We start from the raw sequence: 72,089 nt of genomic DNA on the forward strand, positions 1-72,089 counted from the left end.
TTTTTAACCCCAGCCAGCAACCAAGCCCCAGGCAGCCACTCACTCACTCCCTCACCAGTGGGACCAGGGAGAAAATTAGAAGGGTAAAAGCTGGAAAAATTCATAGCTTGAGATAAGTACGGTTTAATAGGGAAAGCAAAAGCTGCACATGCAAAACAAAAAAAACACAAAACAAAACAAGGAATTAAGTCACTACTTCCCATGGGCAGGCAGCTGTTCAGCCATCTCCAGGAGAGCAGGGCCCTCTCATGTGTAATGGTGACTTGTGAAGTTACACACCATCACTCCAAATGCCCCCTTCTTCCTCCTTCTTGCCCCCACTTTATATACTGAGCATGATGTCATATGGTCTGGAATATCCCTTTGGTCACTTGGGATCAGCTGTCCTGCTGTGTCTCCTCCCAGTCTCCCAAGCACCCTCAGGCCTCTCAGGAGTGTGGCAGTATGAAAAGCAGAAAAGGCCTGGACTCTGCATAAGAACTGCCCAGCAATAACAAAAACATCTCTGTATTATCAACTCTGTGTTCAGCACAAATCCAAACACAAGCCCATACCAGCCACTGGGAAAAAAAGTAGCTCTACCCCATCTGAAACCAACATTTTAGTCCTTAAAATCTAAGAAGCTGCTTTGGTTCCAGTTAAGCTCTCCTAAATCATTCCAAATTATGATTCTTAGAAATAATCTGAATAAGGTTAATTATTCTGCCTTGATTAATGAAGAATTTAGTTTGTTCTTGTGCATTTTATATGTTATATTCTTGTTAGCAGAAGAATTCAATAAGGAAAATGTCTATTCTTCAGTAGACCTTCTGTATTTGCTGGCTTTCAATTTATGAAGTCAATTCACAACATTTAATTTCTTTTCCCCAAAAATGTATTCTTCAATCAGCTGTGGAATGTCATGTTTTATCTGTCAGCTCTCAAAATGACACTTGTGTCTGAGTGGTTTGCAAATGAAAGAAAGCAGGAAACTGAGTCTCACTCATTTTGCTTACCAGTTGCATCATTGTCAGTTTTGTCCTTTTCCCTTCATATTCTGCTGGGCAATTGGTTTCTTGGGAAATTTTGTGGCTTTTTAAAGACATGATATCATGTCTTGTTATTTATAACTGCTCAGGCTTGTGTAAGCAGAGGATTTATGTGGGGACATGGAGAGTGATGAAACTATTTGCAGATCATAGGGTGGTTATAGGGACAGCAGAAATGCCCTTCTTTCCACTGCAATGTGTAGATTTCCAGAGCTGCAGAGGACACAGAGCATTGTGAAAGGAGGCTGTAAGAGTGCAGAATGAAAAGAGCTGCATATGCAATGCACAGTATGGATCACATAATCTCTTCAGGTTAAAGCAGCTATAAACAGATCAGATCTTGAAGCTGAGGTAAACAGACACCAGCAGCTATTTTGTGGACATGGGTCAGATAGTAACAGCTAGGCAGAGCTCAGATCTCTTTAGCTGAGGTTTAGCTCTTTGGCTCTGCCCTGCAGCAGGGAGAGGCAATGAGTGACCTCCTGAGGTCCTTCCCTGCCCTTGTTTCTGTGATTCCAAAAGCCACATGTAAATAGTTCATGCTGAACTCAAAAAGCCATCAGGAGAAAGATAATGGCTGTGACAAGACCATTCATTGCTCATATACTTGTTTTTGTTAGCATAACTACAGCAAAGATAAAATAGAGTCAATGATGCAGAGCTGTTTGAAAGAAAGTCTCACAATTATTTCCTGTATTAGTGAGATGATGGAATAAACACAGAAATGGATGCACTTACATGAAAGAGATGAAATAGAAAGATACTCAAGTGAAAAACTGCCGTCTTGTTAGTTTAGCTACTTTCCATACCAATACCAAAATGACCTATAAAAGCAGCACTACTAATCCCTTCACTGCTTGGGCTCTCAAGTTCCACAAAGTAAGCTTGTCATAAGGTAGTTATTACCTTTTACTGTATCATTGTGGAAAACAGCAGTCACATTGGACTAAAATGTGAGTAGAAGTGCTGCTTGCTGTAATGTCCATTCAAGTAATGGTGTATGACAGAACAAGCAATTCTTGTCATTTGCTGACCTTTTTGAGTCACTTAATAGATATTAAGATAACTGGCACCAAGTGCTATGCCCCACAGCATATCTTACTTAAAATGGACAACACAGAACATATATCTGCAGAATAAGGTGTCTTATGAATATAAGGCACACCTCTAATGCTGAACAGGGCTTGACTGGACTAGTATCTGCATGGAAAATCCATTAAAACTTCTGTATATAGGAATATTTGTCTACTCTGAACGATACTCCAAGTGTAGTGGTTGAATAGTATTTATCCTACTGCATGGATACTCTTTACTCAAAATGAAACTAAGTTGATACAAGTTCTTCGCTTGGGGCCAGATTCAAGCAGGGATTTAGGGGTAGTCTGAATTATCCCAAGGCCTGTGTCCAAAGTGTAAGGAGCATTACTTGCTAGGCAGAGACATCGTTCATCTCACATGTAGGAGCAAAAAGGTTTGGACTCCTTGTAATTTTAGCCTTTTGTTTTAAAAGTAGTTACCCAGGCTAAATTCCAACTAACAGTAAAGGTGGACTTAAGGAAGAAGGAAAGGGGACTTGGAAGACATGAAGGATATCCTGTTGTGAAGACTGTAGATGTCTTGAATTTAATTGTCAGCTTCCCTTTGTCACCTTGGCATGTCAGAGTTTCTGTTTTCTTTCCCTGGATTTTAAAGAAAAGAGAAGGATTGATGACTGGGGGTTGGGAATAAGTCTACTTTTCAGAGAGCAATCCTCTAAAGGCATCTTCAAGAATGCCAGGTTTTTGGAGGGTCTGTTGTGTGAAAGATGGTAGCACCGAGATGATAGTGGAAGTGGAAAGAAAACAAATGACTAATGGAGCAGTGTGGCTAGACAGGTATATGGACTGTATTAAGGATAGAGAGAAAAAGTCTGCAGGGGAGAGACTATAGAAGTTGACAGGTGACTGCTTGAGGTCTTAAATAATAGTCAAGTTCATATCATAGAGTTCAGTGAGCATGCTGGATCTGTCTCTGCCTTTCATAGCTCTGGAACTAATTTTACATATTAAATGAAGTACTTTGTTGAGCCAGTGTGTCTGGCACTGAATTTGTAAATCCATGCTTTCCATTTCAGTCAGGCGTGACTGGGTGAACAACCTCTATAACTAAGAGAAATGACATGAATAATTCTTCCTTGAAATAAGGTCAATGTTATCCTCATGTGACTTGAGCTGTGTGGAAGGAACAAAGACCTACATCAAGCGGATGCTATTAGCAACTCTGGGTGCAGATGTATTTTGTCATAAGTCTCAGCTAATAATTAAAGAGTCATTATGATTATCTCATTTTTTTCAAGAAAACAATATTTTTCATAGAAATATCTTCCAGCATCAAATTCATCTTGGGGTCAGAGAAATTTTGTCATTACAAAGCAACTTTCATGTTATGCCCTAGTGCACATTTACTAAAAAGTTGGTAGTATATATATTCTGCTTGGTCTTTGTCATCATAAGCCTAATCTTTTACTGTAATATTAAAATGCAGTTTATGTTTTTTTTTTTTTTGTTTGTTTGTTTCTGTTTCTTTATGTAATTCTGGCTTAGCATTTCAGTATATGTAACATAACTGATTTAATATTGTCTGCTACCTTTCCTATATATATAATATTTTCAATGTAAAAAAAAGTGGTAATATTGGATGCAGCCTGCTGCTGTTTTCAGATAGGGATCAGAAGGGAATGTTTTGGGTTTTTAAAATATACAATCTCAATCTAGTTTAATTTATGTGGAAAGCTTATTTTGTCCTTACCACAAAAATAAATGGACAATTCTGTAGGTGATTTTTTCTACAGAATGATGGAATAGCACCAGTGTCCATAAAATAGCAAAATACAGTACATCTTGCTAGTAGAAAATTACCGTATCTCTAACAAAATGAAGTTGCATAGATCTTTGATTGTTGAAAGTATCCTACCTTAAACAGTAGGCAATCTCTTTGGAAATGCTAAGTTACCAGTGTTACTGCCATTTTATACTTCTGCTTACTGTCAATAGGAGTTCACAATCTGCACTATGTCTACCTAAATCTGCTTAAAGAAAGGAATGGTTATTCAGATGTATGGCATTGGAAAACCGACATTATTTTCTTCTGCTTTTCCTTACTTAACTCTAAATGTTCTCAGCATAAATGAAATAGCATAGGTAGGAAAACTTGTTTTTCTCATATATACTCATTTATCAGTTCTATGTATAATATTAAATCCACACTGCACATGGATTATAAACATGCCATCAGCTTCATAAACACATGGCTTTGAAAACTGCTTGCAGAAAACTTAGGATCTACTACTGAATCATATTCAAAGGTTATGCTAGGTAAATATAAGGCATCATGAGTTCTTGCATGAAAGATCAGAAAACAGTATTCTGTACTATAGGTTTGTGAACCTTCTCAGGTTACCCAAGAGAAGCCATCTAAAACACTAGCTGGTCTGGAAAAGATGTAGAGTAATTGGTACTGCTGTGTTATAGGAACCACTTTCTATAACTCCCAGATTATCTTCGCATCATCATATTCGAGATAACGGAGATTGGTAAAAAAAGCAGAAGGAGATATGGGTTTATGTCTTTAACTCATGTCACTATATTTGTTGTTAAACTGTTCTCATTATTGGAATCTGGCACAGGTCATAGAAGAATGTATTTGATTAATCTTTTTAAAATTTATTATTGATTTACCTGTCTTTTGCCCTGGTTATGTAAGTACAGCTAAAATAAATTATTTTTAAATTCTGTTTCTCAGTTGTGGGCTGCTATTTCCAGTGATGGTAATAAATTTATTTTTATTTTAAGTCTAGCAGATTGCACAACTCTGGTTTTAGTTCACAGTCTTTATAGACATAGCTACAGCCATTAACATCAGATTTCTGCCCTTGTATTCTAAAGACACAGATTTCTGGCCAAACTCAGCAGTCATAGAACCAAAGAATCATACAATTAGTTTAGTTAGAAGAGACCTTTAAGATCACTTCAGTAGTGTTAGAATATAACTAAAAGTCAATTTCTTATCCATTGAAAATAGGTCAGGAGATAAAAAGGGTTGAACAAGAGAGATATTAACACAGGTTGAAAAGAAAATTCTAGATATAAAAATTTATAAAATTGAAGTGTGATACATTTGATTTTCAGGAACTACACTGAACCAGATCCTTTGAACATTTTAATTTATATAAGACAGTTTGTATAAGCTGACTCCTTTGAAGATGCAGAAATTAAATTCATGTATCAGCTCTGTTTTTCTGAAGAATTCAATCAATGTATTTTCTTTCAAGCCAGTGATCTTTTTTAACCCTTCTCCTTCTGGTGGCAGAAAATATTTTAATGATTGGAGAATTAGAAATAAAAAACTGACTGTCTTTTTCTTTCCTAGTCAAACTACTGCTCTCCTAAATTAATTGTTCTGCATTTTCTGGGGTCCTCCCTCCACAGCCCAATGCCAGGCAGTAAAAATGGAACTTGCATAGCCTAACTCGATTTAGACTGGTTTTCCAGAAAAGCAACTTACTCTGATCTCTGAATTTAACCTCACATCTAAACAATGCAGCCTAATGAAACGATTTGCTCTTTAGCCCTAAACTTAGTGATCAGAAATTTCCTGGATTATTTTTGCATTCCAGGGCTGCTACCACACAAGATTCATGGGGATGTGAGGAAGATTCAAGATGCTAAACAAACATATATATATATATATAAAAAAATTATATTATTCCTCAAACTATCTGGTGAACTAACATTTTCTTCTAACATCACTTATTAGGTCTTGAAAAAATTCTGTGGTGTCACAGATGTTATTGCAGAGGAAACCACACTGGCAAGCAAGGAGGAAATAGTAGCAGTGCTTTTGTTAATTTAACAGAATAGAAGGCTTAACCCTTTTAGTGTTAGTACAGGGACAGGATATGGTGTTTTATATTAAATATTTTCATTCATTTCAAGATGTTAGTGCTTTTACCCTGGAAAGAGTTTTGGCACAGACTAACTGGACAATTTACATAGGCTTCCTTTCATTATGTTCCCAGGTATAAATGGCACCGTATCAAAAATATGTATTTTTGATTAGCAGAAGGACAACATATTACAGGTTCATTGGACTAATACAGCTTCAGTCTTTACTGATAAAACTCAGAGGAAAGTCTAGCTCCACAGACCACACAGAAAAAAAACACCTTTGATACAAGTAAAAATAGAATGTAATTTTCAAAAATATCTGCAAGTAATTCTGATGGGTACCCACCCAGTCAGTCTTGTCTGGACTCCCCACAGACACGAAGGGACCCTGCACCCTGCAGCCAGTCCTCTTGGAGCAGGGACGGTCTTGAGGCCCTATCTGTATACCAGCTCTCCTCATAACAGTGGGAGCTGAGGTTCCAACACTGACTTTTGCTTTGTTTAACCTATTAATTTATTTGACTGCCTCATTCCTGAGTGCATCATCACCTGCATGGATGAGGACTGAAGAGTTAAGTACTTTCCTATTGTTAGGTCAGCATATATGCTGCTGTAATGGGAAGGACTCTAGAAGTGTTTTTGCCCAAGGGTGGAGAACATGAGAGCCTGAGAGGAATAAAGCATAGCTGCTTGTGAGTGCTGTGTTTTCAAGGCAGATCTTCAATTTGGTGAATCTGGTTATTATATTGGCCAGCGATGAAACAAAAAAACCCGGGCGCATCTTGTTCTTGGAGCTGTGGATTTTCAGCAAGAAAATGTACAGGGAGAATATAGCTCCCACAAGCACTTATTCCAAGTTCCTAATTGATTATAAGTGCTATTTTTAGACATCCTCACCCACCTGCCAGGGAGATAACCAGGAGCTACTAACCCCCATGTTAGCAGGTTACTGGGAGTGCCTCGGGACCATCAGCCTGGGGTGGAGAAGAGCATTAGGCAATTCAGGAAGCATTTGGCAAAGCTGTTAGTAAGGACTTCTCCCTCCCTAATTACCTAGTTGATATTCATGATACTAATCAAGATAATAGCTGTTCCTGCTTGTCTCTCTTCTTTTCCAGTCTGATGAAATGCAGTGCTCTCTTCCTGCTAAGGAAGACAAGTGGCAGGTGACCACAGAGGGTGTGGAGCTGTTCTGCAAGAAGTCAACAGGCAAGTGGATACGGCTTATAATATGGCGTAAGTTCAACAAGGAAAATACACGAGACTACTTCCCCTGCTTAGTTTTTGGTACATAAAATTTGTGAAGTTCACCTTTGGCATGTGGGTGGACTGCCATTTTGGGTGGTGATGGGGAATGCAGCACTAATTTGAGAGTAGGTGATCACGATATAAAAGTGATTGTAAGGCTTTGCCCTGGTGCTTATCTCTAGTCTCTCTATTGTTCATTTCCTATCTATTGTTATGGTTATCACTTACAATAAAAAGGCATTGATTTACAAAACACCTGAACTTTATTAACAAGGCATTGTTGTAAGATGATGAAGTCAATTGAGAGTCCCACAGAAGAAGGAGGAGATGGCTTGATGGAGTGTGATGCATGTATTTGCTGGTAGCAGTGATTTGCATGTCTGGCTCTTATAGGTCTGGGCTTATATTTCCTGCCATTGCCAGCATATTCCTGGCAATATTGTAATTTGCCGTAGTTCTGTCTTGTGTCTCCTTGTCCAGATTGCATACAGCTGCATGTCTTTTGGCATTTTTTTCCCATTCCAGCTGGATGGCCATACTAGATTGGAGAAGAAATCCAGTTACTTACCACTCCTTGTGAAGTTCTAGATATACCATTTAGATTTACCATTTCTGTGGGTGTTTTGCTGGCCTCTGGACATAAGATTACAAAATATATGCTCACCACTCTTTTTTTCCCCCTCTCTTATGGTTCCAACCTTGACCAGAAATTTTTCAGAGGGGTAGTAAGAGATTGCAGAAATTTGCTTCTTGAGGTCATGGGGGAACTGGAAAAACAAAGAACAGATAATTGTTCCTAGTTGTTTTATTTCCCCACTTAAAAACATAAATTTAAACCTTTATTAGAGCCTTGAAGCAAAGAGTCTATTTAAGGCCTTGGATTTGAGGTTTTTTTTCCTTTACTGTGCAAGATCAGCATATTGTAAAACTCCTGGGAATACAGATCTAAAGGGACAGGGAAGGGTAAGCAGAAGAAGTATTTAGTGATGGATATTAAACTATTCCAGACAGAATCCTTGAGGGAATATCTTTCAAGAGAAATCTCTAAGTGGCAAGAGACAAGCTGGGAAAATATTACGCCAATATATTTTACAGCCTTCTGAAGAACTGGTAGAATAATATGAGGAATGTTTTCCTTTCTTGCCACATTCAGTTTCCTCCTGTGTGCAGTGCTGGCAAAATGTTAAGCATCTTGTGAAATACTGCCTTTAAATACATGAGTGCTAACAGGTTTCCATAGCTATAAACTACAGGACTGAGTGTGGCTACCTCCAGTGTGCTGTCAGAAGCTTCTGTAGCTCCTTCCCCTCTCCCTCTCCAGTAGTGGCTCATCACTGTGCATCTGCACTGGGGGATCAGAGCCGAGCCCCAGTGGCCGAGAAGCTCCTTAGAGTGCTGTGACATTATCCTGTAGATGATGCCACTACTTCCCATGCCCTGAATAAATACTGCCTTTGCAGTACTTCTATCACGTGTTAAGACAGAGCATAACCTGAAACATGCATGGCACAACCCACTACTCAGGTTTGTGAACAAAAAACAGAGTAGGTGATGCACACACAAGTTTACTTACCTGTGACTGTAGCAGAAAAAAAAAAAAATCCTGTTCTACTTAAAAACCACGTATGTTATCTTGGAAATAATGTAATTGAACTTCTGTAAGCAATCTTAGATGTCTTCTCCCTTATTTGCTTATATGTGTGCATCACATTTCACACCACATGTAACATAATCAATAAATATGGTTTGCATGCATCTATCATATAAGTTATTCCTCTACTTTTCCATAAGATGGCATTACAGAAAATTAGTTTTGTCATGAAAGTGTATACTACATAATACACTTCATAGGATTTAAATATTTTTCATTATTGGTTTGAATCACGTGCTTTAAAACTATCAACAATTACTGTGTACTGTATCACTGAGGTGAAAATGCTGCCTCCCCAAGCACTACCTTTTGCTCTTGCATGCAGCTTTTGGCAATAATTAGCTGCCTTTGGGTGTTATGAGAGGTAGAGGAGACTGCTCATTGGAAATTACTGAATGGTTATAAAAGAGGATTTTAGTGAATTCAAGGAAACTTATGATCTATTTTTGGGAAAATCTTTGGGGTTTTGGAGGTTGTTTGTTTGTTTGTTTTGCATAGTAGAGAATCAGAAAAAAAAATTGCCAGAGAGGAAATAGAATATAATTTGAAAGCATGTGAATGAGCTGGAAGAAAGATAGGATTCCCACATTTTCACTCATACATGTTTTCATCATCTGGGAAGGTAGGGTCAGAGATACTTACTCAAAATTTTCTGTGCAGTAAACATTATTTTGAATTTAAGCTTATTCTTCAGGAATTTGACAGAGAGCATGAGTACCAAATATTTAGCTGAGTTTGTTTCTTGTGGACTAATAAAAGTTAAGGTGTCAGAGTGAGATTCTGGGCTCTGTCTCTGTGTTAGGGTTGGACATGGACCAATGTTGGGCTTTCAATTTATTGTACTTTGCCCTCTGTCCAAGACAATCCATGACTTCCTCTCTGCACCTTATTGACCAGGTAGTTCATGTTCATTGACAGGGAATAGAAGTGGAAATGTAGCATCTCATAATATAAAAAGTCTTGTAATATCACCTTGTCTTTGAATTATGGATAGCAGCATTCAAAACATTTACCAGACACTTGACTGTGGGATGTGACCTGCCCTGAGATGGCTTTATTGGTGTAAGTCACCATTTCCACTGCTCTGATGTGGCCCTCTGGGAGGGGTTTGCACTGCTAGAAAAGAATGTGCCAAAGTGTCAGGAGGATGTGTCAGTGCCAGATAGATATGGGTGGGATGCATATACATTTCTGCTAGAGGAAAGCAAATTCTCATGGCATAATTTCCATGCTCAGATGAACAATCCTGTCGTGATTGCATTACTTGCTCAGCCATGACCCTGCAAAGCAAACTTATTTTCCCTGACCTTTAAGACCTTTTGAAAATCACTGTGGATCCCAGAGCACAAAATAGGATACAGTTTAGCTATTATACATCTAAATATACATGCACGCCGAGACCCAAATCTTATCTATGTTCTTTCCTTCGTAGTGCATAGTTCATTTGCACTAAAATGTGTTGCTGATACTAGACAGATTAACAGGATGATCCAGTTTTCTCTATAAAATCAACCTATCCTTATTATTGATGCTGTGACTACTCCTGGTCACACATTTAATAATACACATACACTCAGACAGCTTGTTGATGAAACAGGAGCTTACTTGAAAGACTATCTTTAACATGTTGATTTATCTTTTCTGTATTTCATGGAAAAGACAGAAGTTTATAATAAAAATGTCAAGAAAAAAGATGAACATGAATCAATCCACTCTAGGATCAATACACTATAGCCTACTGATCTGGCCTCTATAAAAGCAATAAATCTACTACAAGAAATCTCTTTTTTCCCCCAGACTTGACTGAGGTCACATGCAAGATTTCAGTGGATTTTCATCAGGCAATTTTCTCTTACGTATAAAGGCAGAGCAGCTTCTGGAATATAACATGACCTTAAGAATACTCTCCTGGGACCGCAGGATAGACTCATGCCTAGATCAAGCCTAAGCAAAGAGTGTAATCAACCTCTAAAATTACAACACAACGTGGTACAGATCTCTTCAGGTGATTTCTCACCCCCAAGCCAGAGGGCATCATCAGTAATTCCTAGTTAAGTAAGGGTGCAGTCATTTGCCAAAAATCTTTCTCTGCAAAACATAAACACCTCTTTCTTCCTTCAGGAAGGGAGAAAAATGCGGCGTTGCGTTGTTTTCACCGATCCTGGGCAGCTCCTGAGAGCCTGGAATGGTGCTGCTTCTCGGCGGGACCAGGGTGCCGCTTGTCCCGGGCGCTGCTGCGTTCCGCGCACCGGGGTGGGGCTGACCGCGCTCTGCAGCCGGCGCGTGGGCGAGATGAAGACGGAAGGAATGTCCAGTCTGTCCGCGTGGCTGCCTGGAGAGCTTTTATTGTCGCAGGGAGCTGCGGTGGAGAACTGCAGCCGCTCCCTAGCGCCGCATGGACAAAATGGGGTTTTATAGGGGTGGGCTGACGGGGGCAGAAGCCCCCCTTGCCCAATGGGGGCAGGCTACGAGGGAGTGATGTGGGCTGCGGTAACCAACGCGGATGCGACAGGGGCGGACACAGGGCTCCGGGGCGAGTGGGATTGTGGGGATGGGGTAACAGACACAGAACTCTCCGGAGTGGACAGGGGAGTGGATACAGGACTGACATGGTGAGCTCCAATGGTAAGAGACCTGGAGCGGGCTACTGCAGGGTGGGGACAGGGGTGTACAAAGGGGTACACAGCACCGGCTAACTAACAAATATCAGAACCCCTAATCTGAACCCAAACCCGGGATGCAACAGAAAAAGAACAATTTTAAAGATGGGATTTTTTCTTCAGATCACACTATCTGATCATTCAGAGCACAGCAGTGCAGAGAAGAGCCCAGATGAAGTTTCTATTCACAACCACACAATGGGAAGACAGGTTTAGTCAAGGGTAGTCTCTATTTATATTTATTCTACACATCCAGAAAAAAAAATATATTTTTCTCAGATAATTGCTAAAGAATGAATTAGGTAGAGGCTCATTTAGCACAGACATAAAGCTTTGAAGATGTGCCTGGCTGCTGTAGTCTTTGGATAAGGCTCTGTATCTGCTCAAATTATCTTAATCTAGGTAAATCTCCACTGAAGATACTAGCTGCTCCTCACTGGTTTGAGCACCCACATTCCCAAAGGTGGTGTTGCTCTGTGATGTCCAGGCTTGACATCCTTGAGGCTGCTTTTGAACCCCCAGTAGGTTTTTGGCATTAAATAGCTACTTATCCTCTGGCTTGGAAATCCCCAAAAAGGCAATGAAGGAACTGCAAAGTGAGATTGAGCTGTTTATTAAATAAGAATGACATTTTTAACTGAGTCTAATTACTGCAGTGTCTGTTCAGGAAAGGCAGCTCAAAAGATCCCTCATGAAAAAAAAATGTTGGTGACAAAAATGTCCCTCTTCAAAGGAGAGATTATGGTTGCAATATCCAAGGGTTCTATTTGAACATACTAGCATGCTAACAGTCAAACAGACAGTGAAAAAAACATTAACATCAACTTCTTCTCTGTGGAAGAATGATGAAAAACATGAATTAAAGTCAATTAATCCATTCTGACAATAAAATAGGAATAACTGGATCCTTACTTTGAGTTGTAGGAACATTGGCTTGTCTACAAAATCAATGCTTTAAATATATATGAATGAAATAATTGGTCAACTCTTTTGGTTAGGGTATTTTTCTCTCCTTCTGCTTTAATTAGGCAAGAAAGTCATCACACAAGGCCTTTCTCCATTAAATCCCCTGATCTATCACTTAAGTCACCATCTTGTGCCTGTAACACAAATTCCATTTACATTTTCCCATAGGACACAAATATAATTTCAACACTTATGAAAAGAGATATGGACAGTATTTTTCCACAATACTTATAATTCCTTTAAGAGTCTTCCTTTTTTTTTTTTTTTAATGCACTACATGAAGGCTTGAATTTTCTTTTTTGAATTACCTTTAGAAAGTTTTGCTGGGTAAAGACACTACTGGCTAGTTGGAAACAGCAAAGTATGTTTGAAAAGGCAGGTTTTAATTACAAGTATTGGGTTTTTTTTGCTGTGTTGCAAGTAATTTGTGAAAAGTTATGTCATTTGGCCAGCAAAGAGAGTTGGAGTCTCATGTCAGAAATGGAAAAGCCTTGTGCACACTGTTCTATACACCAGGATAAGGACTTTCAGGTTTAAGAGGAATAGCATAGCATTTGGCTAACATGAGCTGAAAGCTGTGCAAGTGGGATCAATAACTACTGTGACTTCTGCTGTTAACGCTTGACTTATGAAAATCACCTAATAGCATTGATTTTTGTTGCTATTATGTGGCTGGGTAGCTTGCTATCAGTGTTTGCTATCGGAAAAAAAATTGCAGTAAGAAAAGAAATTGCTTATCAGAAAATTAAATGTGTGAAGAAGTGGTAGCCACCCACAAGATCTTCAGAAATGCATGACTGTCAAGATTTTGATTAATTTTTTTTACAAAAAAAGAAAGTCATATTTTAAATAGATCAAATCCTCTGCCCTGCCATGAGGGTGTTTAGAACTGTGTACAGGACAAACTAACTGCAGTTTTGTTATAAGGCTGGCACTACAACTATTTATATGCATAAATTATCAATTTTAAAACTTTACATGAACATGTATTTTACATTTTATGCAGCCAAAGTAAAACTTAGGCACTACTGTTCAGATTAACATCTGGCAAATGTCCTACAAAATAGATGAGTTTTATTAGAAAAATTAATTTAAGAGAGGAAAACAAATCTTTTGTGTAAGTTTTATTAGCAAGTTATTCAGAAGAGAATTTAGGGAACAGTATTTTCATGGTTCTGCATTAGGCGGAAAAATTGTTTTAATTAGGTATGGTAAGTGATCAGTTTTGCATGCTATGATTAGGACAATTCTAATAATTACATATAGGGTAAGATGTCCAAGTGCTTGAACATCTGTTCCTAATTATCAAACTTACAATATAGAAAAAGCTTACATCTGTATTAATTTTGTATGACAGAAACCCAAATCCAAAATATTTTATTGTGATCTTTATGTAAAAATACAAATTTTATTTTTAATAAAATGATTATGCCTTGTATTTTATGGGATTTATTATCTTTCTGATGCAAAAAAAAAAATCTATATTTTAGTATAAAGGACCTGTACTTGTAGGATAGGAATAAAAGGCAGAAACACACTGCTTTAATTATCTTAAGTGGTCTAGAAACATTTTAACTTCTCAGGAACTTTTAAAAAAAATCTGTTTCTGTTTATTTGTTTAACTTGTATCATATCTTAATCTAAAGCAAAAATGGAGGACCATAATTCTTGCGAGATAAGGCATGAGTTTTAAAATGTATGCTCACTAAGTTGCTTAAAAAATTTCCACTCCTAGGTAAGGACTTCCTAAATAAAAAAGCAAGGAGATTAAATAAAATAAAGCAAAATCGCATTCCCCCATGCTGAAGACTATTTTTGTATTCACATTGATCCGAAACAGGTAAGAAGAACCAGAATTATGATTTTATTCCCTTTATAAGGTTTTTTGTTATCTCTGATTCAGCAACTTAGAAAAATAAAAAAACCCCAAACCACACACTCGCACAAAAAACATCCAAAGAGAAAAGTCAACAACAACCCAACCCAGACAGCTCTACTATCTAACTGGCATTTCAGTAACTGCTGAAATTCAACTGTAATTTTTCTTGCCAGCTAGAGATTTCTCAGAAATTAAATTTGCCTGTACTGACAATTGCACAGTGGCAACTTTAATTATAAAGCCCAGGTAATAAACGACTGCTCATTCATTAACTAATAGAACAGGAAAAGTGGCAAATCTGATCCCTTAAACTGTCTATCTTCAAATATCCTCTTGTTTTGATTTTTGTTCACATCACATACTTATTTCTTGTTTTCCTTGGAAGCTATGGGAAAACTAGAAATGTGAAAACTCAACAACTGCAAACCAGCAGGGAAGATACTATAAACACTTTCTAGCATTCTTCTTCATCTGTATTAATAATAAGTTAATGTCTTTGAGAAACAAAAGACATAGAAATATTTTGAGATCTGGTTTTATCAGTAAAAGTGTCTTTAATATTGAGAACTTTGATTTCTTGTTTGTCAAAATTTACGTTTCTGGCTGTTATAGTTCTGTGGCTTGAAATCCCTGGCAATGCAGTTAACACGTCTATGGCTCCAGTCTTCTGATCAAAGGATTGTGGATTACTGTTTTCCTGGACATATCCTCTATTTTATTACAATGCACTATTTGGGGCAGACTTATTTCTCTGTCATCAGAATTTACTGTTTAATTCCAGAAACACTGAGATGCACTTGAGAGAAAGGGATATGGTTTATGGGGAGGAACATCTAACTAAAAAGGAAGTAACTTTTAAATTGATCTTAATGCTATCTATGGTAATTTTCTATTTAATTTCAAACATAAATACTTGCATTGGATACAGTTCTTAAGTGATCAATCAAAATCAAAAAGGGAAGACAAACCTCTCTAAAACGTGGAAATATACATATGGATATCTGCACACTGATTCCTACAAAGATGTTAACAATTTAAAATTCATTGAAATGTCATTTTACAAAAATATTATAGTCTCAAAATGTATTGTTTTCCCTTTTGTGCTATTTATTTACCATATTGAACTTCTCTGTTTACATAATGAAAATCTCAATAGTTGCCTTTCCTACCTTCATATCCATTCTTAATTCCAAGTTCTTGATAGTATGATACTTGATAGCCATAAAATGAACTGCTTAGTGCAATACTTTCAGACTGTGCATGAAGTGCATTTACTAAACAACTTTGCTCTCCTTGCATTCTGCTCACTTGCTTATTCCCTGCAGAACAGTTTGGAACAACCCAGGGCTCCTCAGGCAGCTGACAACATGCCACAAACATTCATTGCTTTACAAGAGATGCACCACAGGCCAGTAGAAGCTGCAAGTTTAAGGTCTGGCATTCCTCAGGAGCTGCTGGAACAAGATAGGAGCAGTTAATCCTATCAGGAAGCTGGAAATCTCATTTCCCAAAGAGCCACTTTTACTCCCATACTGCTTTAGGAAAACCTTGATAAAACACCTGATTGTGGCTGACATGTAGTTGAGCTCCCTTAGCCATAACAACACTTATAGTGTTGTTTTTTCCCAAGATGAGGATTTGGAAGATACTGCTGCATCAGGTACTCAGCCCACTACAAACAAGGCAATCTTTAGCAGATGTTTGGACTAATCAATGCCTACCTGGAAGTTTAACACACATTAAGTAACTCAAACCTCCTTTAGGCTGGATGGCTGGAAAGGAAGGGAAGATACCAATGACAGTATCATTAGAATGTCATGGGTTGGAAAGGACCTTAAATATTATCTAGTTCCAAACACCCTGTCCTGGGCAGGAATGTCACCCACTAGGGTAGATTGCTCAGAGCCCCATCCAACCTGGCCTTGAACACTTCCAGGGATGGGACATCCACAACTTCTCTGAGCAACCTGTTCCAGAGCCTCAGCAACATCACAGTAAAGAATTTCCCCCTTACATCCAGTCTAAACCTCTTCTCTTTTAGTTCAAGTCATTTACCCTTGTTCTATCACTATCTGCCCATATAAAAAGTTCCTCTCACTCTCTTTTAAAAACCCTGGAAAAACCACAATTAGGTTTCTACAGAGCCTTCTCTTCTCCCAGCTCTCTCAGCCTGTCTTCATAAGAGAGGTGCTCCAGCCCCCCATCATCCTGGTGCCCCTCCTCTGGGCGTGCTCTAAGAGGTCCATGTACCTCTCGTGCTGAATACTCCAGATCTGGACCCAGCACTCCGTGTGGGGTCTCACCAGGGCAGAGCTGAGGGGCAGAGTCACCACCTCAGCCAGACAGCTGGTGTTCCTTCTTGTTTATCAAATTGTTCACTGCTCCCCAAAGGGGTCAGTCCCAATGGTTCCCATCCTTCCAGCGCATCTCACTGGACCTAAGATAACTACCCAAATGACTCTTATTTTTTTTGCGCAGAATTGCTTTTCTGCCACCTTAGCAAAGGACATTAGCCGTCAAGGAGTCCAAAGTGTGCCAAAGCAAGTACAAACCGAGGTGTGGGGGGAAAAGATGCTGAATGAGTTGTTAGGTCAGCTCAAGCCATGACAGGTACCTTTGCCCTCACTCCTGCTCTCAGTGTGACATAATATTAAGGGTGCTGACAAAGGAGCTCTGTCAAGTCTTGTGGCTGCAGTTGGAGGACACATCACACCAAAACACAGCTGCTCTGCCAGGAGTTGATACCTGCACAGCCGGCAAAGGAATGGTACAGCTGCTGATGCCTCAGCTATTTCTGTGTAAAACTAAGCCCCCAGTGAAGGTGGATGTAAGGCTCTGGACTCTGCACTTTTGAAGGGGCTGAGGCAGAAACATATTCTCTTCTGTCAGTGCTGTAGAGGTCAGGTTGAAACCTGCAGCAGAGGGATGGGAAGGACAGGTGGGGTTAGTGACCTCTTAGGAAGCCGTGGCAAGGTGTGGTAGCACTGGTATGTCATCCCTGTACAAACACTACCTGCCCCTTGGCCAGAGGGGTTGTATAACCATACCAACATTGTCAGAAAAGTACCTTCTGTAGGCAGAACTTCGGGTATTTTCTCACTAGATCATGAGACATCAGCTCTACAAATTATGCTATGAGTATACAGTTTTACAGTTTCTCACTGATATAAAGAATACTCTTCCCTTCTTCCCTTTCTCTTGCTGGGGCCTTTGCAGTTCAGCCCTTGGCACTGAAGAAATCTGGCTTTCCAGCAGGAAAAATCTGAAAACAAGACTCAAAATGTTTAGAACTCCTTGCTCTAAAAAAATGTGAAGCAGTTCATCTGTAAATTATCTTGTAAAAAAAAAAAAAAATAGCATCAGTGCATAACTAATATCCAGGCTTGACTGACACCAATTATTCTAATCCTATAAAACAAATCTCCTTAAAATCATTCTGCCAGCTTGCTAATGTCCTGTTTTAGTCTACTGAACTCTAACGTGTGCCATACTGGCAGTGAAAGCAACAGATATGCAGGACTCAGAAGTTTTCAAAATTAGATGAAATGGAAAATAAGAAAATACAGAATTAATTTTAGAAGTGAAAAAAAATTCTACATTGTAAAGATAAACAGAGCTTTACATGGCAGAGGGATTGCTCATATATAATTGAATGATGTAGGATTTTTAATTAAAATGTGGTGACACCTTTAATGCCTGAGATGCACAGCACTGTAAACAAACTTTATGCATGTCCAAAAGTGCAGGTGACCTGAATTGCCTGATTTCACACCCTCAGTCCTTTGTTTGTGCCCTGTGCAACACTTATATTGTACATGCTCTGTGATAGCTTTGTTTGGAGAGCAGTGGAGTGGTCACAAGAAGTGCTATGGAAGGTTCAATGTCTGGTCCTGTTCCAGCTCTTTTATTCTTCTGGGTGGTTCTCACACACTGTAGTATACACTGAGGAGTGCTTTTCCTTTTTATTGTCAGGTTCATGGCTTAGCTTGGGAATTACTACAATTGCAGCCCAGCATCTCTCGACTCAGCTTTGCTACCCCTAAGGGGAATGAGAGAGCTCTTGAAGAGTGTCAGTGGGCTAGGCAGGAATTTGGCCTTTCTTGGTGATGATCAAGGTGATGTGCGATAGAGGCTGTGATTGTTCAGGTTACAAACTATAACGATGGAATGAAAACTGTTTCTAATTATCAACAAGGGACAAAGAGATTAAGTAAAATGGCACCAATAAATAAAAATAAATAGAATCAGTACTCTCGTTCCTCCTGATGTTTTATCTTCACATGGAACAGTAATGCATCTGACTGCTATTGCAAATGCTAGTATGAAAAGCACATCATGTTTCAAGCGACAAAACAATTTGTCTTCCAGAAAACCTGATTTGCCAACAAAGGGCAGCGAATGCCCTCCTGAGGAAGACATGACATCAATGCTGGAGGAACAAAAATATTTACAACTCTGTGAACATCACTCTGCAATTGGGGCTGTGGACTCAGTTTTCTAAGACAAATCTCTAACTCTCTAAGGTGACATTTTCAGATGGAGATCTGGCATCAGTCTAACTTGTAATTTCAAACTTTCAAAAAGAGAGAAATAAAGCTGTAAAGACCAACTTCAGCTACTGCCAGAAGGCATCCCTCTTAGCGCTTGACTTGTCCAAGTGGCATCATTACACTTGATAGAAAGGCTGGAAGTTCAGCGTCTACAAATACTTGATTCTGGTACAGGACTGTATATTTGCATGTTTGTGTAAACAAGAAAAGGGGAAAAATCAAAGGGGTTTGGCACACAATGGCTTTTATATAATAAAAATATGTAAACAGTACTCATCATCAATATGTAAACAGTATGCATCAGCAATATTTCCAAATGTATGCAAATTTCATAACGTTGAGACTTTGCAGTTGAACTAATCTTGCATCTCTTGCTGATTATGACAACTGCTCTTAACCTATCATACGTGACTAATTTTTCAGATAAGCATTAAGGGATTAATGAGATTCAGAATTGTATCTTATTAATTATAACCCCACTTTAATGTGAAGTGTGTACCTAAATCAAATAAGTTCCTTTGATAGTCCATATCTCACCACATATGAATTTATCTGATATAATGTTGCTCGGCTCTCGACAGAGCTGTCAGGGAATAACTTTAGAGGATTAGACCTGTGCTTAGTGCTATGCACTGAGGGGTAGATACCACTGGATTCAAGGAGCACAAACGTGGAATACGTGACCCGGTCCTGCATATGCCGGGGCCTGGAGTTTGCAGCTCGAGCAGCATCAGTAGCACGGACTGCTTGTAATCCCGTCAGGATTCGCGACGTGAATGGGAAGAAAAGAACCAGCACAAATTTTGCCTTTTTTGGGGGTGAAATGTGCCGGGTTCCAGCCGGAGCCATGTCAGTCCCGCTCCGTGCCGTGCCGCCGTGCCGGGCGCTGGGCGGGCTCCGCGGGGCACGTCCCCCACGGGCAGGCACACGCGGACCGCGTCCTGCGGGCTCCCGGCCGGAGCTCAGCCCGCGCTGCCACCCGTGGGGTGCGGAGCGGGTGCGTGTGTGTCAGTGCGTCTGTGTGCGCGGACTCCGCGGGGCCGCCGGGGACAGCGCAGGTGCCGCCGAGCAGGATGGATGCGCCCGGCACACGGACGGCTGCGGGGCTGTGTGGCATCGGTAACTTCACAGACACCGACCTGGGCACGGCCGCCCTGTCCCGCCCGGCTTGGCCGCAGGCAGCGCCTCTCCGCAACGTGACTTTGCTTTGGTTTTGGTTTCTGTAGAGGCTTCTCTCGTTTGTTTAGCAAATCCCGGGCGTGTGTGAGCGGAGCTGAGCAGTTGTCTGCTGCTCGCTTCTCAGGAGGCATTTTACGCGGAAGCATGCTGGCTCGGTCGAACAGACCCAACAGCGACCGCGGGACCGTACTTAGTGGCCGGCCGGTGCAGGGACAGCGTTACCGGCAAGGGGCACGCGGGGGTAAGGGGAGTTTTGGTTTAGAACGAATTTCGTCACGGTTTGACCGCAGCTGTCCTGTCGTGGCACGAAACCGCCGACGGTCCGGGAGGTGTTTCCTGCTACCAGAACCAAGCAACCTGGCGGGCCCTTGGGGATAAATAATTCAAGGGAAGTGCTGTTTTGCTACGTAAACCTTTTGTAAAAGGTGCATTCTTCGCCCAGAAAAACTGTATCTGCCGCTAAATGCAACAGTTCCTTCTGGTGCCGAAACTGCCGCCGCGGTAGGCGGAGGCAAGAGGCGGCCGTAGAGCCCCGGCGGGGCATTGGCAGACTTCACTTGGACTGTTCCAAGAGCTCCGAGTGGCGGAGCAGGGCGAGGCGAGGCGCGGGGGTCGCAGCCGACATGCCGGGGGAGAATTCCTCAATGGCGCTGCCCACGCCCACTCCGGGGGCGCGCGGGACCGCGGGCCACGCCCCCCGCGCACGTGTGGGAGCCCTCGCCGCGCGTTCCCCGCGGGCCGGCCCCGCCCCGCCCCACGCGATTGGCTGCCCGGGCCGCCGCGGGCGGGAGGGGGCGGGGCTATCGCGCCGCGCCGGGCGGCCCCTCCCACGTGCGGCGGCGCGAGCACACATCCCGCACGTAGCCGGCGTATTAATCAGCGCGGGGCCATCTGCCGCCCTCCGCGCCGCGGGCGGGGGCTGCCCGCGCCCTTCCCGCACGCCCCGGGGCGCTCCCGCACACTGCTGGGGCGCCGGCGGCGGTAGCAGCAGCGCGGGGCTTCGGCAGCACCGCCGCTCCCGCAGCGCCGGGCCGCGGTGCGTAGCCGACCCCGCGGCGGCGAAACTTTTACCTCGCCTCACCTGGCCTCGCGCCGCGGCGGAGCCCCTGCCCGGCTCGGCCTGGAGCGGACGGCGGCCCCACGGACATCGCCTTCCAGTGAGCGCCGGCAGAGCAGCGGTGCGCCCGTCCCCGCCGCGCCATGCCGCTGGGACACATCATGAGGCTGGACCTGGAGAGAATCGCCCTGGAGTACGTCGTGCCCTGCTTGCACGACATCGGCTTCTGCTACCTGGACAACTTCTTGGGGGAGGTGGTGGGGGACTGCGTGCTGGAGCGGGTGAAGCGGATGCACCGCGACGGGGAACTGGCCGACGGGCAGCTAGCCGGCCCCAGCCGCGGTGTCGCCAAGCGGCACCTCCGCGGCGACCAGATCAAGTGGATCGGAGGCACGGAGGAGGGCTGCGAGGCCATCAACTTTCTTCTCACGCTGATAGACCGGCTGGTGATGTACTGCGGGAGCCGGCTCGGCAAGTACTACGTGAAAGAGCGATCCAAGGTAAGGGTCCGCGGGGCCCCGACCTCCTGTCCGCCCGCCGGCACGGGCTCCCAGCCGGCCCGACCCGCCTCGCAGCTGCCGGTGGGACCTGCCCGAAACTTTCCACGGCCACTCGCCCGTGGCGCGTCGGCGCTATCGACGGGTGCCTGTGGCTCGGGCAGTCCCGTGGGGTTGTCCCGCAGCACCGCTCCGGGTGGCGGAGGCGCCGTGCGCTGCCTGAGGGACTCCCGTGACGGCAGCCGCTCTCCAGCCCTTGCCGCCGGGTGCGGGGGTCCCGCTGAAAGCGGGGCCGCCCCCTGCGGATCCCTCGCCCCGCCGGTGCCAGCAGCGCTCCGGGGCGGCTCCTCGCAGCTTCCCTTGTTGGGTTTTCTCCGGGCTTTTCGGCTGCCGGACCCCGTCCAGTCCCTTGGCTTTTCACCTGTGTGACACCGGCCATCACTTCGCAGCCGTCCCGGGGGCTGCAGGCGGCTTCTCGCGGTGGGGCTGGAGCCGGCTGCACCCCGGTTCTCCTTGTGCTCGCCCCAGGTGCGGACACGGCGGACCAGTGCGGGGCGTACCCCACCAAAAACGTCTAACCTTGGCTACGTTTCGGGGGGGAGCAAGCTCTCCACACTCTCCCTGGGAACGTACCCGGCTCTGATCCGATTGTTTAGATGTTTTCGCCCATGTATTATCCTGAATAGTTTCGCGGTTCCAACTTTGTCGCCGTTCTACAGCTGAAGAGGTTATCGTTACTGCATTGAGTATGCACAGAATACGGGATGTTTAGTAGTTTGAGCACAGCAAACTTTTGTTTTAAAGGGACAAATTGTTTTTTCTAGGCTTTCTCAGAAATGGAGGGGACACGTATTAGTTTCTTTTCCAATGAAGTTTATGTGCACTTGCAATGCCATTAGTGTGGGGGTAACTTGTCTTTTCTTTCCTTGTCTGTTTTGCTACGGCAAAGTGAACTAGCTTGGAGCTAAGTTTACTTTGTTGTCCTGAATGCTGAAAACATCCTTATTTTTGACTTGACATAGTACATTTCCAAAAGGTCCACTGCTGTTAGAGATATGCCAGAAACAAAAGCATTAAAACTTTTTAAAAATGACAATAGGGACAAGTTAGGCATTTCTCTTGATCCTGACTTGCACTGGACTAACGGCATGTGTGAGCGGTACTGCGATTCCCCCCTGAAAAATGATGAAAAAAGTACAGTGATGTTTACCAGTTGCTTGGGAACACACTGAAACCTGTGCATGCACCCCCACACATTTATACACAGTAGTGTGAATAATAAAGGTTGAAACATTGTTCCTTATGCTTAGCTCTATTGAATTACTGATCGTCAGTTAAAGCTTGGGTAGATATGTTTTAAAATGTGGGTAGATTGGATTTTACTTATTCCTGTTGAGAGCCTTGTATTAGGAGGCATAAATAACCATCCTGACTTGGCACATCTTTAAGGTCATCCTCATCCTTTCTCTGGGTGATTTCTGTTTACTACTGAAAGTGCATTTCTGGCTAAGGGGATGTGTGCAGGGGTGGATATTGAGGGAGGTTATTTAAACGCTGGATTGGTGTGAAAGGAGGCTGTCCAGCCTTTTTACAAGGTATTTGGAAAACAAATCAGCTGGATGAGTGAAGGCTGTTGGTACTGGCTGCGAAGAAGGGTCTTTTGGGCAGTGATTTTGGGTTGTAGAGATGGTTTTAAAACAGAGTTTTGAAGGCATTCTCATACAAATAGTAATAAAAAATAGAACTTGTTTTATAAGTAGGCAGCAAGCTATTTACTGGGAAGAAAGACTTCTGGCTCTTGTGCCTTAATGTGAAAGTTGTCAGACTCCAAACAGCACATGGAAGTGCTGCATAACAGTCCAGGACTGAAAGGGACTTAATATCTCAATATTGTTTGTAAAACCAAATGCAGAGAAATTTTCATCAGTCATTAATAGTAACCAATCCCCTTGTTATAATTATAAATACTGTGGGTATGTGAGGCCCTGGAATAGCAGCTGCTGTCTGTAACTGAGACGTGGGATGCCTTCAGTGGAAGATTATTCCTGTGACTAACAACTGATTACTGCAGTGTGTGCAGGTTCCCACGTTGGTTTGAGACATTTCTACCACTAAACTGTCCCATTCTGCTTATCATCGGAAGTCTTAAGAATGCATACACACAAATCCCAAATTTAAATTCAGTGTATTTTTATTTTATCTGACCGATTATGCATGTAAATGAATGCCCACAAAACTTTCACAGCTTAACATTTGTGGGGATGTGGGGTGTTCATGGACAACTGGACCAGAATATCTTTGTAGGACATGTGCGGTTGTAATTTATTGTTTTGGGATATAGATATTACTCAGAACTAAGGGTTCAGGACAATTTGTTTAAAATGTAAGCCTTTAGGTACATGTTAACTCAATTTGTCATGAAAATGTACTTATGCCATATCAGCCCATCATTATTTAAAGGTTTATACTTTTAATAAGTAGCATGACTTTAGTCTTCAGCGCAAGTGTTGGAAGAAGGTGAGAGATTTGCCTAGTAAATGAATTGATGTCAGATTATATCAGTTTAGTGTGAAGTGCTTCATATTTTTGTAGCTACACAAACATAAGTCCTGAACAACTTTTGTCTAATAAAGGAAATTTTCCTTTCAGCTAAATGAGAGAAACAAGTCAGTTAGGATCATGCTGTTTCCAAATTAATTTCAAGAGCATTTCAAGAGAGTTAAGATTGCATCAAAGAGAACGAACAGAAGTAAAATTTTCAAGGGTACTGGTTTTTCATAGGAGTTGCTGGTTGACATTTGAGGGCTGATCATGAAATGTAACTTTTCATCTTTGCAGACCAGTGATACAAGTCTGTCTTTGGTGAAAGTCGTATTTTAAAATACTGGCTGGTTAAATGATTGAAACATGCTTAAAGGTTGACAGACCCAATGCACTGCTTGTTGGCTTTTGCATTCTCATCAACTAGTCTCCATTTTCTAGTAAGATAATACAATGGTTTCCTTTTTCTAGTAGGTAAATGGCTAAGGCCATCACTGAGGCATAATTGACCCAAGTTCAGTCTCCTCCTCAGAGTGAGAAGATTGATGTCCTTGTGCAGAGGGATGTTCTGGCATGAGGACAGAAGTCACTGTTTTTGAGGACCTGTCACTACTCTGCTGGTGCTTTACTTGGTGGAGAAAAGCTAGTGGGTGTTCCAGGTCAGAAGCAAAGCTGCAGCTTGGTCTGTGAGGCCAGTCACCCAGAGTGCCCTCTGGATCAGGTGATGCTCCAGGCACTGCAGGTGAAAGGGTGACGTGCTGCAGCTTCTGAATCCCCAGGTCCCAAAGTTCCTTCTTGGGGTTAACTGCCATTTGCAGGGGCTTGAGGGGGTGCCCTGTAGGAAAATACTGTACTATAAATTTCTCCTTGAAGACTTGAGAAACGTTTTGGTGGTGGGTGGAGTGTCTTTGGAGCTTTTTTTTTTTTTTTAAGAGACTCTGTGGAGTCTGGGGGCACTTGGAAGTCCCTGATGTGAGGAGGCAGGAGTATGGTAGGAACCAGGTTGTCTGGCTGGTGTGTGGAAATGTTAAAGTGTTAAATTGTTTGCAGTGGGGTGTCTGTGTAATTCATCTGCTGCTAAGAGGCTGTGGTATTGCCCTTTTCTCATTTTGCCTCTGCTGGAGAAGGGCAGCTCTCCCTGTGGCTGTGCAGGGTCCCAGAGCAATGCCATCGGTGCCTGCTGCCCTGCGCTACCTCAGCTGACTCAGTGCTTGACGTGCTGCCAGTGCTGCGTTGGTCCTCACGGCAAGGGGTGGAAGGTACTTTGAACTGGTGTGGCTGCACTCTGAGTGGACTCTGCACCTCGCCGTGAGAGCAGCACGTCCTGCTCTGAGTCACAGATACCCTCTTGGGTACCACCAAGGGCTGAAATCCATGTCAGTGCTGCCACTGGGGATCTTCAGCCCATCTTGCACCTGCTGGACACCAGTGAGTCCTGCTGGTTTGAAAATAAAGCAAGAATTCATAATCTTAAGAGATGCTCTGTGTTGAAGGAAGCCTGTGACTGATGTTTTCAGCTCAGAACAGAACTGCTCGCCTTCAGTGTCAAGTGCATAGCCTGAAGTTTAAAAAAAGCACTGTTTTCAATGTGAGATTAGTTAATCTAGAAGTCCCTATGGGATGTGAACCTCCTCAAAAATGTGCTTCCTCTGCTTGTTGCCATAACACCACCCTGCTCATCCCACCCTGGTGGACCATCTCTAATGGTCACAGGATAAGTAGGTCTTTTGTGGTGACAGTTCATAGCTAGTGAGTGTTTGCTGGAAACCAGAGTGAGTTCTTCTGCCTATCACATGATGGGGTGTTCCTAGGTAGGTTTTGAAATACGGTCTGCATAGCAGGCTGTTATGAAGATATCTGTTCCTGAGGATTGAAGAAATGGATGAGATGTCACAGCAGCAGTTTTACAAAGTCCCTCATAACTCAGGTAAGGAGGTAAGGTATTTTTGCATTTATATATGAAGAAGGAAAAGTGCTGTTCTATAACATTCAAATTCTATCCTTTGCAACTAAAACACAGTGAAATGCTAAATTTTCTCATTTGAAGAGTGAGATAACAGAAAACTTTAGCTATAGCAGGCTGAAGAGCGGTACTGCCTCTTGAGATATACTGGTATGTTACAAAGGTATTTCTGATACTTGGGTAGCAACATGCCTTACAATTAGTTACAATGGGAGGTCTGATGAATACCACCATGCAGAAGAAATATGCATAATTTCTTTCTTCTAATCAAATGCACATGTTCTGCCATAATTCAAGTTCAAATCTGTTCTTCTGGCCAGCTGCCGGCAGAGTCCAGAGCCACTGGAACTGTAAATACAACAGACAAGTCATTTTATGATATGAGACTGAAGAATTCAGCATTGGCACAGATCCTAGTGTGGTTGCTTTGGCTCAGTGTCAAAGCTGATGTTTATATCTGAGTTTGTCAAGCAAGATTAGTTAGTCTGGTTAATTATACACAGGAATGTATAATTTTTACTTGACAATCAGATAAGTATAAACTTGGGCATAATAACACTTGTTTTTGTTCTTCATCAAATTAGTCTCAACGACTTTTGAAACTTTCAAAAGAACTACTTCTCTGAAAGAGGCGCTTGGAGAATCTTTTGGATAAAATCTTCTTTCAGCAGGGACAGGGCATTGGAGAAATGGATCAATATTTTACAGACAGTGATGCACATATCTGTAAGTGGGTTCAGAAGCATGGGAAGCCTCTAGGGAATGGTATTTGAGTTAATACTCAGGTGTTGAAGTTGCAAGCAGCTTGAATTCAGTAGCTGCTGCTATGCATCATCACTCTTAAAAACCTGACTGTAGTGCGCTAGCGAACTTATTCATGGTAGGCGGTGGCAAAAACCTGCTGAGTTCAGTGTGTGTTATACCAGAGCCTTTGGCTGCCAGGTGGCTTTTCTTGGTCTTCCTTTCCCCCTCTTGCCAGAGAAGTCTGTATCCACCCAGCGACCTTTATCACGCTGTGCCAGGAGCCAAAGTCCCAGAGAAAGGCAGAAGGTGGTTAATCCTATAAGTGAAGGGAAATGTCAGTGCTCTCAGGCAATGTATAGATATGAATGATCTGTTTACCCTGAGTTTGTGCATGTGTTTGTGGCATCAGGGCAATTTTTTTTTTTGTTATCTGTAAATTTACAGTCCAGCAGTTCTTTGAGAGTCTTGCTAGACTCTGGTGTTACGCAATGGTGGCAAAGCTGTGACGCTTTCCACAATCTCTCATATATTGGTCATGCATTTTCTGCAGTAACTTCTTATTCATTGCTGTGCCTGCTCTGCTAGCAGTTCTTGCTACTACCATGTCAGCTTTTAATGCCAGGGACTTGCAGATGTTGCCTTACTGGTGTGCTGGCCAATAGCTTGATCACTTGCAAGCCTAAGTATGTGCCACTCAGTTTGCTTTTGTGTGAGGACCCATTGCTCACTGAATGCCGGTGTGACTGTAATAAAGGTGGCATTAAGGCCTCTGTGTATGGGGAGTGTTTGTCCTTTGTACTCATGGGGATGTGTGTGTTGCATCACAAGGTGCAGTATCCTTGGGAAAGCCACTGAGGAAATGACAAGATTCAGAGTTCAGTGCCCTGTCCCGCTGAGCTTGCATTTTGGGAGGGAGGAGAGCTGGCCATGGAATCACGGAATCAATTAGTTTGGAAAAGACCTCTGAGATTCAGTCCATGCTGTGACTGAATACCACCATGTCACCTAGACCATGGCACTAAGTGCCACATCCAATCACCTCCAGGGACAGTGACTCCACCACCTTCCTGGGCAGCCCATTCCAACATCTAATCAGCCTTTCTGCGAAGAATTTCTTCCTAATGATCCTTGCTATTAATATTTTTGTGCCTTTTCCCAAGGTAATTGTTAATATAATATTGATAATTCAGTCCATTTCATACAGTTCATTGCCAAGAGCAGTATATGGTAAAAAGGACATTGATTCTCATAACACTGGTGCAGTACAGGAGGTATACAGGAAAAGTGGCCTGTTACTTTGCATTAAAGATTTCAGCTGTGTCAAGCTCAATGTCTTTGATTTCACAGTAAAATTTCTCTGACTTCCAAATTTATCTGGATGGTGGCTCAATGTAATACAGACTTATCTTGCATGTTGCTTTCTGAGAAATTTGCTTGATTTATTACATGGAAGTATCCTCTTCCATATTGCACAGATTTTTTTTTTAACTTCTTTTCCTGAGGTGGTGGTGGATCAGTACTGCAAGTCCTTCCCATTTGTGGAAGGGATGAGAGAGGAAGGAGATAAAATGCATACATGCTTGGGTCATTGTGGTTCTTAATTAGATAAATGTTTGATGTTTCCTGAACAAACTAAATACACTTAGACGAGATCAATACTTTTATCAAATGTTTCAAGATGACTCTTACTAAGACAAGGTACTTTCTTTTTTGTTTCTCTGAGGTATTCACTTTTTTCTGCTCCTCTTGCAATTGGATTGAGTTTTCCCATTGTGTAGCAGCAGGCCCCATAGCACTCGCCCATCTTGCAGCGGATGGCTTGGGAGAATGAGGCAGTTAGGAAGGAAAGTCTAGGAGTGTTTCTGGTGTTACCTCTATGAAGGAGGATGTGTGTTTACCTCTATGAAGGAGGAGCACACCAGCTTGAGGGAATTTAAAGCCCTGGGTCGGATTTGTCATGACTGTAATCCTTCTGTCACAAAGCTGAAGACTGAAACAACATTGTTAAAAAGCTGCCAACAACATGTCTCCCTAAGCTTCTGTGAAAAGGCTTTATTGGTAAGGTTTTTCGTAGAGGAGCTCTTGGGAAGAGGTGTTTTGGAAATTGCTTCTGGTACCTGTGCCTATGGCTGATGGCTGCTGTGGTGGGCTCCAGGGTGAATAACTGATGCAGTGGTACAGAACTTGGTGGGGCTTGACAGAAGATTTTGACTGATGCATAACACTTTGTAACAGTTTGGTTTAGACCTGTTATTGCTTTGAAAAGACGTTACAGTGTTGGTCAGAAAAGCGAGGAGGTCTCTCTGTTCAGTCAATGAGGTGAAGGAAGATCATGAAGGGGTCTCATGCCAAGTAAGTCATCTATCTCCTGCTGTTTAAACTATTCACAGACACGTCATCCCATCAGCACACCACTCATGATCATTCCTGTGAATGATTTGGAGAGAGCTGTAAGCTCTGTTTCCCCTCCATCACTCACACATATGCATCTAGTATCTCTCGGTGACAGAAAGGAGCTTTTTCCCCTACAGTGATTTTTCTCTTGAAATTGTGCTTTGATAAGATTAGTAGGTGAATAAACTTAGTGCCAACATGCAAAGCACTTATTAGAAAGCAGTTGATTAAACAACCTACTTGTTGCTCTGATTTTTCACAAATAAAATAATCAAAGAGATTTTTGCTGACCATAATGGTTCCATGGAGGCTTACTAAATGTTCATGTTTAGCTACCCAGATAAAAATGAGTAGCCTAAATGACGGGAGTACAGCATAGTACTCTATTTGCACTGACTGGAAACAGCACAGTTTGTCCAAAGCTTTGCAGTTGGAAATGGCAGAGTAACCATGTCTTTTGCCAAACATCAGGAAATTGTATCCTATTTTGTAACAAAAAAAATATCCATTTTGAGTCTTGTATCTATCTAGTTCATGTGAATCCTTTGGTCAAAATAAATAATTTATTTTCTGTACTTTCTTTCTGGACCTGAAAATCCAAACAAGATATGTCTGCATTTTTCCTATCTGTAAGCCATGATATAATTAATCATTGCTTATGTGTTCTTGCACTGTAATTTTTTATACAAAGTGATAAGACAAATGTTTTTTAAATTTTGGCTCCAGTTCACAATTCACATAACTATTCTTTCTTAAAGGCACTTTCAGATCAATGGGACTTCAAGCACATATTCTGGTGCTTGGCTTAGGCTATGCTAGAATATGCTTAGAAAATTTCAGGAAAAGTTGCATATCTTGTGCCATCCCTGGTGTTTGTAAAGTTTTTTTTTTCTTACATTTCAAATGCAGGTAATCTTTTATGTGGTCTCCTGGGAGGCAGCAAGGAGCCTCACTTGATGAAATAGATAGTAGCTATGATTTTTATCTGACCTTTGCAACTGACTGTCTTATAGCAAACTTGTCTTAATACCATTAACAATAGCACTTATTCCAGTAATGCACACAAAGAGAGGTGAGGAAAGCCATATGGAATGGGAAAAGGCTGGGGTGTAAGAACAGTGGGCTTCATGGTGGTGGAGATAGGTGTGGAGCTTCCTGACTGCCTTGGAACTCCAGGGACTGAAGAAAGCTTCTTGCGTAGCCCCTCACTGGACCACGCGGGTAGAAAAAGCAGAGCAGAACAAGGACAATTTGAGAGAGAAGATATTAAAGAAGTAGTGGGAGGAGGGAAGTGTCAATTAGTCCTCAACTTACCTGTGCCTGGGTAGTTAACTTACCTGTGCCTAGGGTATTGTTCTTGCTGAAGACTCTATATGTAACTGCACCCTCCCCTTCTGATTTCCCATAGGAAATCTGGTAGAAGTAGTTTGAAAAGTGGAAAAAGCTTCACCATAAATGCTATAACATGTCCTGCTGTTAAGACATAAAAGCCATGCCATATAAATGTGCATGAACAGGAGAGAGTCCCCCAGAATGTATTGATAATTCTGTTCTTGACAGTATTCACCAGTGTTTCCACCTAAGTAAGTTAACTCACCCTCTGTCATCTGCTGTATGGAGCACGTGCGTGGTGTCTCTGAAGCAGGCCAACAGGACGGGTCACTGCCTGGTTAACTGTTTTATACACTTCCTCCTCATGAAGGAGCAGTGAGAGGATTTGTGAATGCTGGTCCTCATTGCCAGATTTGGTGTAATTCAACATTTCATGGTGGTCAAACACTGAAGTCTCGAAGTTGTGCATTTTACCAAGATATCTGAATGCATAACTTGATGTTTAACTGGTGATGTAAAGGCTCAGTGCAGTCTCACATTTGCACTGGTAATTTCTTGGCAAGAGTAAAAATGTAGTTGACATTTTTTTTGTTTGTTTCTTTACACTTGGATGCCTGCAACTGAAACATTTTTTTTTCTTTTTCTTTGCTGGCACTTGGTTAAAAGCATGTTTCATTACTTGCCATCTGTAGAAGCTACTGCTGCTAGTTATAAGCTGTATTAGTACAATGTTTTGGCTGCAGTTAGAAAAGGCACTGGCTGTGCCAATGCTTACCATAGCTACAGGCAGACATAGTACCTATTTGACCCGCACACTGAAAAGGGCATATGTAACCCTATAGCTCTGCCGCTTCCTCAAGTATCTGTCCTGCCTTCCCCCTCTGTGCTTTCCACCACAGAGATGCATTTGTACCCCATATCTCTAGCAAAGCCAGCTGCAGGATCCCCACCAGGTGGTTTCTTACCCCTGCTCTTACCACAGCCTGTTATGCCTAAGCAGTCACTATCTCTCATGTCCATCCCAGGGAGGAGACAGGGATGAGGGCTGCTTCCTCTGGCTGCCCAAGCAGCTGGCATCCTGGGAGAGCAGCCTCTGTCCAACCTCCAGCTTAGCTCAGCCTTGGCTTCCCCTCTGGTGGCTCTGAGTACATACTAGTCTTGTCACATTGCCTGCCAGAAGAAAGATTATGGAGAGGAAGAGGAAGAAGGAGGGAAGTGAGCCAGAAAGAACACTCCAGGCTTTCTGCATCCTCAGGAAACATCCTGAAGTCACACCAGAGAGACTGCCTCCCTTGCTCAACAGTTGCAGTGCTTCCTGCAAAAACTACCTGAGATGCTATAGAACATTATTGCTGTAAGACTCAGTCCTGAACTGGGCCTTGAGAAATCTCCTAAAGGCTGCTGCTTCAGTGAGTTGTGGTGGTGGGAATGACTGTGTAAGGCTCCAGAGGGGACTGCAGCAAAGCAGAGCAGCAGGTGTGAGCAGGCTGAAACCTGTCAGGCATGGATGCGTCCCTTTGCAGGGCCACTGCCCCAGCAGGAGAGTCGAAGCCTGTGTCAGTGGCCACAACACAGCTGGCCTTTAGGTTGGTTTCTTCTGTCAGGTGGTGGCAGCATAAATCCACGGGAGACGCTTGACCAGTGAATAAAGGGAAGTGGGAATTCAGCAGCCCATGTTCAAATCCAGAATCTAATGTTGTCCATGGCTGGGTTCAGGAACAAACTTCCTTGTTCAGGAGATGAGAGCTTTTGTGGATATCTTTGAGACACGCCAATGTAAGGCTGGCAGTCAGTTTGTGGTGTGTGCGTGTCTGTCTATGCATGCTTGCTTTGCTCAGAGTTGCCGAGTGTCTGTCTACACATACCTTAGTGGTGCGAGTACCAGCTGTGTACATGGTGGAGAGGGAAGGCACTAAAATACTTAAGAAGATTTATATTTGTTTTTTTTTACCAATACATTTTATTGCCTAGCCTTAGAGCAGGAGTACAGTTTTATTATTACAAATTTCCCTTGAATCTGAATGTCTTGTTTCCTTTCCTGCATAGAAGGATGGTGTGTCACTGAATACACATCTGTCCACTTTAACTGAGAGATTACACTGTTGTAAAGTGCACAAGTAGACAGAGCAGTACAACTTTATGTGCAGGCAAAGCCTTAGTGGTAAAGACTACATATTATTGAACCATAGTAGAAATTATTTCTGATGGTAATTTGTTATAGATAATTTTAATTCATTCAAAATCTTATGCAGGATACTGTTATCTAGGCAAGTCCTCTGTAAATGTATGGGTGAGCAAAAGATGTGTGGGTAGTCAGTGAGACTGCTTCCTTCCAAAAATTAACATAGGAGATAACCGGTCTCATCAGTTAGCATTAATTTGGTTTTACTGCTGTGATAACAAGCACTTAAGAGTGTTGATCTCTGTTTATGCAGCGCAGTGATGTCTTAGCATCAGGAGCCCAGACGGCTCTGACAGGGAGGACCCTTGAGGCATATTTGGGGTACCTGCCAAGTGTGGTGGTGCTTCTCTGAGCCCTGCATTCCTCTCTGGCAGTGAAGAGTGTTTTCCACTGAGCCAGAGGGGGCAAAGGAAAACATCTCCCCCAGTGTGGCGCTGCCTCTGGTGTGGCGGGATCAGGCGGGGTCACAAGAGGCGTCCTGCGTGGTGGCCTCAAGGAAGGACTGTTCTTGGCAGCTGGGGCCTCCTGTCCCCTTGGCACGCGTGCTTCAAGGTGGTGGCTCATCACCTCTGCCTGCCAGGATGTCCGGGGCTGCCCCTGATGAGCTCGCGGGAAGTGTTTGAAGTGCTGCATACCAAATGTGAGCCGATAAAAGTCTTGTGGGCTCTGTTGCTCACTTGCCCTGAGCCCACAGGCTAAGAATAAATGGGTAATAATAAGAAAAGGATGTTGGCAGCTCAGGCAGCTCCAACAGCAGCAAAAGTTTGCCTATATTGTGGCTGTCTTTCCTGACCTTTATTAGTGCAACCACAAGAGCATCAAAATATGCAGTTATTTAAATGTTGCAAACGAAAAAAAAAAGTGGTGTAATCCTTTGGGTGACTAGTAGCAGAACTGAAAAGGTCTGAATTGCTGATGAAGAATGAAAGGCTGGAATATTTCAGGAACTGTGAGATTATCTTTCTACCCCACAGATGAGAAATGCTCCTCAAAGGATGTCTGTGCTGGTTACCGGGCTTTTATTCCCTGCTGAGAAACGGAACATACAGGGACAGTCCTTACAGATTTCCTTAATGAGCTTGCACTTATTTATGAATTTGCCTTTCTGCGGGGGTGGTGCTTGTCACGATGTCCCCCAGGGCTCATTACAGGGGATGCTTTCTCCATCTGCATCAATTGCTTGGGATGCTTTCTCATTAGTGCAGCTTGGCCAGGTTTGGCTCTTTGGGGAGAGGAGAGGGCTGAAAGAGTTTTCTGGGTGATGAAAGAGTGGTTCAGCAAAAGGCAAAAATAATCCTAAATGTAATTAGACAGCATTTTTTTTTAAGTGTGGGAGATAAGCCTCTGTGCCTGTGTTTGCAACACAGGAGGGAGGAACAGCTCAGTAAGAACGAGAGCCGAGAAGTGCCTTGAGCGGCTGTGTGCTCGCTGCCTGTGTGGGTTTCCCCTCTTCCCTCCGCAGCCTCTGTCTGAAGTGCACTCTGGAGTAAAGTTTGCATTTGATCGCCGATCGCCTCACGCTCCGCACGTAGCACTGTCGTTAAGCCATCATCCCGCTGGCCCCGAGCCAGGGCTCCGAGGCGCAGGGGCGGGCGTCTCTCTAAACTGAACAGCCTTTATTGATACATCGATGCACTGCGCATGTTTACAGCTGCTAATTGGAGACTTAATCTGAATATCCTTGACTGAACTAATTCACTGGCAATAGCCTTTTAAATTTCAGGTCCTGCCATCATGGTATGCCTGCTCTTCGCAGCACGCTAATCGCTTCTGGAGCGGTGCTGCCGCTGTGTGCGTGCAAGGCACGACGACCCAGTAACAACACAGACCAAAGTGTAGTTTTAGGTCAGAGGAGGTTGTAAAATAAAAATCTGGCCTGATTCTGCACTTGCAGAAGACGAGAGAAGGACTTGAATTACTGGAGAAAAGTGTTAATTGACATGCGCACGGGCATATGTAGATTAATTAAGCATACAAAGAAATAATTAATTCTTTTAATTACTACAACAGGCAAAGATGCTCACTGCAAGGACAGTTCTGATCCTATGGCAGTTTCAGATTTGTTTCCTTAACTTTCAGTGTTCTGTTTTCTCTGTGCTGTGCCCAGAGGCTGAATACAGAGAATTTGGGTGGTGGTCTGAAAGCAGTGCTGGTTTCCTTGGCTTTTTTAAAAATGAGAGCAATGTAGACAGTATACAGTGGTAGATGAATGCTTGGAACTCTTTTGTCCTTGGAAACCTGGAGAACTTCTTCCATGCTCAGATCCTTTCAGAGTTTCTGAATTGTCCCTTGACTTTTGGATCCTGTAGGATCCCAGGACATATCCAGCAATGGGAACAGCTCAGCAGAGCTCACTGCTGTCTCCAAAGGCTGGTCCACAAATGCTCCCTGTTCTCTTGACGGTTGCAGATGGCTGCTGCCCACATGAGGCACGGCTGTTTCCTGCCTTCCCATTTCACAGTGGCACTGCTCTGGCAGCCAGCTTGAACTTGAAGGGCATCCAGATTTATTTCTAAGCATGTGTTCTGTTAAAGAAAAGAAAAAAAAGTAGTCACAGGCTGAAACAGTCCTTCATATTAATAGGTTATGAAAAACTAAATTTTGTTGCCAATTATTAGGAGAGCTTCTTAAGCCCCATCACAGATTCATTTAACAGGGAGCTCATTTTTAAAGCAGCATCAATCTGTGATCTGGCTTCCTTACAGACACCTTCCATAAGATTTGAAAGCTTATTAGAGGCTCCTTGAGCTACAACTAGATAACATGCCAGTCATCAATAGCTGTGTGGCATGGAGGTAATCCATGAACAGAGCTTTCATGGGTAGCTCTTTTTTCTACCCTTATTTCTTAAGAAGAAATGTAACAAGCAGGAACAGTTTTCGATCTTGCAGTAATGAGAATATTATCAGGTAATAAAAGACTGTTGGTTGGTAAGCAAAAATAAACCAGTGTCTTAGCATTTTCTTCCTGCAGATGAGAGAATAGTCTTTCCCACAATTCCCACCCTCAGGTTGTTCCTCAAAAAATTCTTTAAAAAGTGCCTTTATGTATCTGCAAGCAACAAGCAAGCTGTGGTGCATGCAAAAGACTAAATAAGAAAGGAGAGATGAGGTTTCAGCTCCTGGAAGATCTAAATCTGATTATCAACCTTGCATGTAAGCAAGGAGAAGCAAGTACCAAACCACCTGGTGGAAGTGCTATCCATGGAAACAGGACTTTTTTATACAGTTACAAGTAATAGATTGATTGAAGACTGATAACCAAGTTATGCTGAGGAAATGAGGGACCAGTTTCTCATGCAATACTGCCACTGAAGCCCATTTCATGTGTTGCTTGACTGAAGTAAGCAGAATTTTACTCCCTCTTGGAACTGGTGATTCCCTTTCCAACAGGCACTACGCTAATGTCTTTGTTTTGTTGGTGTTTCAGCATAATTTTTTCCCTCTGTTCCTTCCCATCTCTATAGAGTGTTAGGTTAGACCAATGTTCCCAGTTCATGCTTCAGTATTGCAGTTGAATATTTTAACTTTCATAAATTAAACAAACTAATATTTAATAATGTTCATGAATATTTTATACTTAACCATTATAAGCTATGCGGCAGAAAACACCTGGGTGCAATTGGGTGCAATAAGAAATTACCTAAGAAACACCCCATGGTGTTTGTGTGTCAGTCAAGCCTCAACTGAGAATCTCTTGCCTTTGATCATGAAATGTCAGACTACTCATGTTCTTTTAATGTAGAGCATGCTGGGTGCTTTTCCCTTTCTGGATGTAAAGACTGTGCACATCTATGAACTAGAATCAGGTTGAGTGCAATATACATTCAAAACCAAGACAATCAAGTGAATCCTGGTAGTCCTAATACCCTGGAGGACTGGTCAAAAGTGATTTTTGTTTGTCCTCAAGTTCAGAACTAAGAACCACATCTTGGGCTAAAATTTGGGACCTTCTGACCTGGTGTCACCACTGCTTCCTATTAAGCAGTGTTCATTTCTACTTATAAACATCTTCCATCTGAGATATTTTCTGAAATGTTCTGTTCCAAGTATCAGGCTGCTCTAGCATTGCTTATTTTGTTAATCATGTCTCACAGCATGATCTTGGCCATCAGCTAAGAGAACTTGTTTTTCTGCTTGCTAGAAGCACTGGGAGGCAGGGAAAGATCCTCTCAATGCAACAGTTGTTTTTTATCTGCCTTCAAACTTTGCTAGTGTCTTGCAGTTTGACTTGCAGATTTCTCTGGCTGACTTGAGTGTAATACTTAGACTGAATGATAGCTTATTTTTGCAAGCTTCTGTGCAACATGGAATTTACTAACGATTCCTGGGTCCTTACTAAAGCTGGTAATTGCTGCTTGTTTAACTTGTGGTTGATTTGCACCCTCTTGGGCAAGCTAACATCCCTGAAAATAACAGGGCAGAAGCTTTAGTCTTGATGATTTACTTTCCATTTTCCAAATTTTGTAGGGTTTAATTTTTGACTGTTGACTAGACTACCAGAGCATTGGTCTTCATATGGTGGTGTGTAAGTGTGACTCCAAAAGCATGCATCTGGATATCAGTTTTTAACTATCCAGCTGTTGTGTAAGACAAACTCTTCTTTTTTAACTTAGAAAAGGGGAGTGTTGCAAAAATTTTCTGAGTGTTTACACTGGGAAGTTAAGCCAACCAACAGCCATTGTAATAGATTGTATTGAAAAATAAAAGATTAGGTACATTCCTGCTAATTACTGCATACTATAGTAAGTTTGATTAGTTTAGGTTTGGAGATTGTTGATGAAGAGAGGAGTTGCTTCCAAAAATGGAGTGTGCTCTTCTGGACACAATAGCCAAAAGTGTAGGAAGCATTTTTTACTAACACTTCATGTGCACACCTGGTAAATGGTTTGATTATTGTTATCGAGCCTCTGGCTTTTGTAGCTGGACTGTGCACTAAACTGGCAGATACCAGTGTTCACAAATTACCTAAATTAAGTCTGGGTCACGCATCTCATCTCCTGTTTCTTGTTTGCTTTAAATGAATCCAAAAGTACTGCTAACAGCTGGAATCCCTGCTGAGGCCAGCTTGATCTGCTCTGGAGCAGCTCCAGCCATTGCTCTGATAAAGCTTGATATCGTTTCAACAGTCTCTAGGAGGACCAGAATGATTTCCCTTCATTGTTTAAGGTTTCATTCAAATATTCGCTGTGCCAGGATCTTTCACTTCTGCTTTTCTTCTTTTGCTGCTGCTACTAGAAAACTTTTTTCTCTTTGCTTTTCTGAAAGTTAAGCTATAGTGTGGCCCATGCTTTAGGATTATGTGGGAATTGTTCCACTTAATCTCCAGGGATGGAGTGTTGGAGTTGCAAAAGTTGCACACTGTAAATAAATAAATTATGCATCAATGTTGGAGACAAAGCACACGTTCTAAGAGAACATATTATGTGGGGGAGGCCAGGGGAAACTCTGGCCTTCTGCCTAGATTTCCATAGTAAATAAAGCACTTAAATCCCTTTCAGGATCTGCCCCTCAGTCTGCTGTACAGTAGCTTGTTGTTTGTGACATTAAAAATAGTAGTAATATTGGATTGATTTTTAGGCAGTTCAGTAATCTTGGAATAATGACTACTCTCCAAAGAGAGACTTAAGATCACCATAATTTTGTGTTGTACATCGACTTAAAAACAAGGTACTGTCGGTCAGCGAGGCTGTATTCCTGTCCTGCATCATCCCCCTGGTGTGGTGAGCAGGGCCGTGCCGAGCTGGGCCGAGCTGGCGCTGTCGGTGCCCGTGCCCTTGGCAGCGGCTGTGCCACACCCAGCTCCAGCACAGCCTTCCTCCCTGCCCGACGGTCGGAATCACCCCCTCTCCTTGGTACTCTTAGCTCTCAGGATGTGTTGGGTTTGCAGGGCAAGGTTTTGGTAGCTGAGAGGCTATCAGGGTTTTTTTGTGAGAAGCTGCCAGAAGCTTCTCCCGTGTCTGAAAGAGCCAATGCCAGCCGGCTACAAGATGGACCCATGCTGGCCAAGTAGAGAACTTGGGAGTGAAGTTGAACTTGGGAGGAAGGGAGGGGTAGGGGGAAGGTGTCTTAAGGTTTGGTTTTATTTCTCACTATCTTACTCTGATTTGATTGGCAATACATTAAATTAGTTTCCCCAGGTCTAGTCTGTTCTACCTGCAACAGTTACTGGTGGGTGATCTCTCCCTATCCTTATCAACCCATGATCCTTTCATTATGCTTTCTTTCCCTGCTCAATTGAGGAGGGGAGTGATGGAGTGGCTTCAGGGGCACCAGGGTCATGTTTCCCAGTGTTTGAAGATCCGTTTTACAGAAGGTTACTATTTTAATTGTTAGACCTGATGCAGCTCACTGCATGTGGGATGGGTGAAGGTGCACCTGCATGAGATGCTGTGCTAGTAACTGGGATGGGGGGATGCACAAACTGGGTTATCCTCACCAATGAGGGCCCAGCTTCCTCAGACCATTATTACATTGCAGATACAGCTGACTTGTGGTTTCCACCAGACTTATGCCCTTAACATGTTTCGAGCACTATGCTCTAGTCTGGCCCTTACTGCCGTTTTCAGGCTGATAGTGAAATGCAGTGCAGCTCTGGAGCCATTTGTAACAGCAGAATGACAACATAGCATATAGGATCTACAGCAAGGCATCTACCTAACTGCCAGGTGTGATGGAAGAGGGCTTATTACCTGGAATTAAAAGTATTTGCTTTTATTTAGCATAATGTGCTGACCATACAGGCCACTAGTCTCTAGGCATCTTTGGCCTGAGGTGTGGAGAGCGGGCCCTGGTGACTTACTGCTGCCTGCAGGTACTGTTCTGGTGCTTGTTGTGGTAAGGAAAGTTAATGCATTCGTTGCTGACTCCTATGGATAGGTTTTGTTCTTGGTAGCAGAGGGTTCAAGGGATCCACTGCGCTGGCTGGCAGTAGCTTCTGTGCTACTGTTTGTTGGCACAGTAAAATTTCCTTGTTGATTAAACTGTACTTGGTCATGTCCCTTGAGAACAGTGTGCCTTTCGCATGTGCTTGGAAGAAGAAAACAAGAATTCTGGGGTTCCTAAATAAAAATTTCTTAGTAAGGCCTATACTGTCAATCTCCAACTATCAATTACATTATGAACTGCGCATATCAAATCATTGGAGCAGATCATGCAAATGGTGCACAATTAAATAATTCTGTGGCACAGGCATGTAAAATACTGTTACATGTGAAGTTAGGTTTTATTGTCTGAAAACATGGAAAAGTGGATGGGTAAAAAACTGGTTGGACTTGGAGGGTCATGGTCCATCAGACCTCTTATACCTGGAGGCTGCTACCAAATGGGGCACCACAGGGATCTATCATGGAACCTGTTATGTTAAACAACTTTATTTATCAGCAACCTGAAACAGATGGCAGAGTGTACTCTTCAACTGTGCAGAAGACACCAAAGTGAGAGGGACCAGTTGATGCCCTTGAGGGCAAGGCTGCCACTAAAAGGAAACCAGATAGACTGGGGAAACAGGCCAACAGAACCTTATGAAATTAAACATGGGTGAATTTGACTCCTGCACCTGGGAAGGAAGGGCCCCTTGCAGAAGTACAGGTTGGGGGCTGCCAGGAGATCTGCTCCCCAGGGGAACCTGGGAACTCTCAGCTCATCCTGGTGGACAGTGAGCTGAACTTGAGCCTATGGTGTGCTTCCTGCACAACTTATTTATGGGAGCACAGCACACAGATTGAGGAGTGATAATTGCTCTCTCCTCATCTCTGCAGAAACCACATCTGAACACTATCTGCAGTTTTCCAGCTGAATTTAGTCCATCATTTCCCATCACTCTTGCTGCTAATACTGGCAAGCAATCTGGAGATGTCAGGGGACTGGGAACAAGACTTCTATTGCAACAGCTTTAGGGGTGATTGGTATCACTGCCAAGTAGCCCCAGTAGTGAAGAGAGACTGAGACAAAGATCTAGTACCCTACCAGCAGTCTCACCTGCTCTTGCCCGCATTCTGCTTAGGCTGCTAATTAAATCAACTAAGTTTAATATGTTTTTGCTGTAAAAACCTTTTAAGACCTGTTGATTGCCATGTGGTTTGGAGTAATTCATGTTAGGCTTATCTCATCATTCAAGGTGAAATTTAAACCATGAGTTAAGTGATTGTATCAGCAAGTCTGAGGATGATCAAAGAGAGAAATGCTCTGAAAGCTCTTTGGTTAGTTCTGTGGCTCAGTCCATGAAAGCAAACATGCACTGTCCTGTGCAAACACAGCGCAAAGGAGTTGCAGCTTTTTGCAGACTTTGCTCTATGGAGTTTTACCAACACCTCCTGGGGACCACTCACTTTGAGTTGCACACAGGAGTGAATATGACAGTGACTGGAAGATATGAATAGAGGATGATGGTGGTAGTAAAGCATGACATCCTGGGATTGCTTTCTACTTTCATTATGACTGGAAAATCTGTTTTGCAATGACTGCTTATCTGTAGAAACCGAAGAAAATTTCAGCTGAAACTGCCTCAAAGTCACGTTGCTTGTAACAAGCTTGTACCATGCATATTAGTGCTCTGGTTTCATTTTCTCCCTTTTATTTTAGTGTATTTATTGTGAATTATGAGGGGTATTTATTTTCCAGTTTTGAATTTCACACTGGCTGAGCTGTCCTGTGAAAGACGTTTGTGCAAAGATACCTTCAGGTGATGTCTGCTCTAGATTTTGGATTGATCATCTGAAAAATAGTGGTGGTGGAAGGATGCTTAGCAAATTAAAACTGAATGTAGGCATCTTGTAGAATTAATTATTTTACAATCTGCATATTTCAGGCTATGGTTGCTTGCTATCCTGGAAATGGAACTGGGTATGTTCGTCATGTGGACAATCCAAATGGTGACGGGCGCTGCATCACCTGTATTTATTACCTGAATAAGAACTGGGACTCCAAGGTGAGTAAGCCATGGGGTTGAGGCAGAACAGGAAGGAAAAACTACTTCAGAAACAGAGTTTTGGAACTGTCTGTTGTTTCTGTGAACTCTGATGAACTTCTGAGTTGCTGGTCCATTCTTCATCTCTTCTTTTTTTTTTTTTGTCTGTTTTTGGCAACGCTTTGGATGTAAGAATGTGAACTGTTTCCTTATCGTCCTCTCTCCCATTCTACACACATACTGTTTTGTTGCTGTAGGATAAAGCTATAAGCACTGAGCTGTATGCTCTTAACACTTTGCTTAGAGGAAACAGCAGAAAAAGAAAATCAATTCACTACAAAACAAATGGATTGTGGGAGTAGCGTAAAATGACGACCCAATTTTGTGACTTTATCATTGTTGATACTTCAGATTAACCCATAGAAGATATTCTAGGCAGTTCCCTTTTCTTATTTATGAAGCAGTGGGGCTTAGGAAGAGGAGCAAACATGGTTTGATTCCACCAGTGGGTCTCTTGACTGGATGGAACTCTTGTTTCTGCCTATATTACTATAAGGCAGTTAAGTCAGCCTTGAATGTGCCATGCCTTTAAATTAGAAACAAAAGAAGAGTTTGTAAAATTGCAGGATGTCTCTTTGCAAGTCTGTTGTCGTAATACACCACAAACTGTTCATGGGGGTTATCGCTTGAAAATTGTCCAATGTTGTTTGCTTCTCTCCTCTTTTTAGGCCAATATGTTCTTTAAGAACAGGTAAATACTATGAACCCCAATAAGTGAGTTCAGACAGAGGCAATGCCATTGAAAAATGCAGTTTTGCAGAAAAGCATATCTTGTTACAGGGAGTATGACAGTGAAACATCTCAATGTAATAAAATGAATGAGGACATGTGGGAGGAAATGCAAATATCCAGTTTATTTTGTGCGTTGCACCCTTATCCAAATAGTGAGGAGGCACCCAAGTGAGCACTAAGAAAAGCTAACTGAAATGCAGGACACTGATGGAGTTTATTATATAGATGTGATGGTGATTTTATGTAAGCGTATGCTGGAGGACAGGCAATATAAGAGTATAATCATACTGGGCTTTGAAAGCAACCATGTGGCTTTAAACCTGGCTTAATAGTTTCTCACTGAGGTCTGCATGTGGCATGGAGCTACCACATCAGGTCAGTGCTGCACTGCACTCTCAGATGCAGCATTAAAGTCTCCAAAGAGCCCTCTAACAGCAGCAGGAGGAGGCAGGATTCATCTTCAGCTTTTGAAGTTTCTAGAGTGTGTGCAGATCACCAGACCTTTTTCCTGAAAATCATGGCACATGGAAAGGCAGAAATTATATGGTAGAGAAACCAGGCTGTGTTATGAGTAGGGAAAATGGTGGCTGGAATCTGTAATGTTTGAGAAGTTTTACAAATCTAACAATAAAACAAAACAGACTTCAACAGAGGTGTAGAAGTTAACTCCTAAATGATCAAGCATGGCTTCTGAAATACTGGAAGCAGTATCTAACAATTGTTGGGGAGAGAGCCTGATCTCAGACTGGTCACGTAGAGCAGCTCTGTGGTATTCACTGGTTCTAGAAATGTGACTGTAAGCTTAGAAGTTTCCCAGTGTTTGTTGCAGGGCTGGTGTTACCTTTATCTTGGTTCATTTGCTTTAGACAGAAGCTTAAGCTGAAAAATTACAAACTGGCAAAATCAAAGTGGCCAAAAGACACAGTAAGGTTTTCCAGTGTTGTCATGTAGCTGTTGTGTTTATCATTAGATATTTATTCCCCATTTGTTAGGTGTGGAGGAGAGAGAAGTAAGTTATTTCTCATGTGTGGATGTTTATATGTGCAAAAACTCAATCTTTCCTTTTCTTTCAGCTGCATGGTGGAATTCTTCGAATATTCCCAGAAGGAAAGTCCTATGTAGCAGATGTTGAGCCAATTTTTGACCGATTACTTTTTTTTTGGTCAGATCGAAGGAACCCACATGAAGTCCAGCCTTCTTATGCAACCAGGTAAGTAGCATATTTAATATTGGTTTTGGCTAGGAAAAAACCCAGAGCATCTCTCCTACCAATATTTTTATCCAAAATTATGGCCATCATGTTTAAATACATGTGCATAAAAAAATAGACAGATGTTGAGTGAATTTCCTGGTTTTGAGTCATTGGGAATTCTCTCATTAAGTAAGGAGGAGCAAGCTCGAATGATACATTTCCTTATATGCTAGAAAAAAAGCCCCTTAACCATTGACAGGAGAAATCTTCCAAGCTGGGCATAGCTATTTAGCTGGGAGGTGCTGGGTTAGTCTTTTGCCCTTGTAGCACTATAGGGATTGTTGGGGCTACCATCTGTCAGCAGGCTTTGAAAAGCTGATGTGATGCAGGGCAGCCCCCAAGCTGCCTACAGGCGTCCCAGAACAGAAAAACATGCAAAGGTCTGGAAGCTACTTTTGCCCTCTGTTACCAGGGGCTGTGCTCTCTTTTGTGCCTCCAGCAGAAATTCTCACCTATATTTCTATCTGATTTGTTAAAATACACACTAAAATGCTGTTTGTGTTTGCCTATAAAGATGTGTCATTTTCATTCTACTTTTTTAATCTACTAATCCAGTTTTGTTTTTGTTTTCTCCATGAGCATAAAACTCCAGTGTCCTATTTTAATATCAAAGGTGGAAAGACATGCAAAGTTTTTCTTTTATAGATATGCTATGACTGTGTGGTATTTTGATGCTGAAGAAAGAGCAGAAGCCAAAAAGAAGTTCAGGAACTTAACCGGTATGATTTTTTTATAAATGTTCACCAGAAAGAATTTAATGCATTTTGATGTTTCCAAAGTCACAGACAGACCAGGAGTGGTTCTGTAGCTACAAGCATATGTAACACATTTTTAGAAAGCTTTTTCTCCTCTTATTGCTAGTCAGTTATTTTATGCAAAGTGGAGAAGTTGTGACAGAAGAATCCCTGATGAACAAAATGGGGAGAGTGGGAGAGACAGTTTCTTATTTGAGTCCCAAATGACTTAGATTTTTTTCCTACCTCGGGTGGCTACTCCAATCACAGGGCATCAGCTCTTTGTTATTTGGGAGGTATATTTTGCCTCCTCCAAACCCTGTTTAGTACCCTGTTTGGACTTTCACAGACAGTTTAATAATTGTGTTCTCTAAATGTTCTGAATGAATAGTATCTGTCTTCTGTATTAGTGAAAGGCAGAAGCCCACAAAGAGGTGACCCAGCTTTCTAATGGCAGCCACATTGCCTGCTGCTGTAGTAATGGCATGTGAGTCACGGACTGAGTTGTCCAGATGTGTTCCAACACCCTGGGATCATGATCCAAGGGTTGCTGTTCAGAGCAATTTAAGATGTGGTTTTCAGGGGCTTCCTCCTGAAAATACAGTGTGGAGAGCACTTTTCTTTTTAAAAATGTGTGCAGTGGGGCAACATTTTAATTAGTCAAATTGAACAGACTGTTGTCATCTCTGTAGCTTGTATGCAAAGCAAATACTGGTTTCACCCTTAAAGAGGATCATGAAAAAGGGGCCAAGAGGCAGTGGGGAAAAGTATCACTGATCTGGAGTCTCAGTTTATTGGGCTACTTAAATATTGCATGAGTCATCTTCAATTTGAACATGAAAAATGTGTGACTGTCCTTGTTAACATGCTCTGGTATCATAAAGCAGTTCAGTTCACATAGTAGATTCATGTCATGATTCTGAAATGGAAAGTGTTGTCCATTGAAAACAAACCAACTTTTTTGTTTCTGAGTTTTCAGATGAATACAGTCAGAACCTCCTGGTTTAACCACTTTTTGGGTTTTTTTTTTTTTTTTCTTTTTGATGTAGATGCGAGGAAGAGAGAAGCACCTCTTAGTGAAGACTAATCATCTGTTGATGAACTCTTTGTGAGGAAATAAGATCCCAAAGATGACTTCCATTTCCAGCAAATAAGGGCAAAACATTTTTATGCACAAGATTGCACTGGTTGTGTCTAGCACATACATCTTATGCTGATGGTACTTAAGGCAGCCTCCTGTCATGCTGCATCTGGTAGAAGAAAGACTTGTTTGCTCTTTGCCTTTTGCTGGAAAAAATAACCAGGGTTAAAAAAAAAAAAGAGTATGTGATACTCAAGCCTAGTGGTAGTGACTCGGCCAATTGGCTTTTGATCACTCTTGTAAGTAAGATAATGGTCATTGGAACTAGTGGTAAAAAACTGAGTCTTATTTGCACTTTATGGGGAGAAAAAGTTCTAGTTCAATGGGAAATGAAATCGGATATTTGTAGAGCATTTTACGGTCTATCCCAAATGGACCTGTTGATGTACTGTTCATCATTTTGCTGCGCAGAACATTGGTTCAGCTCTTCAGAAACATGACTTCCCAGATGTTTGTCTACACAGTCATCACATTTTCTGGATTTTGTTTGCTCTTCTAGAGGCACATTCCAGCTCTGCAGCTGTACTGCCCTTTATGTCCCAGGACCGAGGGGAAAGTTGTTATGTATCTGTTCACAACTTCATAAAACCATTTTTTTTTTTCTGTTTTGAGCAGGTTGGGTTGTATGTTTTCTATTTTCACAGTTTGGTAAAGCAGCTGTTTTCTCCCAAAAGTCTGGTAAACTTGGAAGGCTTATGGGTACACAATGCATGGGCCCTTAAGGCCAGTGATATGTAGAGAAGTGTTTGCTTTGTGACTTCTCCATCAGCTGTGTTCTGTGAGACATAGATATGAATCTGAAAGAGAAAGATATGTCTGGCAGTCTGACAAATATATGATAAATAATGGGTAACTTAGACTTGATTTTTATGCTGCATATTCTTAGTGAACACACTTGTTTAATTTTGCATGTGTATGTAATTTGAGTGAAACTGCAATTCCGATTCAATTGATCTGTGATGCCAGGTAACTACTACTGCTGTGCCCAAGCTGTGAGATCAGAGTTATTCAATGGCAAAGCACACACTTTTTTTCTCTATTTTTTTTTAACTTATTAGACTCAATGAGTAACTGGTGACCTATTCCTAATATGTCTAAACTTCTACAACCAGCACTTACTATGCAGTTCAGAATGGCTCTTAATGAAGCTGGGATCTGGCAGTGGATGTATTTATCACACTAATTGTTCTCAACTTAATACACTCACTTGCATTCATTTTTATCTCATGCTGTCAGTGTGTGTCAGACCCTATTAAATGTTCCAAATAGATGCCCCCTTCAGTGGCAGTGCCACCTGCCTATGGTGGTGAAGGTGGTGTGTCTGAACCGCTGGCCCTGCTCCGCTTCCCCACGCTCTGCTGGGTTGTCCTGCTGTGATGGGGCCGCACTTGAGCTAGGGAATGGAAAAGTAGTGTGCATTGGCAACTATTAAATGTCAGTGACAGCAAGGTAATAGCTGCATAGGACAGAAAAGAAGTAACTTTCATGACATAAAAAATGATAATAGAAAATGGAGTATTTTTAAAGCAGTTTTGTTCTTAAAGAAAAGCTGAGCATACTTCAGCCTGCCCATGAATGCTGAATGTAACCCCTTATTCTCTTTGGAATCTCCCAGAGATCCAGCTATGGTCTTATAGGCCTGACCACTGTGCACCCTAAGAGAGGAATATGAGGGAACATGTGTGACTAATATTCTTACAATTCAAGACTAGAAAAAGACAAAGAATATGATAAATGTCTTTTAATGTTAGAAAAAACATTATTCTACTATGGTTGCTTCTAAGTAACACCAGAGACTTGAAGTGGTAACTTGAAATTCTCATTCTGAAATGTTCATGTGGGAGGCGAAAGAGTTTGGGCTCTTCCTTGAGAATGAGAGGTAACCCTTTGAAATGAAAGAGGTGTTGGAAAAGATGGCATTACTATTTAGAGAAGATGATAGAATAAAACTTGTTGTATTAGTATGCAAAGTTGATAATGGCACATAAATTTGAAACTCCGGCATGATTTTAAAAGGAGAAAAATCAGATAAATCAGAGCAGAGCAAATATTGCTTTGCCTCTTGAAACTGTAACCTTAAAAATGAACTAGAAAGCATTGTTAGTACACATCTTACTGGAGCCTGGAACAGTGGAAAACCAATGTGGTGGAAGGGGAAAAGCTTTGTGTAAGGGCTGGAAAAGGAAGGTACTTCAGTTATCACTGTTGCTACCACCAGGTTTCTGCAGTGGTCAGCAACACGTGTGGTGAATGGAGCATGGAGCAGTATAGTTGCATTTATTGTAAATAAATACATATTTTCTTTTTTGTGAATATCTTCCTCATCTATATTGCATATATAGAAGACAGAGCAATTATTCTGTGGCAGGGAGTGTTGTCTTTATTAACACTTGTAATCAAGTGCAAAAAAGGTTGGGGGCTTGAGAGCTTGAAACCAATCCCTCAGTCCTCTGTTTCAATCTCTACTCCATTTCCAGTGGGACGATCTCCTTGAAGAAGCTGTAGTTTAACTGGGAGTAGGGTGTTAGGGGGGTGTTGGTCATGTGTGACATACACATGGGGAGGGTATTTTAAAGAGGCTTTTTCCTTGTGTTTTGTCTTCATAGCAAACTGGTTGAATCAAATGGCTAAACAGCACTTGTCAGCCAGTTGTGAAAAGGAATGCTAAGGTATTTAACTTTGAATCTTCCAAAATTCTGGTGGTTTTTTTTTTTTTTTTTTAAATCTTTAGGTAATGTGCCTTCATTATTCATATCTGTGAAGATGTTTCATGCTGCACGTACATGTCATGTCATGCAAGTTTTTGATGACTCTAAAAAACATGGTTGCCTTTTCAATTGCATGGGAAAAATGTGCAGAGCCACTGCAATTTTCAGCAGGAGGTTGTTGTTGTGCAGGGAGGAAAAAAGGCCAGGAGACAGTGCTGAAAATCAAGAGACTGTTTTTATTCTTAAACCTGTGAGCACTGGCCTTTTGAGCAAAGTAGCCTCTAATAAATCTTTTTCTCTAGATTACTTCTGGTTCTATGAAGAATGACTTCTACAAAATAGTGTCTTTTTTCCCCTTCTATTTTTAAACAGTTTTAGTCCTGTGTGTTTTTTTAAATGTTGGAATGTATTATATGTATTTCTTGTTGCAAAATAGCTGGCTCTAACACCACTTGCATCTAGAAGAAAATGTGTCTATTTGCAGGCAAATGACTAGTTCTACTTTGACTGTGATGTACTCCCAGCAGATATCTGAGAGTGAGTTATGACTACATCTTCTCTTGTCAGGTTGTATGCTGGTCAACAATGCTGGCACTTTGCATTGGATTCATATAGAAACCCCTAGTAGTATTTTACCACACATCACATTTTGTGTTCCTGTTACTATTAAAAAAAATGTTGCAGGAGTCAATAAACACTGGGTCATGTTAAACACTGTCCTGTGCAAATCTCTTCAGTCTTGTGTCTTACTGTGGCCAGGGATGCAAGGGGTGGGTGCAGTGCCATGCAGCTGCAATGTAGGGTGACACTGAAATCTGTATCCACAACTGTCTTCTGCTGTTGGAGAGACCTTTTTTGTTCCCCTTGGCTTGGCACATTCCCTTGGTCACTTCCTGCTATTTTGAAGTTATTTACCTTGTTAGTGACCCTCTTCTTGAAATGCCCATTTGTTTTCAGGCTCCTGTTGAACCAGATAACATTCTCACGATTCAATTGTTGTTTGATAAGTTTTATTTTTAACAGTGTTCACATCCTTCCCCAGCTACTTTTCCAGTCTGAATCCCACAGTTTTCTCCTGTGGCTGTGGGAGATGACTTCTCACTCCCACTAACAGTGCAGTTGAATGAAAGCCAGGGCATTTTCACTCATTTGGTAGAGCTGTGAACTTTCTGATTCCTTTACAATCTTATGAAGAGTGAGATTTTTTCCCTTTTCATATATAAAACATGGTTTCTATCATGGAGGGCTTGGATTTGACTTGTGGCGTTTGTTTCTTAGAGAGGGAAGAGATGTCTAAATAATTTACCATTGATTAAAGCATTTCTTTTAGACTGAGGAGTTCTTAGAGCATAGAGAGAAGACCTATGGAAAGCAGAGGGGTTTCTCTTCTGAGCATGCTCCTCAAAGAGTAAAAGTTTCTAGGGACAGCTTGAGAAGAAGCTGGCCATTGGCCATCCAGCTGCCAAGGACTTTGAACTCTGACTAAACTTTCTCTAAGCAAATATGTTTGCAGTAATTGTTATCTTACAGCTATTTAGGGGTTTCTTTCCTCCCCCACCTACCCAAAGGGATATGGCTAAATATATTTGCACTGACAATTCTCATGACTCTTGAGAGTGCATCTGATATTGGAGGTTGCACTGAAAATTGTGAAGGAGCATGACAGTGGGAGAGAGGTTAGTAAAACTTGATTCCCCTTTCCCACATAATGTTGTCTCCATGGAGTACTTCTACTTCAGAGAGTTGGTTAAAACTTTCATCATCTTCCACAAGACATAGATAGAGTTTTTTTTTATCTGTCTTGTAGAAAGCAGAGATAATTTAATCTGCATGTGTGCTTATTTTAAACAAAGCTGGAGATGCTAAATAAACCACACTGGGTCAATGACAATCAACAGCAGTTCTTACATGGCAGCAAACAGAGTCAATGCCAGCATGCTGGGCCCCCACAGTCCTGCTAGAGAGGAGGGAGTTTGTGATCCCTGAGCTTAGCCAACACCCTGGACCTGATTTGACAGGAGGGGAGTCAAGAGTGTAACTGGCTCTTAAAACCCTGCTGTGTGTGGGGCTGGTGAGAAGCATGGAAAGAAAGACCCTGTAGTCCAAACTAGTAGAGCTCTGAAAAATCACTTGTGGTTACAGGGGTTCACAGCTCCTTGGATAGAGGGAGCAGAGCAGAGCATCCTCTTCAGGATGGGTTATTCTTTCCCTGGCAGAAGATGTTGAGTTAAAGTGGATGAGGGACAATGGTTACTATCATTGTGCCCTCTTGCTGAACCAAGTAGTTGATTAGCTTCCTAAAAGGGACTTGGCATTCCTCTGCAGCACCCAGAGGTTGTGTCAAGGACATGGTGCTGATCCACCTTATGCCAGGGAAAGGACTGGTTAGGATGTAGTCTTGGGGGGTTGATGTGGCATGCAGTGCCAGCAGGTTGCTTTTAATTTACTAAACACTGTAATTCATGCCAGCTTTGACACCTGTCCCACCTATACAGTGCTTCACTGGATGACCTGTGTTCATGACTGTGATACATGGTAACCCCCGCCTCCCCCTCTAAGCAAGGGAGAAAATGCCTGCTGTTAAGAGGTACAGACTGCTCCTTTTATAAGAAGAAAAAAATCAAGGAAGAAAAAAAAGACATCTGAACAGACATTTAATTGTCAAAGGAAGAGTCTTAACAGACTTAAGCTTGGCTGTCTTCAGAGAGTTTTCAAAAGCATACTGCAAACACTTCTGTTTCAAAGCTTATGCTCCTTTATCTATGAGAAGCTAAATACTGGCTAATTCTTTAATTAGTTCCCAACAAAATGCTTTTCTCTGTAGCCAAGGCTTGCTACGGGATAATTATGTCTTTAGTTTGAAAACAAGTGTCAATACAGAAAGTTATGATTTTTCTTTCTTCACCTGTTTTATTTTGCCTTCTATTTAGCTTCTACTCTCTTCATTCTCACCTGCAATATCTTTCCTTGATTTGGGAAAGGTCAATTACTTTATTTTTAGCTCCCTATGCTGCACGAATGCACATAATAGACCCAAGTGAGTACTGTGGTCTGGGTGCAATTGTACAAGGGCAGTGCTTGGGTCTCTTCCAGGGCCAATGAGATGGAGGAACCTGAGCCACCATCAGTTAAGCAGCTCAGCTTTTTAAACTGTAATAACCATGTGGCCGCGGGTACCCAAGTGCTACACTGCATGCCAAAGGTCTGCACTTGGAGCTTCCCAACCTCCTGCGTACAACCACAGTCATCTACATTTATTTTAGCAGAGTTCCCAGAGCACCAACAGATCTCCTGCTAGTTTGTCAAGAGCTGCCTAAGGCAGGGCTGAGCGGACATAAATCTTCTACGCCCGTGTCCCATGTGGATGCTATGGTTTAACCCCAGCCAGCAACCAAGTACCACACAGCTGCTCACTCCCCCACCAGCTGGACTGTGGAGAAGATCAAAAGGATAAAAGCTTGAAAATTTGTGGGTTGAAATAAACACGGGGGAAAGGAAAGCAAAACCTGTGCACACTAACAAAGCAAAATATTAAGTCACTGCTCCCCATGGGCAGGCAAGTGTTCAGCCATCAAGTGTAACAATGACTTGTGAAGACACACACCGTCACTCCAAATGCCTCCTTCTTCCCCCAACCTTATATATTGAGCATGATGTCATATGGTCTGCAATATCCCTTTGGTCACTTGGGCTCAGCTGTCCTGGCTGTGTCTCCTCCCAGTCTCCCATGTACCCCCAGCCCCCTTGCCATTGTGGCAGTACAAAAAGCAGAAAAGGTTTTCTCTGTATGAGCATTTCCCAGTGATAACAAAAACATCTCTGTATTATATCACTCCTGTGTTCAGCACAGATCCAAAACAGCTGCTGTGAAGAAAATTAACTACCCCAGCCAAAGCCAGCACTGAGACAAAAACAGGAGGGAGAGGAGTTGCCCTTTCTACCCTTCTCTGATCCCTGTCTGTCAGTGCATGGATGCAGGGTGCCAAAGGTCAGACACCAGGCTTACCCAAGGACAGTCAGATTGGCTTCATTTATCCCACAGGAGAAGATCCTCAGTATTAGGCTGCACAGCATGTCCACATGATGAGGGAGGAGTGTGACCTTTCTGTTGAACCCATTAAGTTGTTACATTTCTGAGGGAATTAATAAATTTTCATTGATTCAAGAGGAAATTTGTGTGAACTCAGATATTGTGGTTTCTGTCTTCAAGAAAGATGTGGAAAAAAATGTTCCCCTATCAGTCCACTGGAAAAAATAAGTATGATCAGAGACCTACAAACTATAATCTGTGAGGACAAGCTAAAAGATCTGATACTGTTCCTTCCAGGGACAAGGAGAGTGGGAAGACAAGTGAAGGAGGGAGTAAAAGCATTATAAGTAGTTTGTTCTCGATACTTGTGATGCATAACACACAAATAATGGGATAAAATTGGAGCAAGGAAGTTACAAGTCATTTGTTGGGAAAAGCTTTCTTATGGCTGGGATGCTGAACCACTGGACTATCTGAAGATGTTGTAGAGTTGCCCTTACCAAAGACTTGGTTGGAGAAATGTCTGCCAGGACTAATGTAAGTAGAAGTTATTTTCTGTTGTTGTTTTTCTTTTTTTCTTGGAGCAATGAGTAAGGACCAATCAGGTTAAATGGCATGTTCTGTGTCATGGTGTCTTAGCATTATTTTGGAACTTACATGGTCAAGGTATCCCATGAAGGGAAGAGGTATGAGGTTGTCCTGTTCCAGTAAAGGTTATAGAGACCACTACCATGCATTGTTGCAGGACTAGACCAGGGCTGCCCTTCCCCAGGAGTGAAGTTCAGCCCAACCCTGCCATGCGCAGTTGTTCTCCCTGCCCTTTTATTTCTGTCATGATGCACTTGCAGTTACCACAGGCAGGTTGGGCTTGGTGAGTACACACCTCAGGAGGATCCTGCTGCCTGGCACTGCTCTGTGCTGAAACAGCACCTCTCCTCTTCTTGGGCAGCAAAGAGCTGAACCCACATTTTCCACAGCAATGAGGCATCGGTATCTCCTTTTGAACCCGCTTGCTGTAAGATAGTTCATGCAGGTTACACTTATTTGTTATCCAAACCTAAAGCTGTGCATTCCTTTCATCCTCTTCTTCCTGTTCAAATTCAAGAATTGCAATCCTAAAGGTGCTGCCTTTTTGTATCCAGACTCAAGATACAGTAGGAAGTAACTTCCCCTCCTGTCCAGAACAGCCATGAAGCTGGTTGGGTTGTCTGTTTCCTAGGAAATGTGTTATAGGTCATCTTCAATCATTCACTACTCATGGAAATAATATTGGGAGGGAAAAAAAGGGAATGATGAAGAAATATACAGTGGGGTATCAGAAGTTAGCCTTTGGGGGCATATGGTTTTAAAGGCAGGAACCTCTACTCTCTACAAAAGTTCGTGTTCTGATTAAAAAAAATATGCATGTGTCTGAGAGTCAGTGTTTGCTATGTCCATTAAATATTTTCTCCCCTTTGAAAGTCCATGTTGCTTTCCAATTATATTTTAAATAATTCTCAGCTGAGTCATTAATTCACACATCTGAAAAGACTCGAGTTAACTAATGTGATCATAAATTCAATGTCTTTGAATATCAGTACTTGAGCATAGATGTGTTTATTATTAATATTAAATACCACGAGTAGCTCTTGTAAACTTTTCTTTCACTTTTAAAACTGGCAGTTCATCAAAATTTTATATAAGGTTGGAACCTATACTATTGTTGCTGCTATAAACATGCTAATATCATAAGCTAAACATTTTCCCTTTATTGTTATTGTATTTCCTTTGCTTAGCCTCTGCGACTGTGCTCAGGGAACACAAGAAAATTGTTGGAATCTCAGCTTCCTTTTATTCCCCTTGCCAGCAAATCATGACCATAAGATGTAGACAAGGCCAGTTTGGAGGACATGGGGGTGTCCCCAGCCTCTGCAGGTGGCATGCTTTCCCCAAGCTGGCTTGGTGTTTTGAAGGGATGGATCCCTCTGCCATCCCCACTGGCCAGAGCACCCATGCCAGCACCCTGACCAGCATCACCCTGTGCAGCAGCACAAAGGAGTCTTCTCCCCTGCCATCTTAAGACTCAATGTCTCAATTTGCTGTGTCCACTGCTGATTTTGAGGTTTCTGTGCTATTATATTTATGCTCTGTCCCCTGAGAGTTGAGGAATAGATAAAAGCACCCCAGCTCTGACGATTACCTGTTTCATCACCCAGCCCTGTGCTTCTGCAGCAGCAACCCCATGATGGCTTTCTAGAAGGGCTCCTGGGGCAGGCTGAGGCTCCTCAGTGCCTTTGGGACACATGCAGGGCTGCAGATGTAGGGTCAACATGTGGCCTCCCATTCTCAGGAATTACAGACTGCTCAGACCTGGAAAATGCAGCATCTGCCACAGCACCCTAGGGATTGCACAGCTTAGGCCTTGCTGCCTCAGGAGGAAGCTTTTCCTGGTGGCCCTGAGATTGGCTCAGTTGGTCAGAGCATGGATTAAGGATGTGGGCATGGATTAAGGATGTGGGCTCAATCCTTGTATGGGCCATTCACTAACGAGTTGGGCTCAGTGATACTTGTGGGTCCCTTCCAACTCAGAATATTCTGTGATCTAAGAAAAGCATGAGCCCTGTGGGATGGGGATGGCTCTACAGGACCCTCAACAGAGTTTGACACTGGAACTGCAGGTTTTCCTCTGCCCATGTAGGCCTTGATCTTGGTTATTTCCTGTGAGTTTGCAATGGAAACTGATTTTAGGCTTTTTTGCATACTATCAAAAGTTCTTCAGATGGATTTCTTCCTCCCCAGCTTCTCTCAAGCTGAATCCAAGCCTTACTTCTTGTTCTTATCTCCTCACTTGAACGCATGGCTGGCTCCAAGCACCACCTCTGCCAGATCCTGGCACCATCTGGAAGCACACACCATACTCTTCAGCCCCAGCAGCTCCTGGACACCAAAGAAAGGCTTAAAAATTAATCCAAAACTTGTATTTCTCATTAAAAGTGCTAAATTGTTGGTGCACAGCCCAGAAAGTCTATATGGGTTTGGTAAATAGTGTCCCCGTTATTTAATAAATGACTTTACATAGAGCTGAATACAGCTACAGAATCATTAGGGAAACTAGGCAGTAATTAACAGGCATGAGGTGGAATCCCCTTTCTGCATGGGTCTCCTAGGGAAGAAGGACAAATCAAACTCATGGGCACCAGCTTCTTTCCTCCCAGGGCAGAGAGATTTAAATCAATCCCAGTTTAATCACAGTGCGGGCACCAAATGGAGAAAGTAGTGGGTATGTCTTGGAGACCTTTGGAACAGTTGAGAAAACAGCCCAGGACAGGGCATCATCCCAAGGGGACTCAAAGTGTTTGCTTACCATTACGGCCAAATTATCTCAGTCTTAAGTACACACAAGTCAAGCAAAATATGTTAATTGACATTTCACTTGCTAAACGCTCTCCCAGTTTGCACTGGAAGTAGTAGCATCCATATGTGCAAAGAGGGTTTTTGGCTCAATCCTTGCCGTGTGTGTGATTTTAGTTGTGCTTTATACTGTCTCATTTTCTGCCCTTAAAAAAAAAAATCCAAGCTAGAAGGCAAGCCCTAGTTTTAGGCAGGAACTGGCAAAATGCAGCAAAACCCAGGGGAGACTGGAGCTGTGGAGGAAACAGGAGAACTGCCCAAAGCAGTATCTTCCAGTTTGCCAGTGTGCACTTTGATTTAGACAGCATCCCAGTGACCCAGGGCACAATGAGGGGACTGGCCAAGCAGTACACTGTGAACATGGCCTTCACCATGCAGGAGGGCATGCACCATGCACCATGCAGGAGGGCATGCACAACGAGATCCCCTGCATTGCCTTCTTCGTGATGGATGCATGACCCCATGACCATGTCATTGTTGTGGCCCCCCAGGCTTGGAACAGATAATACTCTATGGACATCCAGCAGGCAGATGTGAATTCACTGTGGGCCATGGCTTCACAGCTGCTAGAGGAGCATGTCTTGCTGCTGGAGTCCTTTGAGCTCATGAGGCAGCTGAGGAAACAATTCCAGGACAAGCTCTGTAGTGTGTGAGAGCTGCCGGTGTCAGGTGCCTGCTTCTCTCCTGGGCTAGAAGATGACCTTCAGAGGGGTGTTCAGTGTGGCTGCCCTTGCTAAGAGTAGCATAGGCAGGGAAGCAACCTTCCCAATGGGGAGGTGTTGGGATGGGTGGATGGGTGGCCTTTCCACTTGCCCACCTTTCCCCATGTGAGATAGGGAAGGTTTTACAAGCATTGCAAGCAAGTGTTTTTCTTCACCTGTGATGGGTAACTCTGGCCCAATCTAGGATGTTGTGGTAGCAGTGATGGAAATGTTAAAGAGCAGGAAATGTGGAGCTGGTTTTCCTGGGTGTGATAAGTTGGGTGACACATCCCAGAGCCATATATATATATATATATTTTTTTTTTTTTCACAGATCCATATATATATAGTAATGTGGCTCTATCAGGATCACCACCTATGTAGACATGTGCATGGCATCCACTGCATGTTTGTGTTTGAGAGATCCCTGGCCACGTGGTGCTGCTCAGGAGTGTCTGGCTGCGAGCCAGGAAGCTGTTTTGCACCATGATGGTGCTGGCACAGGTCAGGACCTGTCTGTCCCTCACCATGCTGGCAGGCTTTGCTGGAGACCTGGCATTTCAGCAGTCTGATGAGACCTTACCCGTTTCAGCATCTGTTGAAGGGCAGAAGGCAGCTGCCAGCCTCTTCCAGGCAGTGTTTCCTTGCCAGGGACTGCACTAGTGCCATGATGAGTCTCAGCTTGCTGGGCTCGGGGAGTCCAGGCTGACAAGATATTGCTTCCCAGGACCCTGATATGTTCCTGCACCTGATGCCTTTGCCTCCAATTCTCTGCCCGTTTCCTGCCTGCCCTGCTGCCCAGTTCCCATTGGCTCCACAGGCTTCTGGCTGCACAGACACTCAGATCTGGCTCCTGCAGCACGTTCCAGCTGAGCTCAAGCTTATGCTTACTCAGCTCAAGCTATCAGCAATATCATTTAATACCCAGTGTCGATTTAGCACTTGGGTAAATTAGAAGGCTAGGGCAGTTCAGAAACCTTCCCTTCACAGTGCCCATGTCTGCACTGGAAACCAACAGGTTAGTGTTGGGGCTGGAAGGGCTGTGTCTGTGTAGGTTGTACTGGTGGCTATGACTACAGTGACAGGACATGTGCCAGAGCCAGGGTGCCCATGTGTCTGACTGATCTAATGCTTCTGTCTTGCTGAGGTGAACCTGTGTGTGGAGGAGGAGCTTGGCTGCCAGCACACCCACCCACCCCTGGCTCCTTGTATTGCAAGTGCAACCTGGGCTACAGGCTCAATGTGGGTGGAAAAACCTATTTGTTTAAAAACCCTTTTAAAATCCAATGTCTCATAGCGGGCTTGTAGTTACGAATATCATGGAGGGAAGCTGAAATGCAGCAGAGGACCCAGGGAAGCCAGCAGCAGCCTGGGTGCTCTATTCACTTGGCTGCTGCCTGATTTGGTAATGATTGCAGACATTCAGCATTCCTAAATCCTGGCCAGTCACCTGGTCATTACAGAGCCACGTGCATTGTCCCCATTCTTGCTGAGGCTGCCATGGTCTGGGCTGGTGAGCACTCTTGCAGGCTATTACAGCACATGAGCCTCACCTGCAGTTGTCTGTGGCCTGCTTTCTACCCAGAATGTGCCCGCAACTGTGAACAGAGACCCAGGACCATCCTCATTCTCAGTACCACCCCTGGGCCACTGAGTAACTTCAGGCTGCTTTTCCCAAAGCTATCCTGCCTAGCCCTTGATAGCCTTAGGGTGGCATGTTAGCGTAGAGACAGGTGGCAGAACAGGACACCACAAACTGCAGGTATATGAACCCAATGCCAGTGAGTTTGCACATCATTTAATTTAGAAATTACTGATGTTAATGATGTTGATTATCAGGTTTAGTGGGGTGCCCACAGTTGAGCAGGTGGGGACACTGAGCATCTTTGCTGGAAGAATGAGTCTTGTAGATTAAACTTAAACTGCAAGAGAGAGCCATGGCATTGTTATTGTGCAGCATGCAAGACTACAGCTTGAACGCCCTTCAATTGTTCACCTGCAGTCTTAAAACGTATTTGCAGTGGAGAAATCTGCACAGTGGTAGCCATCTAACTTCTCTTTCCTGAGCACCTGGTGCTCTGCAAGCAGCTGCTCAACATTTTCTGTCATGATTGTGGTTGCACATTGAAAAAAATATCTTCTGCCAGTATTTAAGATGAAATTGCTGTGCAGGGCTTCTCGCTGATGTCGAGGAATATGAAATTTTCCTATTAGAAATGTCTCAGGACAAAAAACAATGTAATCTTGAAAATAATTTAGTATGAGTCCTGGACAGAAAGTAGTACCAAAGCCATTCAAGCCTTTTATTTTTATTCTCTGCAGTAATTAATTGCACATACCAGAGCCTACACTTGTCCTTTTAAGTATCAGAAGAAAGATTATGAGAAAAGTTCAATAAATCAAACATGGAAGTGTTGCCACCAAGTGGTACAAACTGTATTAGGCAATGCTTCGTAACTTCTAGGTCACAGTGATGTATCTGAGATGCTCTGATGTTTTACAGAAAGATTCCTTTTTCCTTTGTTTACCTATATTTTTGTGTGTGTGTGTGAGAGAGATTTATTTTACTTCCCATGATGCTAAATGATGATGCTTGCACCCATCTCCACGGAGTCACAGAATGTATGACATGCCTCTTTCAGCTTCTTCTGGAGCTGTAGGCAGTGGAGAGGCAAACATGAAGGGCTTTCTGGATGTATGGGACTGTTCTGGCAGTCTTCACGCAGCCCCCTGTCTTGCTGGGATGTGGCATATCCCTCCCTCCTCAGCCTCACATGTGAGCAGAGACAGTGATCTACAGTGGAATGTGTCCCCCATGTCCTGGAGACTGGCTGAGGAATTTCCCAGCCCTCCCCTGACATTTCTAGTGCAACCCATCCTAAGGAACTTGGGACCTTTTGAAATCATGTGCAGATTTACATGATTTTTTAAATGATGCTTATGTGTGTGCTGAGGTGTTTTGTTTTTCAGCTGAAGTATTTAGTATGTTGTACTTTAGCCACATATTTTTCATTACTGTGCAGGAGCTGAATAATGTCTTTTGCTTCCCTGCTGTTTAGACATCCTAGATTATTAAAAAAAAAAACAAACAAACAACTTTTTCTGGAAACTAGAATGAGGTGCTTCTTTGCAATTTATGTTATGAGGCACACATTATTATTGAGAGATGTCTCTCCCATGGGAACAGGGTTCCCCAGAGGCACTTGGGGCACAAGGCAGCAAAAGGCAGGGTGATGCAGAGACTTGTGCACATGCACACACAGATCCCATCTCTGGACAGGAATATTTCAATCCCAGCACGTGCCAGGGGTGCAGAGGGTCTGCAGGTCTCATATCCTTCTGCTTCCTGTGCAAGGTGGCCTCTGGCACCAGCAAACTGACCAGCTGAATGGTCCTTTCTGCTGGTGGGTGGGAAGATGAGGGTGGTGCAGGAGTGTGGAGAACTGAAAATTGTGGTTGGCCCTCACAGAGATAGTGGTGATAGTGTACTGCTGGACTGGCTGCTTAGATTAATCGAACATCTGGACTGGAGCCCAACAGAAAAAAAAATTAGGTTAAAAAGATGCTTTTTTAAAGCTGACATATTTTCTCAACTTTTTTGCCTCAACAACCTCTATCTTCCTCTCTGTCATGTGTTTCTTAGAGTGCAAATCTGAAGTACTCCCCATTTTTTTTTTAAACATTGTCAGTGTTGCCACCATTATCTTCAGACCAAGCAACTGATGGCAAAAGGCAGCATCAGTCACCAAGCTCCTTTTATCCCCAGGTGTAGTCTTTGTTAACTACAAATCACAGTAGAGGAGTTAAATTAATGCAGCTGGTCCCCTGAAAGGAACCACTAGAAGGGAATTGGTAAGTGTGTGTTGTTAAAACTTAACAGGAGAAAATATCTCAAAAAACCTTGCTGCATGATTTCCAAAGCTCTTACAAGTGTGAGTACATTTCAATTTTATTTTTAACATTATAAATTAAATTAAAGAATTAAAATAAATGCAAAATATGATATTAACCTTAATAACACCATTGTTACCCAGAGGGAAAGGATTAAAATTAGGATCCTATCTATACAAAATATGTCTTAACAGGAGCAGGGGGATTTGCCTAAAATGGTTTATATTTTAGTTATACAGAGTAAGTTTAATGTGATCATTTTTGAATAACTAATTATTTTCCAATATGATGCCTCCTCTTTAGACATCACAATTGCATATAGTTATTCCAGTTCTTAGTTTTACTACTGCTCCTTTAATAAACAATTAATAGATATAAATAAGCAGACAATTTGATATAATACATTTACTAGCAGATGAAGTAATTATTCTGGAAAATATTATAGCAAAATTAGGTTTTCTTTATTTTCACATAAAGTTTTGCAGATGGCAGAGGCCAAATCTTAAGACAGAGTTTGTACGTGGCTATATCTGTTGCACCTGTATTTATAGACAAAGTATATACTTTTTTTCCCCTCTGTTGAACTCTTTCTCTTACTGAAGAGAGAAACATAAATAGCAACTGTCATAAAACCATGTATAAATGAAACACAACAGCATCACTGGACAACTATGACTTCAACTATAATTCTGTTCATCAACAAATAGTAGTTTTAAGCAAGGTATTTGACAACTAGACAACTATTTTGAACCATTCTATTTTTATTAATATTTTACGAAGTCCAGGAAGCTTTCTAGCGGTTTCTACTTTTGCTTATGGTATAGATATAGTGCTTCTACTGCAGTTGTTAAATCTCTAGTGAATCTCTGTATCTTGTTGAAAAAAACAGAAACCAAACAAAAGAAAGGAAATCCAAAAAGCTCAGGTGTATTTTTCTTTTTGAGCAGAGTGTGCATATTTTGGTGATCAAAACGGTAGGCCAAATATTATAGAGCTATAGTTGGGTGAGAACAAATCTAGAGGTGATTTGCCCAAACTGAAATGATCATGAACAATATGCAATACACTAGCAGCAAAGACATGTCCTGCTTTTTTTCAAGGCAGTAGGTGACAGATGTGTGCACACAGCATGCCCAGAGCCAGGATCATCATCTTTGGACCCATCCCAGTCCTGATGATCTTGTGTGCATCTGGAAGCAGATGCACTCAATCCTTCAGGGACAAGGGGCTGAATGACTGGGTTTGCAACTACTGACTTGCCCGGCAACTGAATTAGGTACATGGTCTTCCAGACTAACCTTTCCAGATATCTGGAGGTCAAAGAATCAGAATCGTTTAAGTTGGAAAAGACCTCTAAGGTCACAGAGTTCAACCAGCACCACTGTGTTTGCCACTAAACCATGTCTGTGGGTCGCTTGTCTTACTGGAGTGCAAACAAGCATAAAACCTTGATAATGACCTCTGAAGAGCAGCAAAGAGAAAGTGTTTGTGGCCCTGAATGTTTCATGTAATTTATTTGTTTTGCAGCTGTTTTTGAAGGAAGGGGGGGAAATTATCATGGGGCATTAAAGCTCAAATACCTAAACTTTCCTTCTTTTTGGTGTGTAAGAAGAGTCTTAAGCATTTAAGTAATTGAGCTATATGGCTAATCTTCTTTCAGCACTGAACTTTAAATTAGGTAAAAATATATTAAAGGATTATAAACTAATTGTCACATTAGAACTGCAGGGCATGAATGTCAACACAAAAGACCTTTCCAGACACTACTCCTGCACACTCAGTGAACAGGCACATTGGAGAAGCCTGTTTCCACACATGTGATTTCTCCACTGTGGCATCTTGTCCTGCTACGTCCCCAGGGCAACACACAGAGGAAAGGATGCTGTCACACAGAGCTGCTGCAAGTTTTCAAAGGTATGTCAAGCACCTGTGCTTAGAGGAAGCAACAAAGATGGTGAAGGGCCTTGAGGGGAAGCCATATGAGGAGCAGCTGAGGTCACTTGCTCTGTTCAGCCTGGAGGAGACTGAGGGGAGACCTCATTGCAGTTACAACTTCCTCACGAGGGGAAGAGCAGGGGCAGGCACTGATCTCTTGACTGTGGTGACCAGTGGCAGGATCAGAGGGAATAGCCTGAAGCTGTGTCAGGGGAGGTTTAGATTGGCTATTAGGGTGATTGAGCCCTGGAACAGGCTCCTCAGGGAAGTGGTCACAGCAGGAAGCCTAGAAGAGTTTGAGAAGATTTGGACAATACTATCAGGCACAGGGTGTGACTCTTGGGGATGTTCCTGTGCAGGGCCAGGATTTGGACTAAATGATTCTTGTGGGTCCCTTCCAACTCAGCATATTCTGTGATTCTGTGCTTCTGTGACATCCTTACATTGCTGAGCATTTTTTTTTTTTAATTCCCTCATATTAATTTGTTCAGGGAATATCCAATTTTGAAGATGCCTACCTAGACTTTTGTTTTTCTTACTTTCTCTACTATCTCTTTGTGCCATGATCTAAGAAACATCTTTGGGGTTTGCTACTAATTAACTGTGTTAATGGTCACAGGGCTGCTTCTCCAGAAATAGCTACTGGCATGAGCAGAACTTTTAATTTTCCAGATGCAATGTTTCCTCACTTTGTGTGGAAAAACCCCAGGAAAACAAAACAGCACCTGTGAAGAACAAATATAACTGCAGCTCACTGTAGCCTTTCAGTACAGAGTCATGAAAGCCTTCCTAGACCACACATAAGGCTCTGCTGTAGACAGAGGCCTTTCCACTCACGTGTCATTGCTGCCATAGCTGTCTTTTGCCCTCCCTGCTAGCCCATGTCCGTGTGGGGCAGGGCTGAGAGGCACCAGGAAGGCTGTGGCTCTGGAGTGGGCGGTGGAATGGGCGCCATTTGTGTTGGAGACATATATGACTCTGTGTTTTCCCTCAGAGAAAATGTTGACATTACAAAGACTATAAATAGAACACCCAGAGCAGAAAAGTACAGGAAGGAAGAGTAAACCTCTAATAAATTATATCTTAAAAGGATCTGAGTAGAGGGAGGAAAAAATGTACCTCCAACAAAAGTTTAAAAGAAGCTTGTACCAAATATTATGAATTCACATGAGAAAAAGGTCTTCTCTCAGTGTGGGAAGACACAAAGGTTTCAGTATTTTATGCTTAAGTAGGGAAAAGGTCAAGACTCCTTTTGCCATACTGTGGTTAAAAAATGCTGTTAAAATTGTATTAAATGGGACTCCTGATTTCTTGTAGCCACAGATTTAAGAGCAATTGCTTCTAATTTAGCTTGTCCAAAGCTTTGTCCAGAAAGAACCTGGTATTGCACTAAGCAAAAAATATTGTGTAACTTAGAACAAAATACATCAATCTCACCCCTGGTGCTACTGTGTTGCTTTGCACATGGTCTGTGAGAGAAAGCTGCTTGTCTTGGTTTTGCTGGTGGACTGTGGAGAAAGGGACTTGAATTTGAATGTGGTGATTGAATGAATACAGCATGAAGGTGCCATGGCAAAATTGTATTTTCCAGCCATCAGCCCAGCGCTGCAAAACTCTCCTTCTTTGCTTTCTAGTAAACATGATGAAAAAAAGACATGCAATATAAGTTCGCATGCACACAGTGAAGGATCATGCTGTTTTTACAGACAAATTTGAAGATGAATTAGTCTTTGAGATACTGTCTGTTTAAGGATTATGTTGTTAATAACCTAAATTTGACACACATTTTTTCCCCCCTTCAGTCACTACCTGCAAAGCCTCTCTGAAAATTATCTCTTATGAAGCGGTGTCATTAATAGCTTCCTGCAAGGTTTCTTTTAGAAGTGGCAGAAAAGTAAATAAAAATGAATTAATACAGCATTTTGGGTTTGTAGGCAAAATATGCAAATATCTTACTGACAAAGCCTTAGTAGTATTAAAGGCTTTCAGATCCTATCCTCAGAGGCTCTGCTTGTGGAATCAGAAGCCTTTAGGCAACCTTTAACTTAGTTTACATGTAATACATTCTCTTTTTCCCTCTCCCATTCCTCCTGTAATGTCCTCTTGGACCAATTCTCTCTGGTGCAATTTCCAGCTTCACAGTTCATGAATTTTGTTTGCAATCAATAAACAAACCCATTATCAAGTTTTGTATTCTCATCATATATCGTCATTTCTCATAAGCCATTTCACTGCATGGGTCAGCTTCACTGAGCGTGTGCCACTCACCTTTATAGCTCAGCAGAGGGCTGTCGGGTATATGGATGAGATGTGTTTGAAGATCTAATCAGATTTCAGTTGTAATGAACAATTATGAATAAGACTGTGCTACCATTCATCATTATTATCATTATTTTTAACACTATTGTACTGTTTTGAGTTAGTGATCAGCACTTAAATACTCTTTGAGCCCTGGTCTGGGACATATTCTTATAGTATGGAGCAGAGATTCCCAGACCCACCCATATCATCAAAGAAAATGTTATTTCTGACATATAACGTCACAGCATTTATCAGGTGCTTGAGACAACTAAGAAAAGCTCCTTGCCTGCCTCTTACAAGGCTGTCAAGTTCCCACTGTGGCAAATTATAAAGTAGCTAATTTTGAGAACCAGTGACCCACCATGATGAACCCCTCCTGGTAGCTTATGCAGATTTCTTTGGGCAGCATTAGCTTGTGCATGGCGTGAAAAGGCAAGCCATCTTTGTGGTGATCAGGCCCTTGGACAGTTACTGATTTGTGCCTTGAATTTTATCTGTCAGCCCAGACAGAGTATTAAATGCTGGTGTCACATGCAGTTATCAAATGATAGTATTACAAGGTCAACTGACAAATAATATTCTAACATAAAGACTCCAAATTGCCTCCTTTGCTAACCTTTGACAGTGTGGTATCTTGTACACAAATGAAAAAATGAATCTATCAGTAACCAAAATGGGTAAAAGCAAGCAGAGAGGGTCAAGGAAGTTGGAAGCAAACATTCCCAGTGAAGTACGCTTTCATAAGCACAGGAAAATCCAGCAAGTACTTTGAACTTATCCTTGTACTACTACCATCACTACTGGAGGATAGTAGAAGTGATGCTATTACTACAGTACAGCACATCACTACTGATGCTAATACAACTGCTAACAGCAGCAGCATCATTACTCAGCAGTGCTACTAAGTAGTATCACAACACATTTTTAGGGAAGTACAAGTAATTGTTTTGTCAGATTAATTTATTTATCACTCTCTCGAATGTTTTATTGTCCTCTGGACCTGACCAAAATAGATGGGGAGAGGATATTTTAAGCCTTCTCAAAGAAGGCATTTTAGATTTCCCACTTTTTAGGCGGGTGTGTTGACTACAGGGAGATATCTTTCCCTCTGCAGTCTCTGTAATAAAGGAAGGTTTGTGGTCATGGTCAAAGCAAAGGTCTAGAATACTGCAGTGGTTTATTTCAGTTTCAAAAAAACCTCCTCTTGTCTGCATTGCAAGATGAATTTAAGTGATGGAAGTAAACGCATGACTAGGTGACAAACTCCTGTGTCTTGTTGCAGCATCATGTAGCTGAAGTGGTGCATGTTTGAGGCAATTCACACCTCAGCACCACACCTTTAAAGTAACAGAAGAGTTTTTGAGCTTTGTATTCTTCTTTTTAAACTTGGTACTAAGCCAATGTTGAAGTTAATTTTTATGAAGTTTGGGCAAATTGTTTTCAGGGTATGATTTCTGGTAATATGAATTTTCATATTTTAAGCAACTTGATTTTAACTTTAATGGTCCAAAGTGTATTTAGAAATTTTGTGCTGTGCTCACACCCATGCAAGTCACCGTATCCCTAACACTGCCAGCCAGGAATGATGTATGTAAGGCAGGTCTCTGGTGGAGTTCCAGTCCTCTGTTGCCTGCTGTGACTCTGCCACTCAGTGCTCAAGCTGTCTGGCTGGTGTGAGTCCCTGCTTATCATAGGGAGCCAGATCACTTTTGGTGTATGGGGATGCTTCAGCTGTGATACAAAGAAGCAGAGAAGGCAAATGTCGTGCAGACATTTAATGATGAAGTCAAAGGATATCTCTCCTATCTCAAATGTCAGTTCCCACCCTCTTCTCTCACAGATTCTTTCTTTGAAGTGCACTGTGGACTCCTGCAAGTACAACTCATCTGCTGCAGGGTAGCATAGAGAAAACATAGTAATGAAAAGGTACTTTTGATCCTTTACAAACTTCACTATTTACTCACAGAAGTATGCTAGAAATCATAGGCAGACCCTTACAGTCATAGCAAATGATGTTGCTGCTGGTTTTGTTTAAATTTTTGGTTCACTTTTTATTGTTCCTAATTTGTCTAAGATTCAACTCTACAAATTGTGCTTATATAGAGCAGACTTCTCATTAGTTTCAGCAAGGTCACTGTTTCAACAGGGCTTTACCATCAGAAGGGAGGTTTACCATCATCTGATTTCTCAGCTATGACCAGATTTGTTTAGAAAAACATTCTTTTAATTTCTGCTTGAAGGGTGTGTTATGTAACTTGCTTGTCAGATAGCTGATATATTTTCTAAGTTCTGTACTTATTCAACGGTTGATTCTTTAAAGATATTAGGCAATATTGATTGTATATATGAGTTTAAGTGATGCACTTGATATTAAACCATGTTTCTTTGACTGTGGGACTCCATGTAGCTATGATGTATCTAATGCCAATGACAAGACTGCTTTAATATTTGCATAAGAAGTGCAAGAGAAGTACACTTCTCTTCAGAACTCTTTCATCATAAAGCACATGAGCATTCTTCCCTTCCAAACAGGGAAGACATGCTCCAACTATTTCTTTATACCCTTATAACCCTTATCTTTAAGTTATGCTTCTCTGTATTGACCTACTGTGTCTGCAAGTTATTTTTCTGAGCATGTCTGTGCTGGCTGTTACAGGGTCAAGGCCTTGAACACAAGCCAGACTGTTGAGGGGGGGGGCTCTTTCCTTTATTTCAGTGGATGTTTGCCAGAATATCTAAGTCCTGCAGCAGCACTGACTGTGCTGAACTCTCCCAAAGGGCATCTTTCCCACCATACACAGACTACCACATTTCTGATTTGAAGGGAGCCATATGTGTATATATAGGATACAAGCAATAAGAATCCACGGGGTGTATATTAGAAGGCTCACTTTGTGCACTTTGGGTGTCCTATGAGGCAGAGGGCCAGAGGTTAGTTTACTGAGGGATGTCTTTGACTTCCTCTGGATCTCACTGTGCTTGATGCACATATTGTCAAGACAGAATGTTGGGATCGATTTGCCTTCTCCTTCCAAACTGAAGAGACCATCACTATGCTTACACCATTGAGGGAGGTATTTCCAGTCACTGGGGTAGAAAAGCTGGTAAAACATACTTAATTTATACCTGAACTGCTCCCAGGATTCACTGCTGAGAGCCTCTTTCCTCATCCTGCTTCTGTGGGCTGCCAACTTCATACCCCAGCAAACAAGCAAGGAGACATGGGGCAGTTCACACAGCTGCACCTTGTATTCCCTGACCCCACCCCTTGCTGAGGAAAAACTTGCTTTTCTGGCATTAGTCAGTAGTGATGCGTATTTAGAGTAGACACATGCTTCATGGGAAGCAAGATCCCATGTCTTAATGGGATGTCAGGAAAATTGTTGCAGTTGGCACCCACGCTCTCCAGCACCTTGGCCAAGGTGGGAGATTCTCTTGGCATCCTTTAGCTGCATTTGTACAGAAAGCAGCACCCATGCTGCCTTTCGACATACATCTTAGGCTGCGCAGATACAGCTCTCTCAGAAGCTGAGGGATAACATTCTGTTGAAAATGAGGGTTTTGCAATGTCTTTGTGATTTAGACTTAATCATGGATGAATAAAAGCAGAACCAGCTCGCATCCTCGGTGATCACATTCACTTCTGCAATAGAAACAGGCTAGGCATATGCAGATAAACGCTTTTTTTCTCTCTGGGGGAGTTCTGGTTGAGACCCTGGGGAGGGATCTGGCCACTGATAAGTTATTGGCAAACCATCAGACCTAGTACATCTAACTTCAGTGTATAAGTGATTCTCATCTCTCACCTCCACATGAAGCAACCTTAGGTTGCATTTATATAACAGGCCCCCTTTGAGTCTGTGTCCTGATTTAATATCAATCTAATATAGATTGGTTAGAGGTAGTCAGCATGGATTTACAAAAAGGAGGTCATCCTTAACAATCTTGATTCATTTCTCTGAGGAAGTGGCAATGAAAGTGGACAGCAATGAAGAAGGAGACATAATTTACTTGGACTTGAAAAGGCTCTCGATACAGTGCCACATAACAGATTAATTTATAAGGTTAGCAAGTATGGGACTGATAGTAAAATACTCAATTGGATATAAAATTGGCTGGGTAACAAGACCCATGGAATGGCAGTAATGGTTATAGGTCATTCTGGGGAAGTGCTATGCACCCTCGGGTGTGTGTTTGAAGACATTCTACGGGTTATAAGGATGGGCAAAGCTAAAAACAAAGATGGTGGAAAAAAGAGGAAAAATACTGCCAAAAAGAACACATGAAGGCAGGCTGCAGTCTCATGAAAAGCAAATGATCATGCCAACATGCAACTCGAAATTTCAGGTAATATTCAGTGAAGAAAATTGTCTAGGAACTGAAGGGGCTCAAGTCAGGTGCAAAAGCTGCAGGTCTTGTAGCAAGGCAAAAGTATACAGAGCAGCAAGGACCTTTCCTTTTAAATTAGAGAGAGGGCAAAATTTACAGCTTTTTCAAGGTGCCAATGAGCAATAAATGGGAGGCACGTTCTCAGAAACTGATCTTATCCTGAAAAGTCCAAGATCTCTTGGTCCTTGCTACGAGGATGAATCATAGCATTTAGGTTGTGTTTTCAGCTCAAAGAAATCTTCGGAGAATACTGGCTCCTTCCATTTTCTATGATCTAAGGAGACTGGATTGCCTGAGATTGAATAATTTTTTGCCACTACCCTGCAAGATGCTACCTTACATGCTGTAATAAATCAGACAACTGGGTAAAAGAAAGAAATGAAGTACAGGAAAGTCAACAGAGGACATTAAGAGACCTCAGAAATTCACAGTACTGAACAGAAATTGGAAACTGGTTTCAGTGAATACTCATCTCTTTACAGTGTAAACTTTCCGTCTCTTGGATGATATTCAAAGAGGGTCTGGGAAAGCTGTGCTGGTGACATTGATGTGCCATCACTCAATACTGCTGTCAGTTCAAGAAAATACAAGATTTGATGTCCAGCACAGTTTCCACCATTGTTTTTATATAAAAGACCCAGGCTTCCAGGTGCACTCCCACAGATCATAGGTGAGAAGGCAGTCTTTGCAGGCCTACCTATGCTTTTGCCTCAGTCCTCACCTGTTTTAAAGGTAGGAATCTCTGGATGCATCAGGCCATAGAGCTTGGGAAAACTGGGAAAGGCTTTTTAATTAAACAAAAAAGAGCTTCTCAGAGTGTGACTGATGTGGTACAGGATTAGAAAGGAAACAATGCAGGGTAACAATTAGCCTGACTCATTGGTCAGCGGTTCATGCTATAGGCTGTGCTTTGTTATTTGATTATGAGTATTGGCTCAAAACTTTGGTCTTGAAGCCATTAAAGTCATTAGCCAAGCTCTCATTGATTTGAGCAAGACCAAGACTTGACCCTTTGTGGCTGTTCAAAGGACAGAGATAAACTTTTAAATCAATCATGAGCGTAGACTCATTCTGCTGGGGTCATATGGTTAATACATCCTGTTCCTGTCATTTCCGCTATAAATCTGTGAATGCTTTTAAAGCAAGAGGAAAACCTGATTCCTTTCCTTTTGCCAGAAAATATTATGTTCCCTTTTATTACAAAGAAGAAAAACAAGGAGTCCTTCTGCTCAGGAAAACTTATAAGGGGAAAGGTAATCTCTATTTCTATGTCTCTAGAGTCAGTGAGAGGTAAATTGAGACAAAGTGCTGGGCAATACAGTTTCCCATCTGCAAAGCATGCAAACGTTCTCTCACTGACATCCCATAAGCCTTTATTGGGTCCTGATGATCTTTTTGCTCAAGCATTAAGTCAGTACCCATTGTACTCTTGGTGTCTACAAAAAGAAGCCTTATTTTCCACATTGCATCTAGTCTACACAGCTCCTACAAGTTGGGAAAAAACTCAAGACTTCCTACAAATGTAATCAAAATCATAGTTATTGACTTTGTCTGCTTGGATTCAGACTCAAGTTACTAAGCTTTCTGTATTTACTTCTAGAGTACGCTGCTTCTAGAAATGTGAACTATATTATATGAAAAGAAGTCTGAACGACTCTGAGTTTTTGTTTTGCTGAAAGACCCACATCATGGTGATTATGGAAATAAAAGCTGTTCTTCCACTCTCTCTTGCTGACTTCAGGATTCTGGAGAGAACACCCAACCTGATTCAGGTCAATTAAAAGAAAAAATCGGAATCCTTGGCTTATCTCATGTTGTATTGCTTTCAAAAAGATTCTGTTTGGTCCTGTTAGGGCCATTAAGATGATCAGAACTTTGGAGCACCTTTTTATGAGGACAGGCTGAGAGAGTTGGGGTTGTTCAAGATGGAGAAGAGGAGGCTTCAGGGAGACTTCCTAGCAGCCTTCCAGTACCATAAGGGGGTTTATAAAAAAGGAGGAAGAAGGACTTTTTTTATACAGACAAATAGTGACAGGACAAGGGACAATGGTTTTAAGAAGAAAGAGGGCAGGTTTAGATTAGATTCTAGGAAGAAATCCTTTACTCAGAGGGTGGTGAATCACTGGAACATGTTGTTCAGAGTTGTGGACAACCCAGGCATCACCATCCCTTGAAGTGTTCAAGGCTGGGTTGGGTGGGGCCTTAAGCAACCTGATCTAGTGGGTGGCATCCCTGCTCAATGGAGGGCAGTTGGAGGGGGGTGGAATTAAATGATTGTTAAGGTTTCTTCCAACCCAAAGCACTCTATGAGTCTATGATTTGCTGGGAAAATGTGGATGTGATTTTATAGGTTTTATGAAAATAACTTCCAATTCTCACATATGAAAAGATGAAAGAATAGGTGAGTGAGGAAGAAAGAACCTTTATTATGCATATATACATAGGTACCACCCTGTGTGCATGCATGTGCATTTATAAAGGGTTTGATCTTACCTGAGCATCTGTAGCTCTGGTGACGTCCCATTTGTTAACATTTCTGTAGGCTCTTCAGTAAACTCACTGGATAGATGACAGTTCATTAAATTAGTTGACAATGCATATCCAGTCTTTCCACCCTCCTCCCCCAGCTCTAAAATGAAAATAAAGAAATTATAATGGTAAGAAGGGAAAATACTATGCAAATAACTCTGAGAGCACTGACACATTTAAACTAATGCATTTCCTAGAATCATAACAATAAATGTGCTGTCAGGGGCATCGCAGTTACTCCAGTGACACAACCACTGTGCAAAAGCACCAATGCAAGCTGTCAGAGCTGATTATTTAAGTACTCCTGAAATATTTTTCTTTCACTGTAACTTCTCAGCGTCATGAGGCTTGGAAAGAGCCCTTTTCCTCTTGTGACCCTTTAGCTAGCTTTTAAATACCTGCATACATCACCTTGCAAAATAAGTGGGTCAGGAACAAATTTTCTAGAGATGGCAGTTACAGAGATTAGTTGTTTTGGGAAATCTTCTTTGATGAAATGACTTGAGAAAGTTTGCCCAACTTCCTGCATGGCAAAGAGTTTTTCCTCAAATATTACAAAGATAGCAGCTAGGCCTACCCCAAAGAAACCTTTT

The 72,089-nt window shown here is 42.2% G+C and overlaps 1 protein-coding gene across 1 annotated transcript; it reads left to right on the top strand.

Annotated features, from left to right (window-relative positions):
- The first annotated feature begins 21,025 nt into the window (after window positions 1–21,025).
- EGLN3 (egl-9 family hypoxia inducible factor 3) lies at window positions 21,026–49,045 on the top strand. Its single transcript, XM_053981244.1, has 5 exons — window positions 21,026–21,643; window positions 41,605–41,724; window positions 43,569–43,705; window positions 44,393–44,466; window positions 45,531–49,045. Exons 1-5 carry the CDS (start codon window positions 21,287–21,289, stop codon window positions 45,566–45,568), a joined length of 726 nt encoding a protein of 241 aa, XP_053837219.1. The 5' UTR covers window positions 21,026–21,286; the 3' UTR covers window positions 45,569–49,045.
- The last annotated feature ends 23,044 nt before the right edge of the window (window positions 49,046–72,089 follow it).

Source organism: Vidua macroura, chromosome 6 (genome assembly GCF_024509145.1).
Source record: "Vidua macroura isolate BioBank_ID:100142 chromosome 6, ASM2450914v1, whole genome shotgun sequence".
NCBI classification, from domain to species: Eukaryota; Metazoa; Chordata; class Aves; order Passeriformes; family Viduidae; genus Vidua; species Vidua macroura.

Bases quoted from the DNA above. Each gene is read 5' to 3' on its own strand.
- EGLN3 (XM_053981244.1), top strand. From the start codon at position 21,287: ATGCCGCTGGGACACATCATGAGGCTGGACCTGGAGAGAATCGCCCTG. The intron at 21,644-41,604 runs GTAAGGGTCCGC...TGCATATTTCAG, and splicing joins ACGTGAAAGAGCGATCCAAG to GCTATGGTTGCTTGCTATCC. The intron at 44,467-45,530 runs GTATGATTTTTT...TTTTTGATGTAG, and splicing joins GAAGTTCAGGAACTTAACCG to ATGCGAGGAAGAGAGAAGCA.